Source organism: Eretmochelys imbricata, chromosome 19 (genome assembly GCF_965152235.1).
Source record: "Eretmochelys imbricata isolate rEreImb1 chromosome 19, rEreImb1.hap1, whole genome shotgun sequence".
NCBI lineage: Eukaryota > Metazoa > Chordata > Testudines > Cheloniidae > Eretmochelys > Eretmochelys imbricata.
This window is the reverse complement of record NC_135590.1, coordinates 12,017,897-12,087,658: the sequence shown is the minus strand read 5'-3', so window position 1 is coordinate 12,087,658 and position 69,762 is coordinate 12,017,897. Positions and strand designations below refer to the sequence as shown.

Below are 69,762 nucleotides of genomic sequence, written 5' to 3'. Positions count from 1 at the left end.
GTACGCCCTGAATATGATATTTGGACATTGGACTATAACCTATCAACTATTTCTGAAAGAACTCTTTGCAACTACAAAGCTCACCATCTCTGCTATGAATCTGAACCTCAATGAATTAAACTCATGTCTGTACGTATATTGATTTTGTAACCATATTCTCTTTTGTTTTTTAATAAATGTTAGTATAGTTAATAAGAATTGTCTGTAGCATATATTTGGGTAAGGTCTGGAATATTCAATAACCTGGGAGGTAATGTGTCTGATCCTTTGGGATTTCTTTTCTATGATGAAATAAGATTTTCAGAAATCATCAAATTTGACTCAGGTATCTGGATGGAGGCCTGAGGCTGGATCACTTTAAGGGAACTGTGTTGTTTGGACTTCTGAGTAACCGGTAAGGTAATAAAGAAGCTGTCTGATGCTGTCTGGGTAAATCTAAGTATTGGAATATCCACCAGCTTTTGGTGGATTGTCTACCCCATTCTTTGCAGTTCACCCTAATTGAGTGACCACAGCTGGCTCCCCACCCCAGTCACAAGCTCAATGAAAAACAGAATATATTTGAATCTAAGGCTCTTCAGACTGAGATGCTCATAAGTGACCTGTGATGGGGGAGGGGCACAACTTGAGACTCTTGAAAGGGATTGTCAAACAACACTGGACATCCACCTCTGAAAATCAGGCCCCCCTAAGGTGTCTCAAGTTAGCCATCCAAACCATGAGGCTGCAAATATTACTAGTCATTTTTGAAAATCTCATCTGAGCCCATAGCCTCATGGGCCTGGAAATTCCTCACCCTTCTGAAGGAGGGGGTGTGACCAGAGCTGATCAGGTTTTTTCATCTGAAAATGCCGATGCATCAAAACCAAAACTGTTTGCAGGAAAGAGTGGGCTTCGGTGAAGGGTTTTATTCTTGACATTTTGGGGGGGAAATAAAAATGTTTTGACATTGCTGAAAGGTTTTGTTTCTAAATGAAAAAACGCCTACTTGTCCACTTTGAAGCAACTTTTCAGTTCAAAATCGAAGTGAATTACAGTAAAAATTTTAAAAAATTGGTCAACATCGAAACATTTCAAAAGGATCAAAACAAAACATTTTGATTGACCAAAACCAATGTATTTCTTCAGATTTTCCGTTGGTGAAGATTTCCCAGGATTTTTACTTTTTGTCTCAATTCAGGAGCATTTTTCTATATCATGAAAGTCTCTGCTTCTGACCCAGTTCTAGGGATGACTCAACAAATCGCCCCAAGTCAGGGTGATACCCTGCACCCCTAGACTCTGATCCTGCCATCAGATCCATGCCCAACCCCAAGGATCCACCCACCTGGATCCAGGGCCAGGATTGGGGCCCTATGCTGCATGGGCCCCCTAGGATCTTTGTATTGTATCTTTCCCTTCCTCCCCCACTCCCCCCCCCCGCTAATTTCTGCAAATCTTAAGCAGCAGAGATCCTCGGTTGCATTGCATCTCCCCCAGTGACACACCTTACGGGCAGAAAACACAGTGCATCAGCTAGATTCGTTGTGAAAATCCACGCTCCTTCCTCAGAGTTTTCCATGGGGCCCCCTAACCCCGCCCCCCGGTGCTAGCTCCTCCCCTGGCCACGCCCACCGCGTTAGGAAGTTGCTGGCTAGTTAGTTGCACGCGGAGGCTGGACAAGGGGCAGCCCGGTCACCTGCGCGCAGCCTTGCCTGGCTGCAGCCATGCCGGGCAAAACCGCGCTCCCCAGCCGGGAGGAAGCGCTTCCAGGCAGAGCGCAGAGACTCACCGTGTCAGGTACCTTCCACGTGGGCTGCTGTGAGGGGAGGGGTGTCAGTATTGGGGGCCAGTTGCATATGGGAGCAGGGAGAGGGAAAGGAAATTCTCCTCCTCCTGTCTTGCAAGGCTGGCTCCTCCAGGGGGTAATAAGGAGGTGCAAGCCGTGACCTGGGGGCCCAGGGGCGGATGTGGGCTCAGGGAGGCAGGCTGGAGGGTGCGAGGGGAGTGTAAAGTCCAAGGCATGGCTGGTGGGTATGGCTATGTGTTAAGGGCCTTGTTGTCTCAAGTTCACGCTCTATGGCTGGGAAGTGGATCTTGGGGAGCAGGGGCTTCCTTCCATGCCCCCCTTCCTCCAGACTTATTCACTCAGCCCAGTCCTGTGTGGAAGGAGGTGTGTGTGTGTGGGGGGGTGCTTGTGATGTTCTTTTAAAGATACACTGCCCTTCCCCAACAAGTGCCCCCCCCAACACACACACACACAGTCCCCCATCCATTGATTGCAGGGTTGTGGTGCTTGAGTGCACATATTTATACTTACAGGCAGCTCCAGACTTCCCTTTGTCTTTGAGGAGTGGGCTCCAGGAGGGGAGGGGGTTAGGTATGACTTTGTGCAACACGTTTCATCTTTGTAAGCAAATGGGTGCACCGAGTTGCAGGGCCTCAGCTGATAGGCCTGGTAATGTTTGTTGGGGTTGGGGGGAGATATCCCTGCTCTCCTGCTAAGAGGTGGGGTTTCAGAGCCCCTTTCACTTCCAAAGATATGGGCCAGACAGTGTCTTAGCACTGTGTCTCCTATTCTCTGGTCTGGTTTAAAGGTGACTTGAAAATAACTAGGGCCCTGTTGTATTGGACCCCTGAACTCAGGCAGAGCCCACTGGCTTTGCAGTCTCCGCCCGCACAGACCAGATTCCAGGCCTAGCCTTGCACTGGGTCCCTTCACTGTTTAGGGGTAGCCTTAAACAGTGAAACCCAAGGCAAACACACGGGAGCCTGAGAGCCCAGCTCAACTGACTCAGGCTCCTGCAGCTGGGCCAAAAATAGTAGGGTTGTCATTTGGGCTCAGGCTGGAGCCTGGCCTCACAAACCCAGTGACGGGAGAGGGTCTTGGAGCCCAGGTGCTATGCTGCAGCTTTTAGCTCTGGGTCAGTTGATTCCGGCTCGGAGATTCACTGCCATGGTTTGGGGTTGGTTTGGGTTTTTTGCTGTGTAGATGCCCTTTAGGTGTCCCTCCCTTTTTTTATGATGATGGTTTATTATTGGTATTCCTGTAATGTAGGGGTGGCCCAACTGTGGCTCCCGCTGTGGGAGGGAGCTTGGGACCTCTGCCTTGCAGCAGGGTGGTGGGGTAGGGGCTTCTGCCTAGTAGGGATGTGGGAGTCTCAGGGCTTTAGCCCCACAAGACGTGCCTGTCAGGGCTTCAGCAGGAGCAGGACTGAAACCCCGAGCCCCAGCAGGCATATCCTGAGGGGCTGAAGGCCCGACTCCTGGCAGGTGCGCCCCGGCTCTCAAACTTCTGAAGGTTGTCATATGCGACTCGGTGGGTCAGTAAGTTTGGCCACCCAGCTGTGTACATATGTAGATGTTGGGAAGTTGTTGACTGCATGTTATGTGCTCGTCCCACAATTCTGTTCACCCACGTCAGGTATCCCACTACACTTTGCAAAGCTGAAGTCAGCTTTGGCATTAGAAATAGGAAACGTGTCAAAAGACAAGAGGCATGAATGGTGTGTCCTTGCCCTGGCTGGGAAGTACCTCTGCACCCAGCTGCTTTGGAGTGTGGTAAACAAGAGAGAAGGAATTGGTAGGAACCTGTGGGTTGGATCATGGGGGCAGCATAAAGTGCTTTTAGCTTGTAAGCAACCTGGTTATAAAGGGTGGATCTTCGAAGCAAACCTACTGTGTGAGGTGAACATGCTGCAAGGTCAGAATTGCTTCCGGAACATGCTGCATGTTCCCTTTTCTGTATCGTGCTGGTTAATCGGCGGTAAATTGGCTACGCTGGTTATTTGGTCTCATGAACATTTTAATTATTGAACTGTGAGTGCAGTCAGCTACGTGAGTAGCGTTGTACAAACAGAAGAAAAAGATGATCCCTGCCCCCAAGGAGCCTGCAATCCAGCATGTAACCCTGCATGGGGGAGTCTCCACTGCAGGAGGGTTGTACGGTAATCATCAATATTCCTGTTGTGACCTAACTCTGGATCAGTTGTGTGCCAGCTCAGACAGTCCGGCCACGCACACTCCTGCTCCCCCCGGCTTTTCTCCTGATGATGTACAAAGAAGGTCTGCAGAGGAGGTTTTGTTTTGTTTTTTGTGGGTGGTTTTTTTAAACACTAAAAATTCAGGTCTTACCTACTCCTGGAAGACTCTGTGGATGACTGGATATCTGGTGTGTCATGCAAGAGAAGGGATGTGAGGCTTTTCTTTTGATTCTTGTAAAAATATTTTGTTTAACTCCAATGCCTTAGAAAAAGTGTGAGAAATTCATCATCCCTATCTTTTCAGAGAGAGCTCACCAATTCCAGCTCTATGCCATTAAATGAGTCCTCCAGAGAAGACCAGATTTGCCATTCCTGATATTTCTAGGGTAGAAAGCAAGCAGGAAAGAAAAAAATCCCTGCTTTTTAAAAGAACAATTCGGACTGCTTCCAACATAAAGAAGCAAAACAGGTGCACAAGACCATGTAACTTTCTCTGCAGGGCCCCTTTAAGAAATGCCCCAAGGGACTGGGCTTTGTGAGCTGCTGGCCCATAAGATTGCCATGCAAAGAATTGTCAGGGGGAAAGGGTTCCCAGTTACCTTCCAGTGGCGGATTAGCCACTGGGCCAACAGGGCCCGTGTCCAGGGGCCCTGGCCAATTGTGGGGCTCCTGGAAAAATGGGTGGCCCCGCACACCGACCTACTCGGCGCTCCTGCCGGGGAGTGGGGTCAGGGTTTGGGGGCTTGCCCCACTCTGCCCACCTGGCGCTCCTGCCAGGGACAGGGGTGCACCAGGTGGGGCAGGGCAAGCCCTGGCAAGAACCCGGGGGACAACGACATGACTGCAGGCAGAAGGAGTGGGGCAGAGGCCCCCAGTTGCTCTGGCTCAGGGCCTCACAACCCCTAATGCTCCTCTGATTCCTTCATTCACTCCGGCGCCCCATGACCCAGCTGCTAGCCATTTTTCTCCTGATGCACACTGGGAACTCAAACAGATCCTAGGGCTGAAAGGATCAAGCAGTGGGGCTCTGATTTAGCGGCTGGGGCAGGGAGAGACGGCAAGATTTGAAACGTGCCTGGCTTACGTAAAATGAGGTGGTTGCATTTGGCGTGGACTCGATAGAGTCATGTCACTGACGCCTCCCCCACAGAAGCCTTGGGGTGGCCCTGTGATCCTGGCAGGATCAGTTCGGTGTGTGCCAGTAGCAGCTAGAGGTCCCAGCTGAGGTGGGCCCCGTTGCGCTAGGTACTGTACATACAGATTGAGAGAGCGTCTCTGCCCCGCAAAGAGACGACAGTTGAAATAGACAAGGCAGACAAAGGGTGGGAGGAAGAAAGGGGGAATTGACCCAGCACGATTCAGTGACTTGCCCACAGTCACACAATGAGACTGGCAGAGCTGGGAGTTAAACCCAGATCTCCTGACTGCCAGTCCAGTGCCCACCTTCCATATACATTGCCGGGGAGACTCGTGAGCACTTACTGTCAGTGGGCTGGCTTGGCATCCTGGCTCTCAAAACGCCCTCCTGTCCTCATGTGGCTTGGCTGCACCATTCTTCACTTCCCGTCCTAAATTGCTGTGTGCAGTCAGACTGCTGCCACCACAGTGATGGGGCGGGAGGGGATGCCTGGGGCTGTTTCTATACCAGAGCCGTAGGGGAAAGACGCAGTGTGAGCTCCTCATCCCTGGGCCGGAGCGGGCGAGCCACAGGGCCCTGCTGAGGCTTTTGACAACAACAGGAGAGCGATGAGTCTTGTTCATATCGTGTGCCTGGTAGGATGAACGCTGCCCCCACTCTCCTTTTATTGCCCTTTCCCGGCTTTCTCGTAGGCTAGGCAAGAAAGCTGGCAGGCAGGCCAGGAGTCCAGGCCTTGCTGAGTCACTCAGCTCTGGCTTCGTCCCAGAGCAAAGAGCTCCCTTTTCTAGCGCTAGGATCTGCTTGGAAAACCGATGCTTCTGGCACTCGGGTGCCCCCCAGAACAGCCCTCCTCTCCAGGGCAGGGCTGTAGCTAGGAGTCTACCCTTGCACCTGTTCCATTGCCTGCAGCCTTCCCTGCATCAGACCTGCCAGGGCCCAGGGCAGCCAGGAATCTAACAATGAAAGGCCTGATTGGAGAGGAAAAGCCCCAACACTGGCTACCGCCCCCAGGAAATTAGAGATCAGCCTTTGCTAGTGTAATTAGCAAAGGCTGATCTGGGTGACATGGGCCAGGGTCCCATGTGGCCAGTGCCAGTGTTCATTCTTGTGCTGCTGGGCCCCCGGCCAGAGCTGGAGAAGAGAGAGCAGCGCTGAATCTGGTTGTTTCCCTGGCGCCTTCCCGGGGGTGCCCCATGAGGGAAGAGGGTTCTGCGTGGTGAGTGGTTGGCTGCTGGGCCCTGGCTGAGACCCACTGAAACTCATTTCACATATCAGTCCCATTGGCTGGTAACGCCCTGGGCTGCTAATGAGCTGGGGGTTGGGAGCCGGGTGTGGTATGGGGGAGCCCAGCGGGAGGGGAGGGCAAAGGTGGCTGTGTGCCCAGCTGCTGCCTGTGCAGGGGGGTGTGGTGGGATCCTGGTGGGAGTGAGAGCATCCCGGGGCCTCCTTTGACTTCCAGTAGCTTCCCTGGGGACAGCTCTGCAGCCTGAAGTGCTACAGATATGCCCTGCTCCCCTCTCCCGCCACGAGTGCAGGCCCTCTTACGGCAGCCTTACATTCCTCCTGTGCCAGGGATTTCTCTGCCTTGGACTCTGTCCACAGCTGGTGATGTGTCTGGGGCCAGCACCACAATCCATCTGACCAGCTCCCTGTCCCGTTAGCAGCCCCACCGGGCCATCCGCTGCCCCCCTCCCTCACTGTGAGGGAAGGATCCTGAATTCCCACCCACAAGTGGCCTGTGGCTTATCCATGGGGGAGACCTGTGGGGGGCAAGTGCTGGCTGCGTGGGGCGGGAGCAGAGCCAGTCAGCCCCATGGGGAGGCACGGCTGGGGCAGAGCGGGGCGGGGGTCGGAGAAAGCAAGGCCATGGCCAGAAGTGGTTCTTTGGCCCTATATGCAATCCCCTCCCTAGTAGGTTAGGGAGAGGGGGCTCTCCCCCACGTTTGTACCCTCCCAAAGGCTCTGGGGGCCTGGGAACCCAGTGACCAGCTCCGCAGTGGATTGTCAAGACAGCATATCTGGGGGGAAGGAACCGGCAGGATGCTCCCGGCTGCGCTGATCTCTGGAGTGTGTGTCCCACTGAAGCCCCCCTGCGCAGCGGGGCCTGTCCGATGTGCCTTGTACTGTTAGCTCACCCTGAGCATCCATGCAACAGAGGCTGCTTCCTGTGTCCTCCCCCTACCCCCACCCCTTCGCGCTCAGTCACCCCCTGTTTGTATTCTAGGCTTGTGCCGAGGGCTGTGCTGCGGAATGAGGCCCCGCCGCCAACAGGGCTCCCATCACGCTGATGGGAGGAGAGGAGGGTGGGCTGTGCTTGCCATGGCAACAGATGGTGTTGCTAGGATACAGCAGAGGAATGAAAGGATGAGAGGGATGCCCAGAAGCCTTCCTCCCTGCCCCCTCCGCCATCTCCTCCCCAGTGCTCCCCAAGTGTCTGTGGAACAAGACCATTCAGGAGACTTGGCAAGCCCAGCCGATGGGCTCTGCCAGGCTGAGGGATGGTGGGAGCGCAAGGGGGGGGAGGGTGTACGAGAGAGCCACCAGTGGGTGCTGCCCACCAGTGCCCGTGGAGCCCTATTGTTGTGGTTTTCTGGGGGAACGGGCCCCTGTGCCGATGTGGCATCTGGCTCCGTTCGGTGCATGAAATGGGTGCTACACGTGGGGGACAATAGGACACTGGAGCTTGGCCGCGCCCCCGAGGGGCAGGGTGGGGGGTTGCAGGTTAACGATGCCCAGAGGCCATTCCTAAAGCGTCAGGGGGCGGTTCTAAAACTGTGCCCCTCCCCCACGTGTCCGGGCGCGTCTCCCAGGCCCCGGGTGATCTCTGTCCCCTTGCAAGCGAGGCGACTTTGATTTCTTCGCTTGAGATGTTGGCGGCGTGCCCTGGGACTGTGTCTCCGTCCCAGGTGTGAGGGTGCTTGGCCTCCTACCCCAGTAGGCTATTCAGATTATTACTATTCGTTTGTATTGCAGTAGCGTTAGAAAGGCCAGTCATGGACCCGGGCCTCAGTGTGCTGGGCGCTGCACGCTGTTTATTAGATGTCTCACCCATGTGCCTCGCAGCTCCAGTCCTGGACCAGGAACCTGTTGTACTAGGGCCGCACAAATGCAGAACCAAAAGAGCTTAACGATATACGCGTGAGATGAGATGGCAGGTGCAGACAGGCAGGGGGCACAAGGAAAGAAACCCGTAGGAACTGGTGTCAGGGCCTGGTATGACTAGAGCATAAAGGGGCATTGGCCCGTGCTGGCAAACAGGGAACCAGCATCGACGCTGATGTGTGCAGAGCTGGTCAAGGTGAAGCTTCACATCGGGGCTGCTACGCTAGGCATTAAGATGCAGGGTATTCGCTAACATGTCCCGTTGACAGCCTCCCTCCAATCCTGGTCAAGACAGACTGTTTTGCTGGGAGGCTTTGGCTATGTTGCCCTGTTGCTTTCTTTGCCCGAGGAGTTTGCCCATCTGCAAATGCTGACTGTGAACTTCCTCGCCCACATCCCAGGAGGTAGGCAACGCTTAACCTGGCTTGTGTATAATGTGATCTTAGGTCGCTGGTGAGCTTATTAATAATACATACGTTATAATTAGAGGGGAAATGTGGCCTGGTGAAAGGAGCACTGGGTTGGGTCTCAGGAGACGTGGGTTCTGATTCCGGCTCTGCCACTGGCCTGCTGGATGACCTTGGGCAAGTCACATCCCCGCCTTGGTGCCTCAGTTTCCCCACCAGTAAAATGCAGATAATGACTTAACTATGCTGAAGATCCCCAGCTAGGAGCCCCAGCCTGGCATGTGTCAAAGCCCTTCCCACCCAGCTGTGTGTAGATGCAAAAGGCCCCACCTGGGCATGCCCGGACTGGGCAGGGTCAGGCAGGTATGTCATGAAGCTAAGCAGCAGGTTTTGAGTCGACCTCTTCCTGTGTGGTCTCTAGTGGGGTATTAAGAGGGTTTACTTCTCCAAGCTGGCAGCAGGGGCTAACATGGGGCAGACAGTGGTATAGTACCAGAGATGGCAGCTGGTAGATCCTCGCCCAAGCTTTGCCCTCGGTCTCTGGCAGTGGCTGGGGGAACATTGTGGCATCTGCAGCCCTGCTCCCTGGAGTGGGAGGAACTCTACCCGGCTGGAGCCACTGGTTCTGGGGTGGGGTCCTTACCCAGTCCCCTCCCCTCTCCCTAGCAAATGAGGAGAGGGCAGCAGGGTAGGGGCTGGGCTAGCACCAGCCTGGCTCCCTCTTCGAGGGAGCCATCAGCAGTTTCTCCAATCCCCGTATAAAGTGGTCCCCGCAGCGAGTCCCCCACCATCACCCTCTTCCCCGTGATGCTCTTTCTACTCTTCCCCTCTTTTGTTAAATCAGAAGAAAGGGGAGCAGACTGATCCCCCTGTGCCTGCCATCAGAGTAGGGCGCCCCATGGGGAGTCAGATTAACTCTAGTGTGTATGGCCAGCACCTAACATAAAGGAACCTTGGTTTTTCTTGCTGGGGCTACTGTAATAGGATAATAGGTACCGTTGGGATTTGGGAAGGGCTCAACTTAGGTAGGAGAGTAAATGATCTGTACCTCCCAGCGCAGGGGATCTGCTAGGCTCTGGAGCCTCCTAGTTGATGCTTCTGGCCGGGAACTGATGATGCGAGTGGGGAATGGGGGTGAGGAAGGGATGGCTCTCAGCAGAGAGCTGTGGGCCAGGTGTCTGGGTGGGGGGAGGGGAGTTGAGCCGACCCGACCCTCCAGTCCGATGAGTTATGGCTGCTGCCGTGGGCTGGAAGTGAATGGAGGGTGAGGACAGGATAAGGCAAACCCAGGAAGTGTCTCCACCCTGCTGCTCTCTTCCATGAGTGATGAGACCCGAGAGCGGCCCGGAGTCCTTTGCAGCGGGTTCCCTGTTCGGTGTGGGATGGTCCTTGTGGCCTGCTGCCCCAGTGGCTAATCACATCCCAGTGGTGGGCTGGCAGGCCCATTCAGTGCCTCGCGGCTGGGGACTGACCCAGAACAGCTGGCTCGCCCCTCGATCACACTCGCGTGAATGGAGCTGGGGGTGTGGAGGGAGGGGCGGGCTGGGCGCTGGCCTTCCATCCCTGGAGACCTCTGTTCGCATTTCCCCTTGTGATCCCAAGGGGAAATGCGGTCGGTGGCCCCCCACCCCCTCCCTGGGGCTGGCTCCTGCTCCGACGCTGGTGCAAGGCTGGAGGGGCTTCGCGTGGGACTCACGTTGGAACAGAGCCCCTCTGCCTCGCAGATGTTCGCCCATGTCAGAGAACCACCAGGCCAAGGCCACTCCCTGGCACACCAGGCAGCAGGAATAGGGGAATCTCCTCAGCCAGGGAGAAGGTAGATGAGGGTGGGCGTGGCGGTGCCTGGCTGAGGGGCCTCCAGCGCTGCGGGCGCCCTTCAGGCTGGTGCCCTGACCCCACCTTTGCTGGCCAGAAGGGGCAGTGACAGTGTTACGCTTCTGGCCGTGTCTCTCCGAGGCTGGATCTGCCATGGTCTGGATCTGCCTCTTGTCTCGTGTGGGCTCTGGACTGGTTGCCGGGGAATGTTCCAGTGATGCTCTGTGCTCTGATTACTGTATCCCTGGCAATGGGGGGTTGCTTTTCCCCCTTCCCCCAACTCAGGCTGTTTGTCGCTGTCCTGCAACCCCGTGCGTTTCCAGGAACATAGGAACGGCCAGGCTGGGTCAAAGCTGACGTCTGCCTAGCCCAGGATCCTGTCTGCAATGGTGGCCAGCACCAGGTGCCTCGGAAGAAGGTATAAGCAACCCACAACAGGCAGGTATGGGACAATCTACCCCCTACATTAGGTCTCATCCTAATCCCTAGTAATTGGAGAGCCCTGAGGTTTAATATCCCTTCCCCAAATTTTATCCTCATAAAAATATCCAGAGCGATCATTATTCGTAATCCACGTAAATGTCCATTTCTGCCCCTTTTTCGTCAGTTGGCTTTTCAAGTCTTCACTCCCGTCCTCTGCCAACCCCATCTTGCACACAGTCGCAGCATTACCAACTCAAAGCATTGAAGAACGATGCACCAGACCCCTCCAGAATCACGAGCTAGGCTTTAAAAATCGTCAATATTAAAAACCTAATAAATGGAGGAGGTCTCTTTATTTGCATTCCGGCACTGGAGTGTGGGAGTGCTTTGTGTCATAGTTTTAATCTTTTCTCCACACCTATGAGGGCTAGAAACCACTTTTTTAGCGAGAGCAGAGAGTCTCACGTCATCCCAGGACTGCAGGAGCTGTGGGTTTAAGAAGAAACACCAAATGTGTTGCAAAGACTCGTGATAAAATCATGAGAGTTGTCAACACTGCAACCAAAAGCTGGTGCGAGATGGGAAGGTAAAAGGGGCTGGATAACGTGGCCAACAGGTGAGAATACAGGAAGGCTGGGGATGAAAGGACTCTGCTAAGTTCTGCAAGGCCAAAGTATTAGCCCTGAACTCGCAGCCCCGCAATGAATGCAAAAGCTTTCATGGCTTTTCACTTTTGGGGGAAAATGGGCTTCTAGAACTGCCTTGGGCTGGGGCAAGTGAAACTAAGTAGCCACCAGGGTAAAACTGACCAGGCTAGTTCTAAACTCCCTGAAATACAAGCAGATGGCAGAGCTGGAAAAGCAGGCCCTGTTTGTTTGGGTTTTTGGCTACAATCCTTTTTTATTTAATAACAGACAATGCTGTTAGTAAGGCCAGCAGGATAGTAACTAGATAGCAGTACAGATGCTTTCACAAACAGTGTCCCTCCTAAGATGAATCGCAGGTGAGTTAGACTGGCTGCTGTTTTCCTCTTCCAAAAAGTTTGTACCTTCCCCTCAAGGTGTGTGTGTGTAAAATGGGGCCTTTTGTTCCTGCCTGTGGAGCGGGCTACAGTCGTTCAGAGCTGCGTGGCTTGATGCTCTGCAGGGAGAGCGAAGGGTTCGGTGTCTGGGACCTATGGCTTCCATCTCTGCAGTCGTCTTCATGGGGGACCGTGGAATCTGTCAACACCAGTTCCAAATTGGGAGGCGAGTGGGGCTGCGGCAGGACAAGGCTGCTGGGAAGTGAGCTCTGGTGTCTTGTGGTGAGCACGGGCTCCTGCCTTGGTCTCCTTTCACCCAGGAAGGGCCGGCAACACCTTGGCTTCTCCTCTCTTTAAATCCCATGGGTGAGTCTGAGCCCTGTTCTCAGAAGTCACCAAGTGGCCTTCCTCAGAGGTGAAACTTGCATGTCATTTTTCATTCCTTCTCTGTCTCTCTCTCTCGCTTTCCCTCTCCCCCCACCCCCTCTTTTTTTCCCCCTCTCCCTGTCCCATGATGCTCTGCACCTCAGCAGGCTGGTGCCATATAAAAGAGTGGCTGCTTTTGCTGCCCGCGGATGTTCTCACGATGGCAGGAGGGGGGAAGAGCCTGGCACCGTTCAGATGCGAGATCTCCAGCTCCTGTCAGCCTCCTCCTTGCCTGGTCTTCTGTCGCCTTCTTTCTTCCTGCCCCACCCCCTCTCTTTGCCCCCTTCCCGACATTCGGAAGCTCTCCGGAGGCGGTGGGCACAAGGCGGGCATCTCGGAGGGGTCAGACTGGCACCGGCCCGCGCGGTAGGGGGGAGGCCCGCGCTGAGAGGTTGGTAAACTGCTGCTTTTCTTTCTCTCTTTTTTTTTTTTTTTTTTTAAAGTAAACTAGTTGCTGTGAATTTTTGATTCTTCCTACTTTGTTGGCTCACTCCCTGGATCTGCAAAGCAGGGGAAACAGACGGGGGAGGGGGGAAGGGGGGGTTGTGGGACAGAGAGACACTAGGAGTTGGGATGGAGGTTGGCAAGGAAGGCGTGAGACAGAGGGAGAGAGAATAAAGCTGGCACAGGCTGGAGGGCTGCCAAGGCTGCTTGGCAGCAATGCCAGGGAAGGCTGGGGTGGCTCGGGGCTGATGGTGCGTTGTGCAGGGAGTGGGGGAATACAACGGGAGGAGAGGTCGAGGGTAGGATGTGGGGTGGGGGGGGGCTCAAAGCCTTTGCTTTTTTTTTTTTTTTGGAAGATGATACAAACAAATCTCGCCTTCCCACATATTGTTGGTAGCCGTCAATGGCTGTGTGTGATTTTTTTTTTTTTTTTTCCGCGGAGCCGGGAGTGGTGTTTGGGGAGTGCAGCCCGCTCCTGCGCTGATTGAATTGAATCCGGGCCAAGGAAATTATGTAGCCTGCCTGTCCTCCTCGGAAGAGGGGAGAGAGCCAGGGAAGGAATCGTCTGCGAGCTGCCAAGCTGCCCGGCTGCGCTGCCAGCGAAACGTCTTGCAGACCCGAGCCCAACTCTGGGCTTTTGTGTCTATTCCCCTCCCCGGCCCCCAACTCTCTCCAGTCTATTCACATTTGGCTACTAAACCTTTGGAGTCTTTAGCAGGTAGCCAAGGGCAGCTAGGAAAATCAGGACAAGAGATCCCCACCTCCGTTGCAGCTATGTGTTTTGGAAGCAGAATAAAATGGCTCCAGTCCGGGTATGTGATTGGGGGAGCTGGGGCTCGGGGTGGGGAACGGGGCTTGGGCCTCCTTGTAAGGGGCTGGGTTGCGTGAAGTCAGGATCTTCCTTACATATGGAGGGATGCTCCCTCATGCAATGGGTGGTGATCACTCGGCCTGATCTTAAGGCCCCTGGAGTTGCCGGCGTGGCCCTTGCCCTGGGATCGACTGGGCTCCGAGGTCTAGGAGCCGCCCTGGCTGTGTCCTGGCAGTGTTGCTGTGGTGGGGGTGCATGGCATGGGAGGCCGGGGCTAGAGCTGGGAAGCGTTATGTCTGCTAAGGTTGGGATGAGGACCATGGAGAGTCATTGTTCCACCTGACTGGACAGGTAGGGGAATATGCAGACACTGGGCTCATCAGATGAGCCTTGCGGGGTGCGGGAGGGAAGGAGGAGGCTCCATGATTAGCAGGGACAGGATGGAAGAATCTGATAAACCCATCTTGGAGCGGTCGGCGTCGGGGATCTTTCAGGTCAATTGAGAGCTCAGCCTCTGAGCCTGCCGGCCTTCTGTAAGGCCCCCTCCATGTAGAGATGGCCCTGTATGGCCCACCGAGCCGTTCCTCTCTCACTGCTGCACCCGGCTGGCCGTTTGGGGTCGCTCTTGGGGGCTGCAGAGCGAGCTGGTGAGCACGGCCCCGGGAGGGATGGGGCTGTGATTGGGTTATTCCCTTGGGGTGGGACTGTGTGCTGGAGCTGGCTCTTATGACCCTGCCGTGCCACCGCACAGAAGCGGGGAGCTGATGGGAGGGGGGTGGGCAGCAGGCCTCCCTTAGTGATGATTCCCTAGTGGGGGGGGGTCCCTAGACCGCCCCACTCGGCTCCCAGGTTCTGGCGGAAGGTCTGTTAGGAGAGCGTGTGAGACTGAGGCGGATACAGTATAAGCCGGGATCTGGTGCTAAGTGAATGCTGGCAGCAGTCTCCCCGTCACGCAGAATTGCTTGCGTAGCTGTTAGGTTGCTTAGAGCTCTGCGTGTGGGTGTGTGAATCCGAGAACGATGAGCTCTGGCGAGGAGGAGCCATTTAAGGCAAAGGTCTTTTCTTCCAGCCCTTTACTGGATGGAAGGAAGGAAGGCCGGTCCTGAGGGGAACGCGCTGCATCGGGAGGCAGGGATCTCCGGGTTGTGCTCCCAGCTCTGACACTGACTCACTGTCTGACCAGGGGCAAGTTGCTTAAGCCACTTTCTATCCAAAAAGGTCTCATAATTTTGGGTGCCCAACATGAGAACCCTTGGGCCTGATTTCTGAGCACATGCTGCTTCCATCAGCTGTAACAGCTGTTCAGCACATGATGAAAAATCCGGCCCATTTATCTTATGGCAGGCACCCAAAACTAGTGGGACACCTTTGAAAGCGTTGGTCTGAAACACTCTGTACCTCAGTTTCCCCATCTAATTTGTCCCTACCATGGGCCCACGTAGGACAAACTACATGCTGTGTGAATGCTACATGAGTAACCTGCGTCTTACATATTATCCCTCTGTGAAATCAAACGTGGACTCGCGTAGTAAAAGGGGCCCCTTTCATATAGGGAGGTCCGGACACATCATCTCCAGAAATATGGCCCTCCTGTGCCATGCTAACATGCATGCCCTTTTCACTGATGTGGCAGGATTCCATTCATCCATCTTCACCTGCCTGCAGTTGATGGATCGCTGATTGCTTGGCTGTGTATTGAACATCTCTTCACCTGGTAGTTTTCACGGTCTGCCCTCTTGTGCACACCAGCTCTCTGTAGGACTTGGGGGGCAGATCCTCTGCTGGTATAAAGCTAGCAGCCCCCGGGCTCCAATCTTTCCCTACGTATTGTGCCAGCAGAGTGGCAGGTACTTTGCAGATCAATAAGACTGCCTCTCTGCTTCCTAGACCTTATCCACCGCCGAGACAAAGCAGGGACGGTGGGGCGGGATGAGGAAAGCCCATGTCATTGAGTGGGGAGGTCAAAATGCCTCTTGTGTTGCCCTGACCTAGGCATGGTGTTAAGCCCTGATGGGGTGGGAGAAGTCTGTTGCCTTGGAGCAGAAGGTGGAGGCGTATTGGAGCGGGGTCAGGGAGGGGGTTGTAAGCAGAGTGGGATCGGGGAGACAAGGACTGGGCAAGTTGCTCTGGACTGAGTGGGACTGGGGCAGGGCTGGTGTTGACTGTAGTGACCAAACCAAGGCAGGCACCAGGCCAGGCTCCCTGTTCCCGGTGGAGATCCCTTTCTTCCATTCCTCGAAAGAGTCCCACTTCAGCTGGTCCCCACGCGGCTCTAACCTCAGGTGGGCTGGCAGGGACCGTGCCCGTACCATGCACGCTGCTGCCTGAAGATCTGGCTCCAAGAGGCACATGTCTCTGGCGGGAGACGGGCCGTCCCTTAATGAAGGCGCGATGCCTTCCGTGGGTTTGGATGTGGAGCAGGCAATTGCTTGTGGCTCCCTGTGAGCGACACTGCCAGAGAAAAAGAAAACCTAGGTCTAGGAGAAGGATGCTCTGCCTTGTGACCGCAGCAGCTCAGTGGCTGATCCTTTGCCTGGAGTGGGGGGAAGGAGACTCCACCCAGCAAGCCCTGTTGGACTTCATGCTCGCCAGTCGATAGCCTCTGCAGACCTGGCTTCTGATCACTAGGACACAAGTGAAACTGCTTTGACAGTGCTCAGTGTTTTGCCGCGTCACCCACTCAGGGGCATCCATGCTGCGAGAATGGCAGTGTGCTATTCATAGCTTCCAGGGCCAGAAGAGACCACTGTGATCATCTCATCTGACCTCCCCATATAACACAGGCCAGAGAACTGCCCCCAGATCATTCCTATGGAATTAGAGCAGCTCTGAAAACCCTCTATGGAGAAAGAAAAGGAGGACTTGTGGCACCTTAAAGACTAACCAATTTATTTGAGCATAAGCTTTCGTGAGCTACAGATGAAGTGAGCTGTAGCTCACGAAAGCTTATGCTCAAATAAATTGGTTAGTCTCTAAGGTGCCACAAGTCCTCCTTTTCGTTTTGCAAATACAGACTAACATGGCTGCTACTCTGAAACTTCTGTGGAGACGTGGTGCTGGGAAAGTGGGAAGGCCTGGGGAAAGAGATCGCTGCAGAGCTGCCTGTGTGAGGAGCCTGGGCCTGGACTAGCATGGTGATGGGGAGCTGTGGGTTGGGCTTGAGAGGCACCGGCAGAGCTGGGGTGACAGGACTGGAAAAGAAGGGGGCTGTGGGTTGGGCTTGGGGGGCGGGGGGACAGGACTGGAATAACCAGGTGCTGCAGGCTGGGAACAGGGACATTGGCAGAACTCTGTATGTGGGGAGGGTGGGGCAGGGGGCCAGGACTGGTGTAGCAGAGTGGGCTGCGGGTCGGGATCGAGGCGCATCACAGAGTTGTGTGTGGGAAGGCAGTATGGTGTCTGCCCACATGGGCACCATCTAGTGCCAGGCAGCTGTATCCTCTGCCTTGTACAGGCACCTCCATAAATCATCTGAGCATCCTTCAGTCGGCTTCCAAGAAGCGACCTGCCCCAGCAGCTGGGGGGAGAGAAGCCGGTTCTGCCTCCCCAGGCAGCCCCGTAGACAGACACCCTTCTCCCCGCTACCCCGTGGAACACCTGCCGCTCTCCTGCCTCTGGCAGCAGCCCCTCTGTTAAAACCGAAGCAGCAGGCTTGAGGCCATTAAGCATGGTGGTCTCCTGCGTGCTAGGAGGAGCTTTTGGCTTATGTGCCATCCTCATCCCATTTACAGTGCACGAGCTGAGCTGCGTTCATCTGCCAGGGCTGTCCGGGCTCCTCCCTCACCCCGGCTGTGACGCTCAGCTGATCTCTCCCAGGCTGTCGGGGAACATAGATTTTCCCATCTGTTGGGGGCGGGGGAGTGCTCTCTGCACAAGCTGTCTCGGCTTCTCGCTTCTCCAGTGAACACGAGGCCCTGGAAAGATACAAAGGCTTAAAATAGAGACCTGGGGAAGAGACAAAGGAGCAGATCGGGGCCATGCAGGCCTAATCCCCAGCTGGCATTGGATAACCCTATTACACGTCAGCTCCTGGACTGGGGATTAGCAGGCAGTTGGGGCTGTGGGGCTGATGCGCTGTGCGGCAGCATCCGGGCAAGCAGCCTAACTAGTTTTAAGATAGAAGGAGCTTGATTTGTGGATGGGGTGACCTGCCACACCAGGGCACTGGAGTCTATGACCCAGGAGGTCCCTTCTGGTCCTGTGGTTCCAACGATCTTCTCCGACCCCTGGTGCCCGTGAGCTCGGACCCTTTCGCGGCAGATCATGTTTCTGATGGGGATGCCTCTGTAGCCAGGGCTCTGCTGTAATGAATGGAAAGAGGATTCCTTTTGGAAGCTGCTGGACCCAGACAGACCCTGTGGTTCTCTCTGGCTCTTGGCTAACACAGCCTGTGCTATCCCCACGCAGGCTCTCCGGAAGTCTTGGCCAGGGATCCAGCAGTTGTGGCATGGATGGCGGGCTGCACTACACCCTCTCCAAACACTCTGTTCAATGGGGTATCTAGATAGAAGGGACTAAAGGCTCAGACCCCTGAGTCCTTGATGGAATTAACTAGCGTTAGGAGCCTCCAACCTCTGATTCCCCTTCCCATGGTTCCGCCTGCTTTTTAGGCCCTGGGATTCGGGGCTTTAGATGACTCTGAAGGGCTCCATTTTTTCTGTGCTTTCTTGGGATCATTCCAGGGCACTGACGTTCTAGGAATAGCTGAGTTATGAAGGTGAAATTGGCTGAGTTATGAAGGTGAAATTCACCCCTGTGCAGCAAAGGGCCAGCATGGGGGGTGCCCAGATCTTGAGTCCCACTTACGCCTTCCCCACGGGGCTTGAGGGGTGAGTTTCATGTCGCCTGAGGGGCTGATCATGTGTGCAATGGAGCCTGGGCGACAGGCAAAGAGAAGTTGCTGCAGGGCCCCGTGCTGCATTTCCTGGGTTTCCATTGTGTACCCACGACCCGGCGTGTGTGGTCCAGTCGCTGTCACAAAGGCGGCTCCTGGGCTCTCAGGCCAGCTGAGCTGCTGCTGCTCTGCCTGTGACCCCTGGAGGAGGGAGAGTTCCTTGACCTTGTGGAGACTGGGGAAAGTGGGGAGGAGGCAGGGAATGGGGGGCCCTCCCTGAACACCAGGTGCAAGAAATGAGCTGAGATTTCCTGGTGGAGCAAATCTGAGTGCAGACAGTGTACTGCTCAGATCCACCCCACCAGCAAGCGGGGCAGGGGCAGACGATAGAGCCGTGGCCCCTGCCCCGAAGAGCTGGCAGCCACCCCAGACACGCCCAGCACAAGGGCACCAGAAGCTGTATGGAAACAGCTAAGGAAAGGGGCTGTTTAGTCGGTGGGCCCATCACGATGGGCCAGGCCCCAAACATCTCTTTGACCTGGCTGAGCATACGCTTTGTGCCTAATAACTAAGAGCTCTGTGGGGGGCGGATCAAGGTGCAGGGAGTCCGCAAGGCCATCTCTGGGAGAAGCTGGAGAACCCCTGATGCAGCACAATGAATGGCGCTGACGTGTCTGGGATCAGCCACTGCTGGTCTCGGCGTCCCAGATTGACATGACTCTTGGGTGTAGCTGGGGATGGGGATTCCAGGTGCCCCTCTCTGGCAGGCAGCTAAAGCTTGGTGGCAAGCTTTCAGTAATTTGATGTGGCTAGGGCACTGGACTAGGACTCGGGGAAACCTGGGTTCTATTCCTGGCTCTGCCCCTGGCCTGCAGATTGACTTTGGGCAAGTCACGTCACCTCCTTGTGCCTCAGTTTCCCCATCCTTAAAATGTGGACAAAGATACTGACCTCCTTTGGTAAAGCGCTTTGAGATCTTCTGATGGAGCGCACTGTATAAGGACTAGGGATTATGGCTATTAAAGACTTGGCAAAGGGGCTTATCCATGTCTGTCTCTCCTCCTGCAGCCAAACATGCTGTCAGCGGGAACGCGATGCTCCCACCGTTCCCAGAGGGAATGCAGATGGCCATTTTTGGTATGTGGATTGTTCCCTCTCCCTTCTCGAACTTGGTGGTGGGGCATTGGTTGGGTGAGAGTGCGGGCTGCCCCTCCTCCTTCCCTTTAGAACTTGGACCAGAATGGGCCGTATGGAGGATGAACCATTGAGGTGGGAGATGGAGGGGGAGAGGGAGAGCTATCGGGCCCCCATAATCAATACCCTGCTCAGAATCTGTCTGCCCCCTCTGTCTTGGGGATGCTGTTCCACAGCCTAGATCTCACTGCTGATAAGCTATTGCAGGCAACTGTCCTTTGCTCAGTTTCATTCATCACCTCTGGTCAGCCCCTCCACCCACTGTCAACAGCCCCTTACCGGCGGGCTCCACCGTTCACAGTCCTGAAGGCTATTAAGGGCCAAGTGCGTCCCGCACCTTCAGATCAATGGGAAAATTTGATCTGATCAGAGACTCTATAGCACCCTGCTGGTCGCACGCAGCATCCGCTCACTTCCTCTCCAGACCCCGTAGGTGTCTGCGGTGTTAAAAGCCACATGCTGAACTAGGGACCAATCCCGGCCCTGAGGCTTGGGCATGGAGTGCTCATTGAAGTCAATGGCAGTTGTGCATGAGTGAGCTGGAGAGCAGGAAAGGGACCTGCCACAAAGCAGGTTGTGTCCTGGCAGGGTTGGGCTGAGGGCGAACTGATGCTCCCTGGGTTCAGATTAAGCTCTTTGCATTAAATTCACCTTCTCTATCCCCTGTTCTTTCCAGGCATGGGGTGCTTTTGGGGAGCCGAGAGGATGTTCTGGAAGTTGCCGGGCGTCTTCTCCACCCAGGTGGGCTATGCAGGAGGCTTCACCCCAAACCCCACCTACAAAGAAATCTGTACAGGTAACACCTCACTTCTCTTCTACTTGGGGAACTGTAGCTTCACTTTGCCATGGGAGTTCCTGTTGCCCGGACTCTAATTGCCTGGAGATTCGTAGCTTAGAAGGGACCTCTGTGACCATCTAGTCTCGCTTCCTCCATAACATGGGTTGCAGGACTTCCCTGTTCAGCGAGAGCAGATCTTTTACAAAAACATCCCATCTTGATTTTAAAATGGCTAGTAATGGAGAATCCCCCATGACCCTTGGGAAATTGTTCCAGCAGTTAATTACTCTCACCATTAAAAATTTACACCTTATTTCCAGTCTGAATTTGTCTAGCTTCAACCTCCAGCCACTGGATCGTGTTAGACCTTTCTCTGCTAGATTGAGAAGCCCATTAGCAAATATTTGTTCCCCATGTAGGTTCTTATAGACTGTGATCAAATCACCCCTTTAACTTCTCTTTGTTACCTAAATAGATTGAGCTCCTTGAGTCTATCACTATATGGCATATTTTCTAATCCTTCTCGTGGCTCTTCTCTGACCCCTCTCCAATTTATCAACATTCTTCTTGAATTGTGGGCACCAGAACAGGACACAGGATTTCTGCCACAGTCACACCAGTGCCAAATACAGGTGTAAAATAACCCCTCTACTCTTACTTGAGATTCCCCTGTTTATGCATCCACAGATTGCATTAGCCCTTTGGACCACAGCGTCGCACTGGTAGCTCATGTTCAGCTGATTATCTACCCCCTTCCCCAAATCTTTTTCAGCGTCACTGCTTTCCAGGATAGAGTCCTCCATCATGTTCAGATGGTCTACAATCTGTGTTCCTCAATGTAATGTCAACATTTAGACTTATTCAAATACATATTGTTCGCTTGCGCCCAACTTACCAAGTGATCCGTATTGCTCTGTATTAGTGGCCTGTCCTCTTTGTTATTTATCACTCCCCAATTTTTGTGTCATCTGCAAACTTTATCAGTGAGGATTTTATGTTTTCTTCCAGGTCATTGGTAAAAATGTTAAGTAGCATAGGGCCAAGAACCAATCCCTGTGGGACCCCAGTAGAAACACACCCACTTGATGGTGATTAACCATTTACAGGTACATTTTGAGATCTATCAGTTAGCCAGCTTTTAATCCATTTAATGTGTGCCAGGTTAATTTTATACCATCCTAATTTTTTAATCAAATCGTTGTGTGGTACCAAGTCACACGCCTTACAGAGGTCTGAAGTATATTACATCAACGCTATTACTTGCATCAACCAAATTTGTAATCCCAATAAAAAGATATCAAGTTAGTTTGACAGGACCTATTTTCCATAAACGGACGTTGATTGGCATTAATTATTTTAATTTAATTTTAGTTCTGTGTTAATCGAGTCCCATATCAGCTGCTCCATCATGTGGCCCGGGATCAATGTCTGACTGACCGGCCTGTAATTCCTGGGTCATCCCATTTAACTTTTTAAAATATTGGCACCACAGTAACTTTCTTGCAGTCTTCTGGAACTTCCCTCGTGTTCCAAGACTTACTGATGATCCTACGTGTGTCTATACAATGCCATCTGTCTCAGTGCTTTACCAATTGTTCAGTAACTGCTTCAGCTATGGCTGAACTGCAGCTGTTTCTGGGGTAGAACATGGCTGCTGTTAACGGTGTGCAGCAATGGGATGGCTCAGGATAGGCAGTGTAAAGTGCTGTATTCAGTTGAAATTGCAGTGAGAACTTAAGAGAGTTAAAATGGAATTCACCCGTTCGGTTTGGTTGGGACATAGGGGTTTATACCCTGTTGTAGGATTTTGAATGATCATTGCGTGAGTAGTGGAAGGTGCATGTCGGGATTTCTGCCTTAAAGATGGCAGCGCAGTACCACCTAGAGTGAGGGCATAGACTTGGAAGAGGAAGTGCCATCTAATGAATTGCCAGCCCAGCTTCCTGCAGCACCTGGCTGTCCCTTGGAGATCTGCTGTGCGTGTTCAGGTCGGCCCCAAGCTGGCTGAGCATATGAGAACTGATGGGGGAAGGAGGCTCCGGAGTGGTAGAACTACAAGGGTAGCGTTTTAAGTCGTGATGCCAGGCTGTCAGAGCCCATGCTGCAGGGGTGGCGTGTAGGTGGCAGGAGAAGCAGCCATCCCTTCTGGGCTCCCAGTGCGTGAGTCTCCTCTGAGCCGGTGGGATACCGTCTCGCTGACCATCCAAACGCCCATTTCCCCAAGTGTGACTTCGGTTCAGTGAAGTCCAACGGGGCCAGTTTGTGGCTTTTTGCTCCCCTCCCCAGCAGCTTATCCAACCCTAATGCGAAATGCAGCCTCTCAGGGCCCAGCTATCTCATCACTTCGGGACAATGCTGGCCTTCATCTGCTGTGCAGAGGGATAATAGCCTTGCTCGCCCTTAGTGTCCCGTCTTTTTAAGAGGCGGAGGGATACCTCTTGCGAGAGATGTATCCTTTTAGGAAGCCATGAAATGTTTATCAGGGGCAGCCGGGAGAGCAGGCCGTTGTCCTGTCCTCTGGAAACAGGAGCTGGGATGTGGTAAAGCAATACACAAACACGAAGCCAGGCTGGGCCTGATGCCCAGCTAAGCCAGCCCATGCTGACCAGCCAGGTGAGGGGGGGAGTGTGTGTGTGTGTCCAAGATGATCTGATGGAGTGACCCAAAATAGAAGGGCCTGGGACACAGGAGGTACTTGGGTCTGGAGCTGCTGGGGCTTGCGCCGAAGTTTGGGGGTTGGGTCAGAGGATGCTTCCCACTGGGACAGAGACACAGCCTGAGCTGGCTTCTCCTGGGGAGAGGCAGCCACTCAAGCACCCTCAGCTTGTGTTAATAAGGGCTTGATTATCCAGTTGATGAGACCATCAGCTGAGGGCTAATGTTAACCCACTCTAACCACGGAGCCAGGCTCTCCCCGGGCCCAGTACAGATGGGGCTGAGCCATAGGGGTGGGTCCAGATATGACGTTTCCTAAATCCCCAGGGTGATCGGATCCAGGGCATGGCTCGAAGGAGCTGCACAGTAGACATCCCCACCCCCACGCTGAATCCCGTGGTGCCTGCCAGATTCTGAGCCACAGGCCCCGTTCCCAGACAGCACCCTCTGAAGCTCATCAAGCAGTCAGCATCCATGGGCCGGACCATGCGATTGGGAAGCTGAGTGTAGGACCTACGCCCCAGGCTCAGGGCTGCTCCCTTTGGGATTAGCATGTCCCCTTGGTGACTGTGTGCCCCCAGTGTTTAAGTGAGTTGGAGGCTCAGGGAAATGCCGTGGCGCTCTTGTTCTGAGGTCCAGAGATCGCTGTGTACAATACCCTGGAAGTGGGTACCCAACACTGGGCTTTGGAATCAGGCTGACTGGATGGAATCTAAACTCCATGCACAGGGGGAGAGAGGGCGGAGGTGTCTTTCTGGTGGTCTCCTTTGCAAAATGACTGGAATCTGACCATTCAGCTCACTGACTTCTCTCCTCTTCCCTCCCCTGAGCATCATCCACTCAACAGCAGGGCTAAGAAGTTAACGAAACCCGGGTGCTACTCCTGGCTCTGCCATGACTCTCCGTGTGACCTTTCTCCATGCCTCAGTTTCTGCATATGTAAAGTGGGAATGATATTGACCCAGTCTCTGATTTGTTTATGGCTTTCCCCAGCCATAGGTTGCCTAGCCCCGTGTTACCCAGAACCTCCACTAGATTCTAGAGCCACTGTCCAGAGCAGCTGTTAGCATGACATCGAGGGGGATTTTGTTAATGAACAGCAAGAGGTACTGCAGTGTGGCCTGGCACGGCTTCCATCAGTGTGCCAATGTATTTATTAGGAAGGCTAATCCGCCCCCCCCCCCCCCACGCACACACACTTCCCCTTCTCTCTCCAGCTCTGCCCCCCCCCAACTCATCAGAAATCTGAACAGACTGTTTCATGTCTTATCTGCAAAACCATTCCGCACACTGGCGCGGAGGATTACTTGTCTGCAAGAAATATTATCCGCGTCTGTTGTCTCGGTTCTGGGTATTAACATAATGCAATGGGGGAGAGAGCGTCTTATCCCCCCCGCACTAAGGAGTGACCGAAACAACTGCGCAGAGTGGAGGCAGCATCCCCGGGTGCATGTGACTGCACAGGGGCACTGGCGGGAGTTTGGTGGGGCTGGTGTGAGTGAAAGTGCAGGCTGCTGCTGCCAGTCCAGGCCAGGTTGGAGACGGTCAGCAAATCTTTGTTGCCCGGTGCACTTTGGTAGCCCATGTGAAATGAGTTTGCTGGATCTCAGTCCAGTTCCTAGCGGGGTGGATGCTGAGATTGCAAAACCCACCACTGCAATGGGTGCCATTGGCTCCCAGAACACCTTGTTGGCAGGTTGAAGGTTCGATAGGTCGAATGATCCAGGCCAGCATTAAAACATGGTGGCAGGGCAGGCTGGTTTGGTGGCAGTGCTGGAGTTTGGGGGACAGCGGGGTGGGGTGGGGTGCTGCAAGGGAAGCTGGAACAACCCCCTGTCCCTGCTCTGTCTGCTTTGTGGGGGAAGAGAACCTCTGTCTGCAAGGCTGTCAATCCAGCACCTTTTCTGCAACTCACCCGCTTGTTAATTTCAGCCGAGGGAATATTCCCTTCAGGAAAAGTCCCCCATCGAAGTGAATAGAACGTTAGAAATTCTACAGGATGGATTAAAAAAAGAAACAGCCTATGGGAAAGATCTCATCTTCCATTAAACTCTGTAGGTTTTAGAGTAATTTCTGCAGCATCCCAATGACTTCACCCCTGTTAAATCCGTTAGGACTTTCCCCGTAAGGGTTTATGTAAGTCAGTGTCTCCGATCTTGTAAAATCTGGTAGGGGCATTCATGCTCTGCCATCTCTACCCTAGCCCCTGTCTACGATGAGCTGGCCACAAGGAAATGAACTGTAGTTTCCAGGCAACTTCCAAGCTCAGGCTTTGTCTGTACTGGTAGCTGTGGAAGGGGAAGACAAATCCCCTAATTTGTTCCCCTTCTCTAACACTTTCTAGCCAAAGATCTCCAGGCCTCCCAGCTGCTAAAGGCAGTGAACTTGTGCAACTGGTCCTGGCCAGATGCATTGTTTACTTGCTAACTGCGCTGCTGGATGTTGGGACTCCCATCCAGGAAACCCAGCCTTGCTGGGCCCACTTAGCCTGAGGGCCAGTTGTGCTGTAACAGTCAGCAGAGAGAGCTGATGCTCCTGCGAGCGGATCGTGACCCTCTGGTAGGCGGTGGAGTGATGTGCAGCGCTCCTGCCCATGGGGCATTTGCCTTACAGCAACCACAGCTCTGCCTTGTGCTGTGTCCCCCCACTTCTGCCACTCTCTGGCAGCACGTCTCTGTGACCCTGTAAGAGCAGCAGGAGGCTCATAGGGACTTGCCTGTGGGACAACCACTAGAGTCATTCGGGGTCATCTTGATGCTCTCCTTAGCTGCAGCTGTGTGATTTGATTGCCCTCTTCCCCCCCAACACCATCCTTGGAGCAGGGAGCGGAATCCGAATGTTGCCAAAGAACGGGAACGTGGCTGGCTCTGCTGCTGGCTTGGAGGAGCAGAGCAGTGCAACAGACCGTCTCTCCTGCCCAGTGCATGGGGATGCTGGGCCCTGGCCCAGGGAGGGAGGAAGTAGGGGAAAGATGAGGGAAGATTATTTTGGTGGGGGGAGCGGTGTAGAGTGGGCAGGAGTCCAGCCCACAGGGTCATCAGATAGCTAAGTGGGGTGGGTTAGAATGGTCTTCTTGGGTGGAGAGGCATCCGCCCTGCCCCTGTAGGGAGAGCCAGTGGCTGATCCCGAAGCAGTGGTTTGGAGATTTCCTGAGGAAGGTACAGTCAGATGCAAGGCTCAGAATGACCTTTGCGGAGCAGAACAGCCCTTGCTGGCCCGGCAGGAGGAGGGGAGGGAAGTACTGATGTTCCTACCCCCTGGCCCAAACACCTCCCTGGCTTTGCAACACTTGGAAACCTCTGCTGCTCAGTGGCCTTCGGCGGGTCCCTAGCTCACCGGCATGGCTCTGCTGTGCATCTCTCCCTGGAGATGCTTTTCCTCTCGCCAGCTGGTTGGCTGAGGCTACCAGACGGCGTTGGCCTCCCTCTGTACATCTCTGTGCTGGGCAAAAACGGCATCTCAGCATAGCCCGGGCTTCCCCCTTTCTTCCAGTGCTGCTTGAACTGGGTCGGGGGCTCAGCCTTGTGAAGTGGGGCTGGGTGGAATGTATCTGCCAGGCAGCCTAGGGGCTGCATTGGTTTTAAAAACCATTTGCAGGGGTGGGGTCATTGCCTGGCTTCTGCAGCTGGCACTAAGGACACGGCTGTGGCTCACCAGGCTTCAAGAGCTTCATGGAATGCTAGCATCACTGTCCACGGACCGGGCAAGTCATGCAGCTGGGAGCTATGGAACAAAAAAGCCATAGTGAAATGCAGGGCACCTTGGAGTCAGGAGGCCTGGCTTCTGCTTCTGACTCTGTCACCGCGGTATTGGCCGAGTCGCTTTAGCGAAGTCACGCCACCTTTCTGTGCCTCAGTTTCCCCATTTGCAGTGCGGGAGTACAAGTTAGTCAGCTTTGTGATGCCTACTCAGATCCCAGGATTCAAAGAGCTGTAAACACTGCCTGTTGTTTATTACTGAAGGTGGACTCTTCTGGCTGGCGGGGGAAAGCGAGCACCAGTGGGAATGGGGAGATCCTGTTAATAGACAACTTGAGAGACGGATGAGCGCTCCTTGCGGCTTTAACTGTCAAAGCTAGCGCCAGCCCGGCTGTGTCAGAAACACCAGAAAAGGCCATCGCGTGCTGGCCGCAACATCTCAGCTGTTGCCTTAGCCTGGGTTTTCCCCCTCTGGTGTAGCAAAATGGGGGAGTTGTTGCCTGGAGAGCAAAGCTATCCGCTTCAGCCACTTCGGTAATTGTCGGTAGATCACAGAACAGGTTGAAGGCAGCCATTTACACCATCCGGCATAACCATGTCCGTACCTGGGGCTGTGCAGGGGCCAGAAGTTCCATTTCACAGAGATTTTGAGGCCTTGGCTTAGTTCTGAATCAGAGCAAAAACTAGAAAAGTTGAAGAAAAAAGTGTTTGGACAAAATCAAAGCATTTTGTTTCCATTTTAAGGGGTTTAGTTTTGTATTGTGTATATTATACAATAAAATATGTGACCCTCTGGTTTGTATTGTACTAGCCTCATTGTGCAAGGTGCTGTACAATCTAAATAGGCAAGACAGACAAAGGGCAGAAGGGGAATCAGTGGTACACACGGAGGTGATTTGCCAGTGGTCATACAGTGGGTCAGTGATGGAGAACCCAGGGCTTCTGAGTCCCAATTCAGTGCCCCACCCTGTAGACCAGCGGTTCTCAACTGGGGGCCTGGGAGCCATGAGTAGTTTCAGGGGAACCACCAAAATAAATCAGAGAGCAGGGCTAGCATTAGACTCACTGGGCCCCAGGGCAGAAAGCTGAAGCCCGAGCCCTGCCACCAGGGGCTGAAGCCAAAGCCCAAGAATTGTGGGGCCTCCTGTGGCATGGGGTTTGGGGCAACTGTCCTGCTTGCTACCCCCTAATGCCAGCCCTGGCTTTTATATACAGAAAAACTGTGGCCCAGGCGGACTGTGGAGTTTTTCTAGCATGTTGGGGAGGCCTCAGAAAGACAAAGGTTGAGAACCCCTGCTGTAGCCCCACACTGCCTGCTCTTTGGATCTGGACCCTATGAGTTGATCTAAAGCAGACTCTCCGTCTTGTGGAGCCTATGACACACACCTGGACAGGGCTGCCTCCATGCCACCTGGGGCAGACTCGCTAGCCGCAACAGAAGCGAAAAAGGGAAGCCCTTTTTCTGCGCGCAGCAGACGGTCGGTCTCTCTGCTGCAGGAGGGTGGGGTTTGCACAGCCCGGGCTGTGGCCCTTGGTGGGAGCTTGCGCCGGATAATAGGTTATGGCAGCCAGCGGGAGCTCTGCCTCTGGCTGCTGCCTCTTTGCCTGGCCCTGCAGCAGCTGCCAAAGCAGGGACGTCCGGGAGAGCTGCAATCTGCTGATGCTGCTACTGCGCATGCAGACCCCATCCCGGGCAAGCACTTGTGCCCTTCCCACGGAGCTGCTGCAAAACCAGCCCTTGGCCATGGCTGCTGCCCGTCCCCGCACGGCTCACTGGGCTGTTTGTGTAGCAGTCATTGCCTCACTGGGCTTCCCGCGCACCCATTCCTTCCCCAATTACTATGCTGCCCCCCCCCCCCCCCCCTGGTGGCTGATACTAAAGAGACTAGTTTCCTCTCCCAGCCTCTCAGGGATCAGGAAGCATATGCAGCATTAGCAATCTTTAACTATTACCACTCTTAACTGCTGAGTGTCCCGAGCACAGTCCACACAAAGGAGAGGGTGCGGTCTAGTGGTTGAGGGAGGAGAGACCAAGATTCAGGCCTCTTGGTAGTTCTGCGAAGGGAGCATGGCCCAGTGGTTGGAGGAGAGGAAGCTTCTATTCTTATCTGTGGGGGGGGGAGGGGAGCGTTCTTTCTGGTAGAGCAGGGGGATTGGGAGTCAGGACTCCTGGGTTCCGTCACTGCTCAGGATGACAGTGTGGTTTAGTGGTTAGAGGAGGAGACTGGGTGTTGGGACGCTGTGATCTGCAAAGATTCTGGCTCCGCCACTGACTTGGGGTGCGACCTTGGGTGAGTCACTCCCCTGCTCGGGGCCTCAGTTTCTCCGTCTGTGAAATGGGACAAATGCCTCCCTGCCTCAGGTGCTGGGAGGCAGGTCCCGTGCCTGGGAGGAAAGGTGCTATAGCAGGGTGACATGGAATCACTGGATGGGGCAGCACGGGTACTAGTGTAGGAGGGCTGCTGTGATCTAGCCGGTGGTGGTGCCGTTAACTGGGGGAGGGCGGGGGTTCCTCTCATGTGCTGTTGTCTGCAGACTTGAGGGTGTGTCCCCTCCCTCACACTGTACCGCCATCCTAACATCTCCTCTGGCCTTGTGCTCCCCTCCCTTTTAGCCCTGTCTTGTGATTGCTGGGCGCCAGGGCCTGACAGGCCTGCGAGGTGCAGTCTCCCACCCACACAGCTCCCTCTGCCCCCCCACCATTCTAGGCCACCTTCTGCTCCAGCATTAGCCCCCTCCTGAGCGGTGAGCATGGACGACACCATGTTGTGTGATGGGCTCTAGGCCTAGAATGGCCGGACTCCTTGTCACCTGAGCCAGAGTTGGCGTGGGGTGTGAAAGGCACACTTTACTGCCGCCGAGCAGCGTCCCCCTTTTGAGTGGGGGGCGGGGGGAGGCTTGAGCGATGGGTTGGAGCTGAAGCCAGATGGACACAGACCTGAAAGAAGGTGCCCGTGTCCAGCCGTGACGGCAATTAACCACTGGTTTCTCAAGGGTTGTGGTGGATTTGGATTCTCCATCACTGGCAATTGTAGACTCAAGATGGGATGTTTGTCTAAAAGATCTGTTCTGGGGGTTATTTTAGGGGCGTTCTCTGGCGTGCGTTGTACAGGAGCTCCGACTAGCTGATCCCAGTGGTCCCCCGTTGGCCATGGAGCCTATGAATCGCAGTTCAAATTGAACCTAGGTTACTTTGAAACCCAAAGCTTGGGGACCACAGAACAGACTGTTGCTCAGCATCTCAGGCTAATTGATCAGGGGCGAGCATCCTCCTGCAGACGGATTCCTATGGAAGGGGGCAGAGCTGCTGCTGAGCAGAGAGGGCTGTTTAACCTCCCTCGTCTCCCCGCAGGTCTGACCGGACATGCGGAAGTGGTCAGGGTTGTGTACGACCCACAGAAGACCAGCTATGAGGCCCTCCTCAAAGCCTTCTGGGAGAACCATGACCCCACCCAAGGTAAGGCTAAGGGCCTTTGTGTCCATAGGGTCAGCGAGTGGTGCCAGATGCAGCCGCTGTAACCACCTGTGTAGACTCAGGTTTTTGGCTGCAGCTCCCTGGCCTCCCCCATTGTCAGCAGAGACGGAAAGTGAGCCGTCTTCATCCCCCAAACCACCGGCCTGGATCTCTGCCGTGGTCTTGGGGCTTCGATCCTGCCCCAGAAGGCGATGGGAGCTCAAAGCCATGCATGAAGGGCTGTGGTGCCCATCCGCACCGAATGATGTAGCTCACTGCCCCTGTGACTCTTGTCCACATTGGGGACAAGAGCAACTCTCTCTGCTCATGGTGGATGTCACCTGCTTCCATGGGCAGGGAAGACAGAGGCATGTGTAATCACAATCAGGGCAGCCCTACACCAGGCCTGGCCGGTGAGGTGCTGCCTGGAGAAATAGCCCCGTTGTGCCCAGAGCTGCGCACATGCCTAGTGAGAGAGTATCTTTATCCCCATTTTGCAGATAGGGGAAACTGAGGCGCGGAAGGATTCAATGCCTTGCCCAAGATCTCATATGGGGAGTCTGGGACAGTGCTGGGAACTGAACCCAGATCTCCTGTAGTCCAGTATTTTACCCACAAACCTTGACTGGTGCGAGCTGGCTCTCCGTCCATGGGCTTCGTCGGAAGTAAAGGATCCTCTGGGACCCACAGCCATTGCTTGGGGCTGGGTGGGTCTGTCTGTGGGTCCCCAGGCAATGCTGGGTGGTCCCCTCCCCCTTTGAGATCCAGAGCTGTTCATCAATATTAAGGCCAGAAGGGATCATCACAACTGTCTAATCTGACCGCTAGAAGTCACCGTGTCTTGGGGGGCCAGGGGCAGACAGAGGAGGGATGCTGCATGGACCAGGTGCCGCTATCCAGCTCCCCACTGCCCCCCCCCCCCCCGGTTCTCTGTCTCTTTAAATGCCTCCAGCCCCAGGATAGCTCTGCAGCACTGATGGGAATGCTACAGCTGACGGGGGGGCCCCCCTCAGGAAGCTGGCGGGGGAGGGGCTCAGCTGCACAGAGGTGGGGGTATTAAATAAAGAGGGGGCAGGGAGGAATGCCTGTTTGAAACCTGCATCACGTCCGCGGCGGGGAGGGGAGGGGGAGAGGCCGGGCTGGGGCCCTGTTGTACCGAAGCATAATTTTAATGAGGAGATTAGCAGTCTCTGCGCATCGCTGGCCGGCTTCTAATTGCGTGTTTGTTTTTTAACGGGCAATGTGTGCCCGCACCGCGGATGGGCAGTAGTGGGGAGGGGACACGGCCGGTGCCATCTACAGGCCCTGCAGCACTGGAGGGACCCTCCCTGCTTTCCGCCTGCCCCCCGCACGTGCCAAAAAAACAGGGTTTACACTGGGCGAGGTGGCTGCAGTCTCCTGGAGGGAGGCTGGTTGGGTGTGTTCTGAGAGGGCCTGGTCCAGAGCTTGCAGTCGACAGGGTGGGAGGGGAAATGGAGGCCTGGGGGTACGCGACTTGCCCGTAGGGTTGCAGCAGGTCAGTTGCAGAGCTGGAAATAGATCCCAGGGCTCCGGAATCCCAGTCCCCTGCCCTACGCTCTGGACCAAGCTGTCTCCCTGGAGGTCCCTGATCTATGTCCATGGGCGGGGAGGGGGGGTTGTGCCTTTTACCCCTTGCCTCCCCCCACAAGACCCTCTAATGCCTCATGTAAATGGCCCAGTCTTGGCTGGCTCCTGACCATAGGGCCCCCGGCCCACCGAGCTCTTATCAGGCCTGTCCCAGAGGGCAGTCCCATGCCCTCTCATGCCTTTCCCCCACAGTCTGGGTGCCTCCAGGGGCTGAGGCCGTGGGGGGGAGGTCACTTTCCCCCTGTCAAGCCAGCTGTGGGCTGAGCCATCCCCCCTGGGCGCCCCAGTTACCCAAACAGGGCCCTGCGTTCCCCCAGAGTGGGGAGGCGCCGAACAGTTGTTCCCATGGGGTCCCCAGGGCCTCTGGCCCCGAACAGCTGCCTTGCCCTCTGCACTCCCTTGGCCTGGCTCCTTGGTTAGCTCAGGGTGTTTCCCATATGGTTTTGTATGAGCACCCCTCCCTGCTGGCTGCAGGCCCAGTGCCCTCTGGCTGGACTGCTGCCCCTGGGACAGCACCTCACAGCTCAGCGCTTGTCCCCCAGACAAGCTCCCGTATTCAGCCACTGACTCTGTGGGGTCAGGCCCTGAAACCGTTGGGGTGGAGGGGGAGAGGAGACTGGTTAACCCTCTGAAGGAACACTCAGGCCCCGGGCTGGATTTACAAGCCCTTGGACAAGATGCAGTTGGCCTCAAAGGGCTGCAGGGGAAGGGGTGTGTGGGGTGACACGTCTAGCCTGACACAGCCCGTCCTGGCCGGTGTCCCCACTTGCTATAGCTCTGCTCATCCGTGGCGCTAAGTGCACATGCCTCAGTTTCATAGATGGGGAAACTGAGGCACAGAGGGGTGCAATTCCTTGCCCAAGGACATGCATGGTAGAGTTGGGAATTGTACCATCCCAAGGATTGGATCTGTGGTGCTTCTAGACTTGCCCAGCAACACCTGGGTCTGAGGTGCTCCCTGTGCCATGACCCCCAGCTCTTGCCTACGCTGCCCCCTGCCTGCAGCCTCTGCGGGGAGCACCCACCCGTGGGACCAAAGGAAGCTGAGTCCTCCCAGAAGGAGAGAGGTGAAGAGGGACTGGCAGCCCTGGGCAGGCTCCTCCTAAACACCCCCCTTTCCGTGTCCTTTGGGGACCAATTGGATACACACAGACACCCCCCCACCCCCTCAGAGCAGGGAAGGTTCCCCCTTCCCCTAGATGAACTGGGCTTTCCTTGTTTAACCAGATCACCCCCAGCCATGCCATGGAGATGGGATATTGACACGCCAGCACTGGGAGAGTTTAATACCCACACGTGGCTCAGAGTGTCCCTCTCTTAGCATGTGATGCCAGGAGCCTTCCAGCTACCACCAGCCTGACTGTCGGCCCCTCCTGCTCACCCCCCGCTCTGATTCCCTTCCCCATGCAACTCGGGGGCTCTGGTCTCTCTCTGGGGCAGCTGGACTAGCAGGGGCAGTGAACAGCTCCACTATCACATCTCCCTCCACCCCATGCTGCCTGGTAACAGAGCCTGAGCGCTGCCTGGTGCTGCCTTCCCTCGGCCCCTCCTGGCAGCTTGAGGGCCCCTACAGCCAGTCCGACCCCTCCTCTCTGGAGCACCTGGCTGAGAGGATGCCCATGGGGCCTCCAATCCCTCCTCTGCCACAATAACTCCCAGCCCCCCTCCAGTGCGTCCCATTACTGCACTGAGCACCATCCCCAGTGAGTGGCAAACCTGAGCACCGTAATTTATGCAGATTAATAACCGGCAGCAGCCACTGGGCTGACAAGGAGCTCAGAGGGTGCCTTAGATTTGTGTACAGCTGTGATTAACAGCCCATCCCGTGACAGGAATAGTAATTGGAATGGCTGTGCTGGGGGCGTGGGCAGCCAGGCCACTGAATTGACTTCCTGGCCTGGCCTGAGCTCTCCCTTTGGGAGTTCCTGGTCACTGGAAGGAGTGGGTGGGGGCCGCCTTGAGTCCAGGGGAGCTCTGCCGGTTCCCGCCGGCTGGGCATCTGTCTGGACCGACTCTGGTGGGGCTCTGCCGGTTCCTGCCGCCTGGGCGTCTGGCCCCACTGACTCCGGTGGAGCTCTGCCCCAGGATAACACTATTTCCCCTCCCCTGAAGTGGGTTATGGCAGGATCCTCCGAGCACCTGGGGCCCCTCCCAGTACTGGAGGTTGCGGGCAGAGGAGCTGATGGCTGATACTCTGCTGGGACCTGGGAGGAAGAAGAGGGTGAGGAGGGCTGAGATGGAGAATCCATCTCGGGGAGAGAGGGGCTGGGTTGGGAGGAAAAGCTCCTGGTGGCCCTGGGTCCTGTTTAGCCTGACTCCATTCCCCTTTCGCTAGCATTGTGAGGGGTGCAGCCCATTTGGGGTGGGGGGTGAGGGAAAGGGAGGTTCAGAGCATGGCAAGACAGGCTTGGGTGTCCCCTCCCCCTGCAGAGAGGCAGGCCCTAGTGGGAATGAGCACCTGGAACTCCCTGCTTCCAATCCTGCCTCATCTATTGACACCGTCAGGGAAGCCGCTTCCCCTCCCTGTGCCTCAGTCTCCCCCATCTCACGAGGACCATGCTGACCTACCCAGTGGTCAGTTAAGCACTCGAGCGGTGCCCTGCCCACCTCTCCATTCTGTCTCCTGACTGGCTCTTCAGTTGATGAGATGGGACAGGCTATGAGGGTAGACCAATGGCTGGTCTATTTGGCCAGGCCCTCCAAGTTAAGGATGAGGGGTAGGGGGGCTCATGGGGGCTCTGCCCATGTCCCTTTTCTGTGGATAGGAGGCAGCTGGAAGGGGTGCCAGCCTAGCACCACTCAACAGTGCTCTAGTCACGCTAACCTCTGCTGCTGTATCTCTGGAGCAGCGTTCACGCAAGGCGCAGTGGTTAAGGTACTAGACTGGGACTCAGGGGATCTGGGTTTAATTCCTAGTTCTGCCACAGACTTCCCATGGGCAAGTCAAATCTCTCTGGACCTCAGTTGCCCATCTGTAAAATGGGGATAATGATCCTTCTTTTGTCTTGTCTAGTTGCAAGCTCTTTGGGGCAGGGACTGTCTCGTTATGTATCTGTACAGCGCCTAGCGCAGCTGGGTCTCTGATCTCGGTGCTGCCATAATAATGGAAGCTCCCACCGGCTGCTGAGACAGGGTCATGGGTTGTTTGAATGATGGAGCAGAAGGTGGCCATTGAAAATCAGCAGCCCTTCCTGAGCCAAATGAATCCGACAGGCTGTGCCAGCGGGGATGAGGTTAGCCTTTGAGTTCAGTGTGAATGCTCTTTTGGGGGGTGAAGGTTAAGCTTGGGCGCCTCTCTTTGGCGATCCCGGTGTGCCTGGACACTGGGCACCCTCTGTCCCCTAACGTGTGGCTTGTTGTCTTTCAGGCATGCAGCAAGAGGAGGATGTCGGCACACAGTATCGCTCAGTCATCCACACGTTTGGAGCCCAGCAGTGGGATGCTGCCCTGAAGTCGAAGGCAATGTATCAACAGGCAGGTTTGGAGCAGAGCCTGTTCCTGTGGGGCAAACCAGGCTGCGTAGCATCTCTTATGCGTTATCTTGTCCCTCAGTGAGCAATGGCAGGTAGCTGTTCCCTTCATTCCACTCACCTGCAGGTGTAAGGGGATGCTCTTCTCACAGACTTACTGTCCCCAAAGATCTACAGCTCACAATAAGGCAGGGGGCCAGCATGGGAAATCAGTGTGGGGGGATGTTTCATCCAAACTCTGACCTTGATCCCAAACTCTGCTCAGCATCCCAGAGTATCCAGATGTTTCTGCTAAAATGGACGGTGAAATAGTGAACCATGTTGCCATGTGTATCGCCATCAGTAGGCTCCAGAGTTAACACCACGTGTCTAGGGAGCTGTTTGCACTTCTCAGAGCGGTTGCTTCAGGCTGCCTGCCAAAGGGCTGGAAAAGCTTTGTTTGCAGCTGTTGGGCCTAGAAATGTCATTGGTTAAAGCCCTGAGAGCTGCCATTCTGCAGAACCCAGCTGGAGCGGCATTGCTGGCTGTATTGACCACCTGCCCTGGGTCTGGGGCCATTGCTGTAGTGCCGAAGGAGGCTTCTTTTGCCAGGGCTGCCTTGGACCTGGCTCTGTGAGTGCACCAAATGCTGGGGAGTCTCCCCTGGTGGAGGGGGTGGGGAGCTGTTACCCTGGCTTCTGCTGTGTCGGCGCATTCCCAGCTGCTCCCCCTCCCTGCTGCGGCTAGGCTCTGCCCTCTGAGCTGTGTCCTGTGGTGGGGAGGGAGGGGAGACAAAAGGGAGGCAAGGCCTAGTTAGTTAATTACCCCGGTAAGGCCCTTCATGCCTTTCTGATGAGGAAGGGGGCTGGGGGATATACCAGTTTCCTTGGCAACCTGCCGCCACGGCAACTGGCAGCTGGGCCTGGGGGTGGGATGTGGGGGGTGAAGGCCATTGACTGAGACAGGTGCAGCATCCCCCGAAAATGATTCACGGCCTTAAGCGGTTTGCCCCCAGCCGCCGTTGCTGGGACAATTAAAGGCGACCTGTTTAAATCCTGCACGTGCCGGGCAGATGCGGCGCGTGTGTGTGTCTGGGTGGGGTGCGGGGGATCATGATGGGTTGCGGGCAAGGCCGGTGGAGCGAGTCTCTGGTGGGCTGCGCAGCCTTGGGCTAATCCGTTGCAAGATCAAGGGGCTGTGTTTGCAACAGCGGCACCTGCGATCGCTGCTGAGCACAGAGCTGTGCCGCAGACTCTTGTGGGTTGAGAAAATCCTGCGGTGGCAGGGCACCGGGCTGGGAGCCAGGGGAGCCAAGTTCTAGACCTGGAGGTGCCATGGACCTCCTGGGGGACCATGGGCCAGGCCTTGTCTGAACCAGTATTTTAGCCACTGGCACAAAGTTACAGGCACGATTGCCATGGCTGCAGCTCACCTAGAACTGATGCTGGGGAAAGCCACACTGGTATAGATAGTGCTGTACCTATGTGAATCCTGTCCACACTAGGGGCCTGCACTGGTGCACATACAGGAGGGCCTAAAACCTAAGTATAGACAAGGCCGAAGTCACTGCTTCTCTGTGCCTCAGTTTCCCCATCTCTAAAATGGGTCAGGATCCACTGATGGAAAGAGCAAGGCGAGGGATTTTACCCCCTCCCCAGACAGCGTGAGCCTTAGCACTGCTCTAGCACATGACATCTCCCTGGGGCGGGGGATGAGGGGGGGCTCATCCTTCCAAGCAAAGGTGATCTGGCGTTTCCCATTCGCACGCAGCAGTACAGGTGCTTCCAAACGTGGGTGCCAATCTCCCTGCACCTCGGGGAGCGAGTGCACTCCGCATGTGCTGCCCCCGTCAGCTGTCTACAACTGCTTCATCCAGGCCAGGACTTGGGCTGACTCCGGCTGGTGTTAGTCAGGGAATCGCAGGTTGTACCAGCCCTCCCGCCACGAAAGAATCCCCTGTTCTATTGTACAGCCTAGTCCTGGCTCTTCTCTATAGCAGGGACACGCCGGGGAATCTCCTTGGAGAATTGTCCATCGGTCCCTTAATGGCTAAGCCACATAGACACTTGCCATAAAATAGATCCATGTAGGACCTGATTCTCAGAGGTGTGGAGCGCCAGGAACTCGGGGTGGCTGCTCGGCGTAGCATCAGTGCTCATGAAAATCCAACCCATACGGTTACAGCCTTCCTGAGTGGTGATGGGCCGAATCCTGCCGTTTCCACGGTGACAGTGGGCCCAGCTCTGAGCTGCCGTGCTGGCACGGATCCAGAGTCACTCCATCTCCAGGGGGTTACGGTGGATTTCCAGAAGCGTGCCGGAGATCAGAATCCATCCATGTCTCGGGAATCCCCGGTGACATGTAACAAGACTCAGTGCCAACAGCTTGGCTTCCCGCAGCCTATTAGCCATGCAAAGATATTCCTGGGCAGGGGGGAAAATATTCCATCGCCCCATTCCCGAGGCTCAGCCTGGGCCTGGACTCAGTGACAGCAACAACTTTGCATTTATTAATGGGACTGAGGGAGCCGAGCAGCGTGGTTGGCAAGTGCCTCCTGGGATCCTGTCTCCATAGCTCTCTCTCCTCTCACCACCCAGATTCCACCTCCACTGGAATGAGAATAGCACCCAGCACAGCACTGTCCATCTCTCCCGGGACAGTCGTGTGGCATCTTCCTCAGCTGCCGTGGGGACAGGTGTGCTGCCGACGGCCTTCCCCAGTCCTGGGTTCTGTTCCTGGCTCTCTGACCTGGGGCAAGTCACGGCCCTGCTCTGTGCCTCAGTTTCCTCATCTGTAAAATGGGGATAATGCCCCTGACCACCTCTGTCATTCTCCTCTGAGCTTTGTGGATGAAAAGTGCTAGATAAGAGCTTACCTGGCCCCTTAGCCAGCCACTAAACTCAGCCCTCTTCCCTGACCTGCATTTCCTCTGCAAGAATCCCCAAAGCCCCCACCTAGGCAGAGAGGCGCTGGCCTCTGCCCTTGGGCAGGGGGAAGCTTAACCAGGCAGGGAGGAGCAGGGGTCTGACGTGATCTGGGCAGGAAAGGGACACTGATCCCATGGCCATGTGCTGCTCTAGAGGGCAGGGCTGAGGCATGGGGGTGAGGTACCCTGCTCTTGGGGTAAAGTCTGTGGCTCTCCAGGGCCCCCATCTCATCTCTGCATGGGCTGTCACCAGCAGGGGGTTCGAATCCCCCTCCCTTCATTTGCAGTGGCCTGTAGCTTGGGGCTGCTGCTCGCTCGGTTGCCACCACGGCTCCTCCCCCAACTTCAGGCCCTGCTGGGTTCCAGTTAATTAACTGGGCCTCCTTATCGGCTCCCGCACCCGGCGTCTTCCCCCCCCCCCCCCAACATGTGAATTAACTCTGCCCGCCGATAAGCTGCATTGTTCTGGGCCCCGAAGAAACGCAAGTCTCCCCCCTCCATCTCCTCCATCCGCTGGAAAGTCTCCACAGCCACCGACTCCTTTAATGCAATTAACGATGCGCCCCACATCAAAGAGCTGGCTGACAGCTGATGGGAGCCACAAGGGGCTTTTCCCCAACTGGAGACAAACCCCACTTGCCTCTAAATCAGCCCCTCCCCTTCCCCAGTATCCTCCTCCTAGTAGATACCTGCGCCCTGACATAAAACCCCCTTCTCAGCACCTCTGCCCATCACGGCTTGGCTCAGTGAGTGATTGAGAGCGGCCCTGACAAGTGGCGTTTCTCCTTTTCTTGGAGCAGCCAGTTCAGCCCTTTCAGAGGTAGCTGTGTCCAGGGGCTAGAACACAGGGCTCCAGGGCGGCTAGAGATCTGGGTTCTATTCTGTCTCTGCCATAAACTGACACCGGGGCATCTCTGCCTCAGTTTCCCCTCATCTGCCAAATGGGGATAATGGTACCAGGGAGCCTTTTCAAATAGCCAGTAGGACTGGGTGCCCTATTGTACCAGGTCTGGTATGGACATAGTTCGGTACGGACCTTGCCCCAAAGGGCTTGCAATCTGAGACTATGTCTACGTGCGCAGTAAGCCCGGGCTTGTAAACTCGGTGTTTCCAGGCCCACACTAGAGTGTCCACACTGCATTGGAAACCTGGGTTTACAATGGCCGACCTCAGTGCTCTGTCATGCTAACACGTCCGCACTGCGCTGTGCAGACCTTGTGACTTGGGTCTGTGGCTTGCCATGTGTCCACACTGCAAAATGACAGGGCTGAGACTTGGGATTTGGGCTCTTCTCCACCCCCTAGCAGGGTCCTACGACCTGAGTGCTTGCTGAGCCAAGTCAGACACATCTGTGTGTGGATGGAAGTGGGGCTTGGGCTCAAAGTGGGTGAGAACCCAGGCTTCGTGTGTAGTGTAGACATATCCTATGGAGACAAGCAACAGGAAAGTTCAGAGGGAGCAGAGCTGCCCCTGGATGTATCCACGCTCTATAAGAGGATTTGGTAAAAATTAACAGAGGTCCCCAGGTTAGACTCCTGGCCCCTCTTGCCTCCTTAATGATGCTGCTTTGATTTGTCTAATTCTCTTCCGTTTTTGTACGTTGTATGTTTTTGCTGCAGTAGAACAGACTCCCCAGCACTCTGGCAGGAAGGCACTGTGATCTAGTGGTTACAGCAGCAGACTACAAAGTTAAGACCTCTGAGTGCTAGCGAGGGAGTTTGACCAGAGCGTAGGTGCTGAGGATTGGGACTCCTGGGTCCTATTCCTGACTCTGTCGCTGCCTGACCTTGGGCAAGTCAGTTTCCCTCTCTGTAAAATGAAACTAACAATCCTTAGCTCCCACCCAGGGATGGCTCAGATGCTGCCCTGATGTGGCCTAGAGAGAGAGAGAGAGAGAATGCTTGGAAGACCTTTTAGTAAAGGCCTTTGAAGTCCTTGGATGAAAGGAGTGCTCAAAGAGCAAATCGTTCATGATGAAGAGCTGCACAGCCAGGACGGTTGCCCTTGCAGGGTTACTGGTTCCATGGAAGCCAGCTGGAATACTGGGGATCTAATGTGGAAACACTCCCCAATGGATCTAGGACACGCTTCTCTCTTAAGGGAAGAATAGTGTCCTAGATCCATGAATAGTGACAGAATAGTGTCCTAGACATGAGTCGTTCTTGCCTTCGCTAAAGGCTAGGCCCCTTGTGTCAGAAGGGCAGCTGCAATCGTAGACTCATAAACATCTGATGTGGGCCAGCCACTAGAGGGAGACAGAGCCCAACATTAGTGTACGGTGGATTACTAGAGACTGGTGGTATTGCATGTAAACTGTGAAATCCCCAGTCACCCACCATCACACATGGAAAGCGGAGGAGCAGAAATTGTTAAGCATAGCTAGGGTCCAGTCACAGCCTTGGGAGCCCCTGCCCATGGTCACCGAAGGGCAGGCTCTGGAGGAGAAGCCGGGTCCCCAGGCAGTGACGTGGAGGGACAGTTCTGATGTGCACATTCACCCCTGCAATCGCGGTAAGAGACCTGCCTCCATGAGTGTATCTAACTCTGAGGCTATACCCCTCTCCTGGCTCTCACACAGAGCCGAATGTACAGAGTCGTGCCTACGGCTTACCCAGCGGACCGTGCTGAGTGCTAGGATTTCAGGGGGTGTATCCCAGGGGCCTTAGCGCCTCGGCACCGGGAGCCACTGTAAGAATTAGTTTGTGGTGTGCGAGAACTAGTCCTTCCCCGGGCAGGTGCAGATTCATTTTTAGCCTCCCCCTTTTCAGCAGCGGCATTTCCACCCTGGCGCGCTCCTCGCTTCTGTCCATTCCAAGCCACGCGTCTGCCGGCTGAGCCACTCCTGCTGGCAGGGGCCTGGCTCGTGTGGCGGAGCAGGCATTCGGCGAGGCGCTGTCTGAGACGCAGAGGGATTAGTTCCTGGCAGGCTGGAGGGGGTGCCCCAGTGATCCCCTCTCGCCTTGTCTAGGTGGCTTTCTCAGCTCAGCGCACCTTGTGTTTTGCAGAGCGTGCATGGAGGGGCCTGGCTTGGTCTGAGCTCAGACCCTGCAGAGGGGGTTGGTGGTGGGGGTGAACTGCTCCCTTCTCACCCCATAGCCTGCCCTGCCCTTCCCCCTCTCTTTCTTTCCCTGCTGAGATCCCATGAGCCCAGCCTCCCCCCTCACACACACACTGGAGTGATGGATCTGCACCAGGGGCTTTGCTCACATAATGCCTCTGTTTGGGGGTGTTAGCCGGGTAGCCGCCAAGCCAGGCTTGCAACCCGTTAGGGAAATGGGTATCTTACAGCCCCCTTGTGGCCAGTCTGGTGTACTGCAACCCCTGCACAGTTCCTATTGGTATCCAGGGTGGTCCTAGCAGGGGCTGGAGGATCCCCTCGGAAACCCGGTTCTTGTCTGTTAGCTTGGCGATGACAGTGGCTGTCTAAGGAAAGAGGGTGCGGGGTGAAGCCCTAGTCCCAAGTTTCTTCTCTGGCAGCCTGGATCGTGCTCATCCGCTCTGGTTCTATTGTTCTGACACATGTTCAGGGTGGGCCCATTGTTGAGGTGTCCGGGCTGGGCCGGCGCTGGGAAGGGTCTGTGTGAGCTCTAGATGGGTAGGGTTTGTGTTGGCTAAAGAGCTAGTTTGACACAAACACCTCTGGTCTCCCAGTGAAACTAGCAGTTGCTGGCAGGTCTCTTCCTCACCAACTCCTTCAAGTTCCTGCTCCTATTTTTAAGGTGGCTTCCTTTTGGGGGACTTGCCTAGCAGTCAGAGCAGGGGACTGGGAGTCAGGACTCCTGGATTCTATTCCCAGCCCTTCAACTGACTTGTCCAAGGCCATATACCAATGTAAACCAGGGTTCACACCTGCTGCCTGCCTCCCAGGGGTGCTGCAGGGTTTAACTGTTGCCCGGGGCTGGAGCTCTTGGGACTTGTTGGCCAAGAGTGTCCCTGAATGGAAGTGAATAGAAAATGCTTACCGCCCCTCCCCCCCAATCAGATTCCCGGCCTACTGCTGTGTATGCCCAGCACCCGTCCCCACGCCCCCTGCCCCTGCTCTGGGAAGTGGTCCTGGTGAGCTGCTTTAATTTCACTCTCCCGCCAGCTGCCCCTGGGTTTTTGGCGGTGGTGTCCCTGCTGTGGTTCTTCTCCCCAGATCACATCACGGCCTCTGCCCCGAGGTCCTATACTGGAGCAGTGGGGAAGCGTGTAAGCTTCTCCCCCAATGCCTGTCAACCTGGAGGCTTGGCTCCAGCTGGTGATGCCACTTGCTCCCTTTCCAGGTGCACTAAGCTTGACATCCTTTCCTCCTGTCTCCTCTCCTTAGGAGCTGGCTAAACGGCAGCTGGGGCCCATCACCACTGAAATCCAGGCGGCCGGGGAGTTCTATCACGCAGAGGATTACCACCAGCAGTACCTGCACAAGACCCCCAAGGGATACTGCGGCCAAAAGGGGACCGGCGTGGCCTGTCCCATCTGCCCCGCAGCTGAACAAGAGTCATGAAGGGAGTATGTCTGGCAGCCATGGCGATCAACACCCGCCAGCAGTTGCCATGGGAACGGAAGCAGCCTCACACCTCATTTTACATGACCATTGGGAGTGCAGGTGGCTTTTCTTTTCCCAGCCACCTCTGGACCCAGCTGGACAGCCTGATTCACAGATGTGACGGGTTCTGCACTGGGCCAACTGCCCCTTGATTCCCTTCCGGCCCTGCGTTAATGGGCGGTTGCCATAGCGCTGCGGATGTCCAAGGGTTTGCTCTGTGTCTGATCCCTGGCAAGGCACCAGGGTTCAGAGATCACCCCTCGGTCCTGGGAGCTTTGCCGTTGCCTCCAGGCTGGGGGGGGGGGGGGTTTAGCCCTGGTCTCGTTGGCCCTGATTGAAGAGGAAGCCTCCCGGAGCTGATCCCACACAATCACCAGCTACTGCTGGCTCCTCGTCCTGATCTGCTCGCGCCTATGCCCCCCTTCCCTCCAGAGCATCCTCTGGGGTCACCTTGATTCACTGGGAGGCTGGAGCATAGGAGAGGGGGTAACTTGCTTGCTAACCGCCTGGAGAATTTCCTCGCTCCGTTGCCACGGCCACCGCAGCATCTGTCAGACATGGGCCAGCAGGACTGGCCAGGGGATGGGGCAACCTCAGTGCCACAACGCAAGGCAAGGCCAAGAGTTTTCAGCCTCCTTTGCTGCTGGATTTGGGAGGGTCTGGACAGAGGTGCCCAGCAAACTCGCTGCTCTCTCCACCTGGCTTTGCTAGACAACCCTGGGAAGGCTGCAGCCCTCCCCTGCTGCCAGCTGGAGCCTCACCCCTCACGTTTGGGGAGGAGACACCTCTCATAGGCTGCTGTTTGCTTCGCTGCAGAGGGCACCCTGTCCTTTACTCTCTGCTCTCCCACTGCCTGGTGAGGGCAGGAGCACTGAGGAGTCACTTGCTCCAAGCCCCCGCTGGCCAAAGGGGAGTGATGCTAGCCCAGGGCTTTCCCGCACTCCCTCCTGGGGCTGCACTAACTCATATGGTCCTGGGGGTCCCACCCCTGCTTTGGGATTCCCAGCCAATGGCAGCACCCCCCAGCCACTTAATTCACTTACAGTTCCCCAGGAACCTGCCATTCCCCCACCCGTGTACATGTCTATTGCTTCCTCAGGGCCTGCTGGTGCCCTCTGAAGAGTTTGCTCCTGTCCCTCACTGCAGTGATCTCCAGCACGGCCTTTCCCTCTAGCTGAGCAGGAGATCATCTTCTTTCCTATTTCTACCTGGCCCTGTGTCCTCCCTGGTCTTTCTAACCCAGCCAGCTCCCTCTGACAAGCTCCCCTGAGCTCCCATCACATGCTGCCCTGCCCACTGCATGTGCCCAAACCCACCACCCGGAAGGCAGATAGCTAGGCACAGATGGGGCTGAGCCCAGCTCCCCTTAAAGGGCCAGCCCCGCAATCTGCCCCCCGTGACAGCAGCAGCCGCCACCCAGTCTGGTCAGTTCTTGGGCACAGAGTCTGGCACTGCACCAGCAGGGAGACCATGGGGCAGAGAGGTGGCGTTTAAATTGATGCTCACACGGGTGGGGCTGGCCTTGTTCTTAATTGACCCGTGCCATTTTGATCCTCTGAAATGATCCAGCGTCTCCTGGGCTGCGCTGAATAAATGAAAGGATTGATTTATTGATGGCAGGGGCTCGTGTTGTGTCTGGGCTGATGTATGTGGTCGTGTCTCTGTGCTGATGCAGCTCCTAGCCTGTGTCGGGGCATGATGTGGGGAGGGGGGACGTGATGTAAGAGGGGCTCAAGGTAAAAGGGGGAGTGCATAGCGACCTCCAGAAGCCAAAGGCGCTGGCTTGCTCACAGCTCCTGTACCTGGTGTTGCAGTTACAAGCCGTTGCCCGTTCGGCACATGAGTGTAAAGAGCCCATGGCTTTTGTGCTTGGGTAGAGAAATGGGGAGTTAATTGGGCTTCAGATGTAACAAATCCTTGATAGCTCTTGATATCTGCACCCTTAGCCACTAGCAATTTCCCAGTAGGGTTCCTCCTGCCCTGAGAGCACGGACTCCTGCCACTAGAGCCAGAGGTGAATCCCCGTTAGCAGTACAGTGGTGAGCTGGAGCTGGTTCACACTGGTTTGCGCGAACCAGTTGTTAAATTTTGAAGCAGTTTTAGAACCGGTTGTTAACCCGCTTCCCTGCAGGGGGCGCTGAGGCTTTGCTGGGCTCTGGCCGAGAAGTGATGTAATTCCTCCTCTGGCCACCGGGGGCGCTGCGCTGCGGGAGCCGCGTGGGCTGCTGCCTGGCCATGGGCACGAGCCCTGGTGCTGCTGCTCCCTGGCCCTGAGGCTCCCGCTGCTGCCGGGTGGGTCCCCGGCTGCTCTGCTGGGCCTGGGCTGTGTCCTGCTGCTCGGGCTGCTCCCCATGAGCACCCACCCCCCTGCCAGCAGCCACCCCTGCACCCGCAGCCATCCCCTGCCGCACCCCTGCCTCCAGCCACCCCTGCACCCACCCCCTGCCAGCAGCCACCCCCTGCCTCCAGCCACCCCTGCACCCGCAGCCAGCCCCTGCTGCACCCCCTGCCTCCAGCCACCCCCTGCACCCGCAGCCAGCCCCTGCCGCACCCCCTGCCTGCAGCCACCCCCTGCCTCCAGCCACCCCCTGCACCCGCAGCCAGCCCCTGCCGCACCCCCTGCCTGCAGCCACCCCCTGCCTCCAGCCACCCCCTGCACCCGCAGCCAGCCCCTGCCGCACCCCCTGCCTGCAGCCAGCCCCTGCCTCCAGCCATCCCCTGTCCCGGCCTGCCTCCAGCCACCCCTGCACCCCCTGCCTGCAGCCAGCCCCTGCCGCACCCTCTGCCTGCAGCCACCCCCTGCCTGCAGCCACCCCCGCACCCTCTGCCTGCAGCCACCCCCTGCACCCCCTGCCCGCAGCCAGCCCCTGCCTCCAGCCACCCCCTGCACCCGCAGCCAGCCCCTGCCGCACCCCCTGCCTGCAGCCAGCCCCTGCCTCCAGGCACCCCCTGCCCGCAGCCAGTCCCTGCCTCCAGCCACCCCCGAACCCTCTGCCTGCAGCCAGCCCCTGTCTCCAGGCACCCCCTGCCTCCGGCCACCCCCGCACCCTCTGCCCTGCCTCCAGCCACCCCCGCACCCCCTGCCTGCAGCCACCCCCTGCCCTGCCCTGCCCGCAGCCAGCCCCTGCCGCATGCCCTGCCTCCAGCCATCACTGCACCCCCTGCCCGCAGCCAGCCCCTGCTGCACCCTCTGCCTGCAGCCAGCCCCTATCTCCAGCCACCCCCTACCTCCAACCACCCCCGCACGTCCTGCCCTGCCTCCAGCCACCCCTGCACACCCTGCCTGCAGCCAGCCCCCGTCTCCAGCCGTCCCCTGCCCCGGCCTGCCTCCAGCCACCCCCGCACCCCCTGCCTGCAGCCAGCCCCTGCCGCACCCTCTGCCTGCAGCCAGCCCCTGTCTCCAGCCCCTGCCGCACCTCCTGTCCTGCCCGCAGCCAGCCCCTGCTGCACGCACCCCCTGCCCTGTCCACAGCCAGCCCCTGTTTCCAGCCAGCCCTGCACCCTCCTGCCCTGCCTGCAGCCAGCCCCTACCTCCAGTCAGCCCCTGTCCTGCCTCCAGCCAGCCCTGCACCCTCCTGTCTCCAGCCAGCTCCACACCCCCTGCCCTGCCTGCAGCCAGCCCTGCACCCCCTGCCTCCAGCTAGCCCTGCCCCATGCCCGTGTCTGCAGCTGGCCCCATGTCCACTGGTGCCCTGCAGTTCCTAGGGCAGTAACCCTGCACACCTGCTTCAATGAGGGGGGCAGGGAGCAGCTGGGACCCACACATGTGCACACCCTAGGGTGACCAGACAGCAAGTGTGAAAAATCAGGACGGGGGTGGGGGGTAATAGGAGCCTATATAAGAAAAAGACCCCAAAACCGGGACTGTCCCTATAAAATCGGGACATCTGGTCCCCCTAGCACACCCCCGGGGTGTGGCGGGGCCCCACACATGTGAAACGGAGCTCGTTTCTAGCTCAGGCCCATCTTTTTAAAAAATAACTTTAGGCAGGGTTAACACACACCCGTATTTTCCCGGACAGGTCAGGCTTTTTGGTTCTTAAATCGCCGTCCGGGAGAAATTTTTAAATTTTAAAAATTCCTCCCGGGAAAATACGGATGTATGGTAACCCTGTTGGTACAAAAAATACATACTGGGGCACATCCCTTACATCAGAACTTTTCATAGGGAACCGGTTGTTAAGATTCTGGCAGCTCATCACTGGCAGTATAGAATCTATGATGCCCTGTGGGAAGTTCTGATTCTGTCCAGCAGAGGGCACTACTCCCCAGTACAGTCCCTGCACAGTAACCGCGCCTCTGTGGCTCTTCCTGTCAGCAGCCAGGAGCTGTGATTCTTGGCCGGGAGGCCGAACTGGTGTGTGGGAGGAGGAAAAGAGCCATAAACCTGACCACCCACCAAAGCTCCCTCGAAAGTCTGGCGGAGCCTGTCTGCCCTGAGTCTCCGTGGAAGTTACCTTGGCTGGGGCCCAGCAAAGGGGACTCACCCTGGCTTACGTTTCATCCCCGGAGGACACTTAGTAAATTACAGCCGTCCAGCCCCACTGCAGTGCAGCTGCCCCTAGACTTTGAGCCCCAGTTTCCAGGAGAATGGGGGACTTACAGGCCAACCCCCTCCCCCAAAACTATGCCAGAGGCCAGCCTCTTTCCTCAGCACCTCAGCGTCGATCTCATCCTCTTTGCCTGCCCCTGTATCTTCCCCTCTGCTTGAGGCCAGCTTTCCAGGCCCCGTCTGTGACCGTGCAGCAGAAATCCCAAGGTCATGTCTGCACAGGAGTGTCATACGGCTCCAGTCTCATGTGCAAAGGTTGCTAATGGGGATAGTGGGTGGGGAGAGAAGTAGGGGTGAAGATGGATTATTTGGAGAGGGAGGAATGTGGCCACGGCAGGTTTTAAAATCAAGCCTGTCCCTCTTGAATCGGAGCAACTGATTGAACCGTTCATTGCCCTGGAATTCGCCTTGTTCATTTGGGCTCTGGCGTTGGGTCCCCCGTGGCGGTGATGTCGGCACACTGCCAGCAGGTGGTGCCGTCACACTAGCCACTGGGCTCAATGCAGCAACGGCTAGCAAGTCACGCAACTCCCCGCTTAGAATAATCCGACCCTCCTAAGCATTTGTAGGCAATGGGATTTATTGAAGGGCTTTCAAAATAAAACATGGGTGTTTTCAGAGATTTCGCCCTGCCCATGAATCATGCTGTGGAGGTGGCAAAATGGCTAAGAGCCAGGGGCTTTTAATAGAGGCCTCTTAGCTGAATTCTGATAAGCATGGGAGTGGGTTTTGCTTTGATTTGGGGCGGGGGTGGGAGATAGGCCCAGAAGCCGCTGGCTCAGAACTCATCTGCATGAAAGCTTGCCGTGTGCCTGGCTTCGACCGGGAAGGTGCCCCTGGAATCCTTGAGCAGCGGGCCCGAGAATCCAGGCCTAGGTTTTATGTCTGCCATAAAAATGATAACTACTCACATTGTTCGGCCGTGTATCTGGAGGGAGGGGTTTCCCTCTTCCATCTACAACTGGCTTTAATGCGGGGTACAATCGCAGCCAGATTTCTGTGCCCATCTCAACTACTCTTCTAAAAGCTCTGCTAGTCCCCCTGGCCCCAAGAGCTCTTAATACTTCTATTTTGTAGGCTGGGAGGACAGGTATCTCTGGCCCTGTAGCCTCCGAAGGGTTAATCAGGTTATTTATCTTTCAGCAGGTGCAGCAGTCCCCGTGCAGTAGACGCTCAGGCTGTGTGGGCTGGTTTGCATCCGTGCTGGTGCATGTCACAGCTGTGGCTATGAGTCACAGGGTGGGTCGCCAGTGCAGGGAGTTGGGTGGGTTTCAGCCTGGCTTCCCACCACCAGTGGTCTCCTCTCGAGAGCCTCCTGCACAATAGAGTGTTTCTGCTCCCCAAGGGCTCTGGGCACCAAGGGCAGGGTTGGAGCAGGGCAGCAGGGCGGTGTGTTGGCTCTGCCGGAGGACGGAGGCTTGCACAGCACTTGCCTGTGTGCTTTCCCTAGCTCTAGCAGCTGCTGCGCTACAGGACAATACCTAGCTCATCTAGAGCAGCTCTCAAAGTACTTTGCAGATGGAGAAACTGAGGCACAGGGAGGGAAGTGACTTGCCTAAGCTTAGCCCGCAGCAGAGCTAGGAGCAGAACCCAGGTCTCCTGAGTGCCAGTCCAGCGCTTTATCCACTAGCCAGGGGTTCTCAAGCTTTTTGTTTCTGACACACATATCCCTGCTATACAAACCCCACAGCCCACCTGTGCCACAATAGCTGGTTTTCTGCATATCAAAGCCAGAGCTGGCGTTAGTGGGTAGCAAGCCAGACCAGTGTCTGGGCCCTGCAAAGCTAAATTGCTCAGGCTTCAGCTTCAGCCCCAGGTGGCGGGGCTCGGGGCACCGGGCTACAGCCCCATGCGGCGGGGCTTCAGCTTTCTACCCTGGGCCCCAGCAAGTCTAACGCTGGCCCTGCTTGGCGGCCCCCCTGAAACCTGCTCGTGGCCCCCCAGGGGGTGCCAGACCCCTAGTTGAGAACCATTGCACTAGGCCACGCAGCCTCCTGTAGCTCCTTCTATGGCATCTTTGCTTTCCCTCTGGGGCACAATCAGAGTCTACAGACCCTATTATGCTAAGTGTCATCGGGTTACTTACCTTCATGTTCTCTTTGGCTCTGTCACCGCCAACCAGGGACGAGGGCAAGGGCTGAGGATCCCATGCAGGCAGGACCGGCTTTAGACACCAGCAACCAAAGCTTGGGGCTGCACAATTCCAGGGGCAGCATTCTGGGTGGTTGTTTTTTTTGTTTGTGTTTTTTTTTTTGCACTTGCCTTCTGCTGGTCTGTGTGCACTAGTCCCCGTGGATGTCACTAGGTTGGCCATCCTCTGCATCTCGGTTCCCCATCTGTAAAATGGGCCTAATAATTCCCCCTCCCACCTTCGTTGTCTGCCTTGGTGGTTTAGAGGCTAGCTCTTTGGGGTGGGGACTGTCTCTGACTATATGTCTGTGCATCACCTAGCACAGCGGGACCCTGACCTCAGCTCAGTCTCCCACTGCTACCATAATACACATAATTACAGGGGGAGGGATAGCTCAGTGGTTTGAGCATTGGCCTGCTAAACCCAGGGTTGTGAGTTCAATCCTTGAAAGGGCCAGTTAGGGACCTGGGGAAAAAGTTGGGGATTAGTCCTGCTTTGAGCAGGGGTTAGACTAGATGACCTCCTGAGGTCCCTTCCAACCCTGATATTCTATCATAATAATAGGTATAGTAAAAACTGCCACAGCTAATCTTAGCTGTTGATTTTACTTTCTCCTTCCACACGCCCTGCCCCATCCCCACCCGCCACCCTACCTGCGTGACTATCTGAGCTTAAGTATTTCCAGGGTGTCCATCCAAAACAGACTGTGTGTGGGAAAAGATATATGTGAACCAATACTGCTGAACCCCATATCTGAGGGGGTATAGCTCCCCATAGTAATACATTGCATTGGGAGCTGTCCATTTCTGATTGGTTTCCATCATTATTCCCATTTTACGGGGTGGGGAACTGAGGCACGAAGAGAGAATGTGACTTGCCTGGGGTCACGCAGCAATGTGGTGGTGACTAGAACCCAGGCGTCCTGACTCCCAGCTCGATGCTCAATTTAGGACGGGGACCAAGTAGCACTGAAGAGAAGACATTTAGAAAGGGGACATTGGGGCTGAATGTCCAGAGACTGAGTGGGACCAAAGGTGCAGTCTTTCAGCAGCCATGCTGTGGCTTGGGACGCTGAAGAATGGATTGGCCAAAGCACTGGAGAATACGCCATCCTGACCTAACTATGCCGGCATAGACTAGGGCCTCAGGGGCCTGTAATTTCCATCATATGATTGGAGCGTGGCTTAGTAGGAGCTTCATGTCCCTCTCTAATGGCTAGTCACCTAAGAGGATAAGAGCCTACTGCAGTGAGCGGCTAGTAGAATTTCTCCCTCAGCTCCAGCACCAGAGGCTTAAGCTGTCAGAGATAAAGATCCCAGACTCTGTTCCTGCCTGAGGAGCCATGGGGCGGAGGCGGGGAGGGTATTGCCCTTAGAGATGGGAAAGCCCCTGGAAGGGTGTTTCCCAGGACTTTAGTTTAAGTCTGATGAGGACCATTGTCGCATTTAACCAGTGAACCAAATGCCACCTCCACTGAAGTCAGCGAACTTACAGCAGGAGTGAACTTGGCATGTGGGCTTCTCCTACGTGTCCACAGCAGCGTGGGCTTCTCTGTCCGTGCCCAGTTGACCCCTGCTCCCTGCTTTCATGTCCTTGGGGCTGGCCCACCCCCCACCCAGCTGTCTGGCACATGCAAACATGGTGCCATTCGAGCCTGTGTTATGACTCCCGGCCAGCTCCCTTGGGGCCACTGCCTGCCTCTTGGAACAGGTGGGAGTGCTGGCTGCCCCAAGGATGGCTGCTGCCTGACCCACCCCTCCAGTCCTCGAGGGAGCAGGGAAGGGGTGGCCATCGGCTCATCAGACATCCAACTGCCTGCTGCATCCGGCAGCACCTGCCCCATGTGCCACAGTGTCCCTGAGCCCGGGAGGCGGGACGTGGTGCTCACATTTCCGGGGGGCTGGGGCCTTTCCCTGCACGTGCTGGAGTTCAGCTCTTTCTGCTCTAGCCCCCTTGCCACTCCCCTCCCCGCCCCAGCCCGACTGCCACCCTTGGGTGCTGAAGGGCCCGAGGGGCTCTGCCGTCAGTGCACTCAAAGGCAGCTCTCGATTTCTTCCCTCGTCCCCACCTGCAGTTGCTCAATTCCTGCTGTGAAGCTTGTTAGCTGGGCGGTGAGGCCCCGGCCTCGATCACAGCGTCACTTCATTTCCCTGCTCTGGGCCAGGCCTTGTAAATAAGCTGGGCCTCTCCAGCCCCCCCCCGCCCCGTCCCCTCCACACACTGGCTTAGCCCCCCTGCTAATGGCCCCTTATGGCTGGATCTCAAAGCACTTACAAAGGAAGTGAAGGACTGGCTCATCCCCACTTGCCAGGAAACCGAAGCACGCGCCCAGAGGGGTCGCACCAGGAGTTGGTGGCAGAGCAGACCCCAGGGCTCCTGTGCTCTGGCCACTGACCGACGCTTCTCTGGCACCGATGTCAGCGAGCGGGACCCTGGGTAGCCCCCGGTCCTGACCCCTTGGGGGAAATGGAGTTTGGGCGCGTAGGGGAGCAGGGCGGGATGGGTGTCTGGTAGGAGGCCAGTGACGGATGCAGATTAAGCACTAGTCCAGGGGTTCTCAAACTAGGGGTTGTGACCCCTCAGGGGGTCACGAGGTTATTACATGGGGAGTCACGAGCTGGCAGCCTCCACCCCAAACCCTGCTTCATTCCAGCATTTATAATAGTGTTAAATATATAAAAAAAAGTACATTTAATTTATAAGCAGGGTCGCACTCAGAGGCTTGCTGTGTGAAAGGGGTCACTAGTACAAAAGTTTGAGACCCACTGCACTAGTGAGACAGTCCCTAATCACAAAACCCCCTTTTCCCTGGCCTCCCATCTCCCCGATACCCCAAATCGTACCAAACCCTCCAGCCCTATTTTACAGGCCATCCGAACACCCGGCTGGGAGAGCGCACCTGGCCCCTGTTACCCTACGCAGCTGAGCATCTCCAAGCCTTTACTGTTTTCCTCACCCCAGCCTCCCCTCTGTAAGCTGGCTCCTAACTTCTAGTAAAAGCCACACGCAGGGAGGCTGTGGCCGAGCAGAGAACTGAACCCAGGCCTCCTGCGTTGTGCCCTCGCCACTGGGCCACCCTTGCTTTATGGCTTACGGGCACAGCTGCCCATCCCCAATCTGCCCTGTCAGTGCGGCGGGTGTCTGGCACCAGGCGAGTCCCTTCAGAATCTGGAAAGGGTCGTTTAAAAAAGACTCCATGGTTGCTTTGGCTTCCAAATTTGTCCATTTTCCCCATTGGGGTCTCTCTCCTCTTGTGTCTCTGCACCTGCCACCAGTTCAGAACAATTGCTGACGGGCATCCTTTCAATTAAAGACGAAAAGAGCACTTGCCCACCCCAGGAAAACAGCCTCTCAATTGAGGTTAGAAGCTAAAACGCCCCATGATGGTTGGAAACTCCAGGTGATTCACAACAGGAAGTGTGTGTGTGAGAGAGACAGGTGCACGAGAGATGGGAGGAGGGTGAGTCAGAGCCTGCGGCGAGGAGGAGCAATGGGAAGATCTGCTGGCATGTCACTCTCTCAACGGGTGGGTAGAGCCCCTGGGCTGTTTCACTGTGTGTAGGGAGGGGCTGCGCTGATCTGGCTCCAAACTTTCCCCTGAGGACAGCTGAGGCGCTAACAGTGGGTGGCTGCCTGGAGAGACAGTGTAGCCTAGTGGAAGGGGTGCAGGCCTGAGAGTCAGGAGGCCTGGGTTCTGTTCTCTGACCTTAGAAAACATCACCTCCTCCCTCTGTCTGGTCCATAGATTCAAAGACTAGAAGGGACCAGCCAGCCTTACACAGGCCAGAGAATGACCCCAAAATCATTTCTAGCACAGCTAAACCTCCAATCTTGATTGTAAAAGGAGAATTTACCACGACCCGCAGTCAGTTGTTCCAGTGGTGACTTACCCCGCGCTGTTAAAATGTACAACTTATTTCACCCTCTGCCTGTCTTCTTGGTGGCGTGTGAGCTCTTTGGGGCAGGGAGCATGTGTCTGTACAGCACCTAGCACAATGGGTTGGAAGCTCTGGGTGTTGCCAGATTAATGAGGGAGGGTCCAATGAGGCCAGCATTGGAACTGAGTCTGGAGGGGCCCCTCACCCACTTCGATTCAGGGTGTGGTTGTGTCTTTCCCAGGAAAGCCTCAGGAAGCTGATGGACCCGGCCCTCCCAGCCCAGCCGCTGAGATGCAAGGGCAACGGGGATTTTGGCTGCATGGGAGGTGGAGATGGAGCTAGTTTCTGAACCTGGCTTACAAGGAAGCTCCTTAGAAAACTGCCAGTCCATCCTCCCGCCATAGCTGTAGTGTTTGATTGTAGCCTTCTAGGATGGCAAGGCAGCTGTGGCTGGCTCATTGACCTGGCCTGTCTTCCCACACCTGGCCGCCCCCAAAGGCCAGCTGACCCAGGCGCTGTGTTTCTGGAGGAATGGCCCCCACCATGTCAGCCCTGGCTGTGCTGCGGGGGGGGGGGCTCTTTGACACGGTGACCATATCCCAGCCATCGAAGGCACCTCTGGAGCTGCCTCGGGCCGGGCAAGTTGAGGCAGGTGTTGGGTCTGCAGGGAGACCCGGGGCTCCCGCTCGTGCTGCAGCCAGAATTTCACGGTTTAAACTCTTGCTTTAATCGGAGTCTGCAGCGGGCACTCCAATCCCTTTGGGGGTTGTGGGGGTGCGGGGGGGGCGGTTATGTTTAAAGCCCTGGAGGAAGATGATAGACCCATAGCAGTGGCCAGGCGTGGCAGGTGCGGCTCGATCTCTACCAACGTGGCTCGGTCCTTTTGAGTCGCAGGCCTCCCAGTGCGGCTTGACCAGCATGCAGCAGGCACTTCTGGGCCAGTCCCAGGCGTACCCCTTGGGCTGAGCACCCTAGACCCCCTGCTTCCTAGTGCCAGGCTCTCGCAGTCCTCCGCCAATGCCCCTTGGCCCCGCTCGGGGAAGTGGGCACCAAGGCCAGGCCTTTCTCAGCACATGCCATCCCTGGGCTGTGTGTCTGTCACTCATGTCTCTCTCGCTGCAGCTGGCGCTGCACATTGGGGCTGGAGGGGGGGGGGACGGGGGGAGGGTGTTAATGAGGGAACAACAGGAAGCTTCAGTCTTTTATTAGCTGCTGCGCTTTGCAGCTGGAGGTGAGTAATCTGATCTCTGCGGCGTCCTGTTTGCTCCTCTGAGCCCCGTTCCTCCACTCCCACTCACCTGCCGCTGGACCAGCCGCGACCCACACCCTCCCCTCCCGCCCACGCACGCCCTTCCCCTCCCCGGCCCGCCACGGCCCCCCACGTGCCCTCTCGAAAGCAGCTGCCGGGGCTCCGGCGAGCGCTGGGCTAGCGGGAGCACCTCGCTGACGCCCACTCACGTCCTGTGCGGAGCCGGCACAGCGGCCTGGTCCCCCCCCCCCCCGCCCCTTCCTGATGCGCTTCTTGTTTCCGTGCGCCCTGCCCTCGAGCCGGTGCAATTCCGACGCGAGCGCAGGGGCCCACCTTGGCGCGCTCGTGGTCTGAGCGAAGCGGCCAGGGCCTTCCTCCCCCGCGGGGCTTGGCCAGTCGACGCCCAGGCCCAAGACCGTGTGCGACGCTGCCCCTTTCAGTTGGCGTGCAGGGCAGGGCAGACCCAAAGGGGATTCCTAGCCGGAGCACGGAGTTTGTTCTCCTCGAGGCTCAACGCCAGCCCTGTCAGGGCTTTTCCCCGGCTTGTGACCGCCTGGGGACCCGGAGGGGAGGAGGCTGGGGGTGGCTCAGATCAGTTGCTGGAGGACGGGCGTTCACGTCGCAGAGTCCACCGCCGATGGGTGCTCATCGGCGTCCTGCCATTAGCATAGAGGTCAAGGAACGAGTGTGGGCAATGGGGGACTGCACGCCCCGCTGCCCCCCACTTTGGGCAGCACAGCCACCGATTGCTGGATTCTCGGAGCAGCGGCCTGGGTTCTGCTCAGTGTCCCCCCCTCGTGCCCTCATTGTTCTCCTCTGACCTCCCCTCCCCACAGGTGCTGGAACTAGGGGTGCGGCACCCCCTGGCTTGAAGTGGTTTCCATCATATCCAGGGTTTACACTTTGGCTCAGTGGCTCTCAGCACCCCCACTGTACAAACTGTTCCAGCAGCCCTGTCGCGGCCTGTTTTTTGCATTCTTTGCCCCAGTAATTCTCTGATCCCAGTTCTTTTGTAGCATTCCCCCTCCTTACGTTTTTGTGGCGGGGTAACTATGTGGGGTCCTTTTGCGCAGCGTCCCTTTGCGAGGCCACAGACTGGCCTCTCCCCTCCTGGTCACCAGGGGAGGCATAGTGATAGGGTCCAGGTGAGGGAAGCTTCTCCCCGGGGCCACACCTGTTATGGGGGAGTGACCCTCACTCTCCAGTGTCAGCTCTGCCTCTTTGCACCAGCACAGGGTTAATTAGGGTACATTTTAAAAAGAAAAAGTTCAGCTGTGTGGCGGGGGGAGTTTGATCATTAGTGGCAGAGCAAAATGCTCTACAGAAGAGGCTTTGTGGGCCTCCCCTTCTGTGCTTCACTGGTACTAACACAGTCATCCTCCCAGCACCCACCTAGGGCAGATAACTGTCACCTCCAGATGGGGAAACTGAGGCACAGAGTGGTGACAAGACTCCCCCAGGATTGCAAGGTGAGTCACGCACAGGACACAAATCTCTTGACTGGCAGCCCTCTGGTTTGACCAGTAGGCCATGCTTCCATGGGAAAACGTACCCACCTGTGAGAGGAGAGATGGGCAAGGCACCTGCCTACAGCATGGAGCAAAGGGAGAACTGTGCTGCCATGCTCCAAGCCCCATGCACTTCCTGCCTGAATTTCCCTTTGTCTCCCCTTCCCTGGCAGAGGGGGGCTGCCCACGGAGAGGTGGCTGGGTTCTCCTCCAATGCAAACACTGCTGCTGCAGGCTGCCTGGCACCAGCGCTCAGCGGGGCAAGGAGCAGCGGGAGCTGCAGCCGTGCCCTGGTGTCGAGAGTCTCCCAGGCCAGCCTTGTTCCCAGCTACCCCCTGTCGGGAGAGGTTAGAAGATGAGGCTGGGGCCAGTTCACTGTGCATAGGTCACCACATAAGGCAACCTGTGCCCTATGACTCTCTGGGACCAAGAGGGCATGTGCGGCTGTTGCAGCTGGAACAAGGCATTGGTGAGGAGCAGGGCCGTATTCTCCCCTGCTGTGACGCCTTTGGCTTACCCCTGGTGATTTCAGCTGCTCTCAGCCCCTTCCTAGCCCTCCTCCAGCGTTGCAGTGTATTGCATCACCACCAACCCCCAGCCCTGTGCGTGGAGAAACCTGAGGAGACAGACAGCGCTCGCTCACAGGCGCTCTGCTCCCCAGCTGTGCGGGGATCCAATCTGATAAAGGAACCCAGAAGCTGCCGGGCGGGTGCCGAGAAGATGCTGCTGGGGCCTGTCTCCAAAGAGGAGCTGCCACGTTGCAGTAAGCGTGGGCAATGCCAGGGCAAGCTGCTTCCGGGCTGCCCTGGCAAGTGCCTCAAAAGGATCATTGTTACAGGAGCTCTGTCACACTGGGGCCCATTTGCTCCCTGGCCTCTCTGTATTATTATTTCTATTCCAGTGGTGCTGAGAGATCAGGGCCCCAGTGCCCGAGGGGCTGCACAGACATGCAGTGAGAGCCAGCCCCTGCCCCAAAGAGCTTCCGTGGGACAGGAAGTGAGTTGCCCAAAGGCCCTGGCGGAGCTGGGAATAAAACCTTGGTCTCCTGGTGCCCAGCCCACTGCCCCCTCCACTAGATCACCCTGCATGCTAAAGTAACTAACCGGGGGGCCCATTAATGCCACGTTTTTTTCTTTTTTTAAATGTTCACACCTGTCTACTCGGAAGACACTGTCCGGAGTCCGCCCAGTTCATTGAATCCTGAGGCCACCAAGCTGCCAGCAGAGAGTTGTTCCCCCAACGTGAGCTGGGTGTGGATAGGTGGCTCCATATTCCACTAGCAACTGCTGAGGAGCCTGATTCCCTAGGATTCCCCCCTCCCCTCCGGTCACTGTGGGCCAAATCCTTACCTTGGTGCTGTGGCAGGCTGGTGCCTGGCTGGCGCTGCCCTTGCCTGACAGGAGTGTGAACCCCAGGCATGGCCATGCCAGTGATCCTCTGGCCACCCAGGTCCTCCCAGCTCCCCAGGCACAGAGCCCATCCCTCCCACTAGCTGGGCTCTGGGAGGTGACATCTGCCCCTCAGGCCTGGGGAGGGGCTCTGGCTCCCTCCCAGCTGCCAGTCCTAGGGGAACCTTCATGGGGCACATGCCCAAACAGCACAATCCTGACTGACAGCTCCAGACTGGAGTCAAAGAACCAACCCTCTCCAGGAAAAGCGGGCGGAGCCCTCCCCCACAAATGACTCACTGAAAGCATCACACGCCCGCATGCCTGCAGTGCAAACCAGCCTTGCAGCTGGCTCACCCCATCGGGTGGAGATTGCTGTTGGCTTCAGGGCAGTCAGCCATACACCCGTGTGACACAGAGCAGAATCTGGCCCTGTACATTGGAAATGAAGGGTTAAAGGACTCAAACCTAGTTATGTGACTCTGGGGGTTCACAAAGCCACCAAGGATCCAGATAACCCTGTCTACACTGGGAGATGACCCACGGCAGACAATAGGCATTGATTCCTGGAATTGAAAATGGTTTGGCCACCACGGTTGACAGAGGCTACGTTTCAGTTTTAAAAGTGATCCTGGAGTGCGCTGGTGCAGCCAGAACCCTCGCATCTTAGGGTCTGTCTACACTGCAGTCCGGGGTGTGATTGCTGCAGGCGCAGACAAACCCGAACTAGTTTGAACCCAGCTGACGGGGTACCAATAGCAGTGACTCTGGGGCAGCCCAAGCTGCAGCGTGGACTAGCATCCCAGTAAGTGCCCCGGCTCTCGGGTGGGCTTGCATGCAGGTAGCCAGCTCCCTCACTGCCTTTTGCAATAGTAAGGCTGTTAACCCCAGTGCTAATTTCCCCTTTGAGTAACGTATCTTCCGCCCACCCAAAATTCCTGCTAAAACTTCAGTTGGCGGCAGTCTTCTTTGCCTCCTGCCCCAAGTGGTTGGGTAAATCCAGGACTGCTGGCCCCAAGCATTCAAAAGTAATGAGTCAGGCTGCAAAAGAAAAAGAAAAAAGAGCTTGGCTTAGAAATCATGCCAGTGTAATAGACTAATAAATGTCATAATTTATTGGCCTTGTGGGGGTTTCCTGTTGGGAGAGAAAAGCTTGAAAACACAAAGCTAGAAGCCTCTGGTTTTTGACTGGAAGCTGGGAGTCTCACATAATCATGTGACTCCAGGAGCTGGGTCTTGAAGAGAAACTCCAAGTAGCATGAGACTTGCAATACAATTGCAAGAGCTGGATGATGGGGTGGCCCCCCCCCCGCACACACACGGCCTGAGCAGGTTAAAAAGGGCCAATTAACCTGGTAGGCTGCCCCTGGGGGAGAGTCAGGGTCTGATTAAGTCTAATTGATGATGAAGCAGCTGGGCAAGGGCAGGCTGGGGTTTGTATCAAGCCAGGAAGTTGAGAGGAGAAGGAGGAGGGTAGAGGGAGGGGCTCTCCCGACACTCCCTAGAGACACAGGGAGTTGGCTAGGGACAAGGTAGAGTCCTAGGGGAAGTAAGTCCTAGGATCTGGCCCTGGACTAGAGACTAGTGAGAAGCTGAGATGGGTGAAGTAGCCCCTGGGAGCAGAGGAAGCTTAGGCTGGTAAATCCAGAGATGAGCCATGAGAGGGAGAAGTGAGGTAGGAAGGTGCCTAGGAAAACAGCTGCCAGACCGAGAGAGCGCGAATCCCAAGACCCAGCTGCAAGGAGGCGCCTCAGCGGCTAGAGCACCCAGTTACAAGCTGGCCATGCTGTGACGTGTCTCTGTGCACCATGGGCTGCTGTCACCTTCCTCAGCACCGTGCCATCTAGCATCCGGCTGGGGCATTGTCCTCTCCTGACTTTCAACTTCTGAATCGCTGACGCCACTTCTGGCATCAGCATGTGCTTTGCTCAGAGGTCTCCTGCCCAAATGCCATGTAACCAGATGGGGCGTAGGGTGCTCCAGACACCGAACCCTGCATGTGGGCTCATCTTTGGAAGGCATCATGCAAAGCTATGAGTCTCCACGCTCCAACCTGGCTGGATCGCTGCACTTTCAAATACCCATGAATGGAAAGGACATGGGGAGATGAAGATGGGACGAATGGCCACAGCAGAACTACCATCACGCTGCACGTCATCAGCGATGCCTCTTCAATCTTTCAGCTCAGGATGGGTTAAGGGGCTTACAGGAAGGGGGCTGGATGGACGGCAGCCCTGGCTGCATGCCCCTCCATTTCTACATGGCAGCTTTGATTCCAGATGGGTTGTTTGGTGAGTAGAGACAGACACGCCATTTAGCTCGGGTCAAGGACTTGCCCAAAAATGTCTGGCTGCTTCTCTGGATGCCTTGGGTCTGTCTGTCTGGGTTTGGAGAGAAGGTTTGGTTTGATACCACTTTCCTCCAAAGCAGTTCACACTTGTGCCACCAAATCAGTGAATCTCAGGTGTATTTTGCATACCCCTGACCGACAGAGCTGTGCCAACAACACTCTCAGTGTAGACACAGCTGTGACAGACGGGCAATTTCCTGCAATATCTTTGGGAGATCTCACTCTATTCAGCTGATCTATCATTGGGGGTCAGGGGTCGTATATAATTCCATGGCGGGAGGGTTACCACAGCCCCCCATGAACTAAGAAGGAGGGGGATTAGGCAAATTCACTCAAGTTGTAACCGCTCCAGAGAGGTACCACCACCTGGACAGGCTGCATGTACTGATTCAAACTGGATTCTACAGATACCAAAACACAAAGAAGGGACTTCTGGATAAATGCCTCCTTTCTGATCCAGCAACCAGACAGGACCTTCTGTCCAAGGGGGGCCCAAATCCTCCCTGGGAAGGGTTGGAAGGACTTGGGCCTAATGGGGTCCCATAAGACTGGCAGGTGACATCTGGTGTGCGTTAGGAACTTCTCTTGGTTTTAATATGTTTTCTCGGTCATGCTTTCACCTTAAGAACAAATGTGCTTGCTTAGAAAGGGCTGTGTGGGAACTTGTGACTGCTGGCAACTACAGCTGTGCGTGGCCTTCGGAGAGAACGCAAAGTGCGGGTGCTGGCTTGTCTTGGCAGTCCGTCTCGCTGGGGATATCACAGTGTAGGCAGGGGTCAGTGCAGCCTGGAAAAAACCCGGCCAGGAGGGAGAGAGACATGGGTCTCCACCCAAGAGAGGTGATGGCTGAGGGCCTAGAGGGGGTGCCCTTGAAGGGGGACAACGGACCGGGAATACGGGTGCAGTCACCCTGAACTGTACACTGTTGCATCTATCTATGCCGCTGCAAGCTCTGTAGTGTAGACGTAGCTTCTGCTACCTTCCAAGTCAGGCTAAGGCACACGAGTGGGGGACACTTGCCCTGTTGCTGTTTGTGTGCTGTCCCTATGCTCAAGGAACCTCAGATGCCAAGTTTGACAATCCTGCCTTCCCCCCCCCCGACCCCCATCAAATTCCCTGAACACGTCACACCAGCAGCGAGCGCCTGTGAAGGTAGGAAATGCATCTTTGCTGCACAGCGCGGCCCCTGGGAGGCCCACTGTCAAACATAAAAACAAGCAATCAGGAAGAAAAAGAAGCACCCAAAACAGCCCCTTATCACGCCACCAGCAGACGGGGAGAACTTGGCGCCGCTCGCCTTTCAGGCCGCGCAGCCCTGATAAAGTCTTGGGTAATTATAATCAGAAGAGAAAAGTGCCGAGGTAGAAATAACGAGATAATGCCGAAGGCTGCAGGAGGCCCCTGCGCTTCGCAGGGCGACGCTGGTGTAATCCCCACAGCCACAGCGAAAGAGGGAGCAGACGGATGCTGCGTGGAGGATGCGGCAGTTTTTACATTTTTCTCTCCAGAAATCCTGTCTTAGAACCAGCCACGCACACCTCTGCTCGGTCCCCACCCCGTTGAGTCAGGGGGGTGAAAAATCCACACCCGAGGCCTAGCGAGGCCGAGCTAACCCAGGGTGTAGATGCAGCTAGGTCAATGGAAGAATGTGTCTGGTGACCTAGTTACCGTCACGCGAGGAGGAGGAGTTCCTCCAGCGACGGGAAAACCCCTTCTGGCGGCGTAGGTTGCGTCTACACTACCATGTTACCCCGGCAGAGCCATGGTGCTGGAGTTGTACCGCGGTAGGCCCCGTAGTGTAGACAAGCCCAGAGAAGGATGCAAAATCTAGAGGCCCTGATTCTCCATTCTTCTGCCTCGTGTGGTCATTGACACTGGGGCAAAGAGGGTCAGTCACAAGCCAGAGCGGCCGTGATTTGCACACGCTTCACACTCACGCTGTGCTGGGATTTCACGGGGGCAGGGCAACGGGCGATCTGGGGTAACTATTTGTACCTTTCCCTAGAAAGCAGGTGGGGCTAGCTAATCAAATCATGCTCTTCAGGGCAGGTGCCATCTTTTTTGTCCTGTGTCTGCACAGCACCTTGCACATAAGGTGCAGGGCCATCGCTGGGCTCCTAGGTGCTGGGCGAATACACATAATAAATAAGATCAGTGATGATAAGGTGCTTTGAGATCCTCAGGTGCAGGATGCTGTCAGAGGCCAGAGCACTCACCTTTGGTCCATCCAGAATGGCTTGTGCATCTTTCTCTTACCCATTTCCCTCAGTCCCAACTCTGAGGCACCAGAAGTTCTGGGGGAAGCTAGTGCAACAGAAAGAGTTGATGGAGCAAGTCCCAGGCCGCAGCCCCCTGGGAAAACTGGAGTCAGCATGTGTATTGTGGGCATCGCGTGTTTTCTTTGGACTTGACGAAAGGCAGGTCTCCACCTGGGCCCGTGTGGCTGGTGTCCCACACCTGCCATGGGGCATATTCACTGTGATCCCTAGGGGGCAGCACCCCTGCTCCTCTGCTGGGCTCGGAGTTAACAGGGGCAGGCTCTGGAGGATCCTGGGTCAGGACACCAGGTCCGGTTTCCCCTCCCTCCTTCTAATCCCTTGACCCTGCTGCGTTAGCCTTCCAGCACCTTCGTTCTTTTTGCTCAGGGCCCCAGTTAACGAAGGGGACGCTGATTTGAGGCCCTTGCCAGAGCAAACACTGGCTCGACCTCTAAAAAAGCAGGTGGGGTGCACCAGAAGTCAAGTGACGAGGGGGATGAAATCTGCCGCCGCTCTCCTCACAAGATTTGCCTTTAAAAGGCTAAGAGTCCTGCTCCCTTGAGCAGAAGCCCCCCACCCTCCTCCGGCCAGCACTAGGTGTGTGCGTGCAGGCAGGTTTGTGTGTGTCCGTGTGTCTCGTGCCATTACTTGCAGCAGCCATGGCTTGGACGAGGGGGCAGCAGAGGTCTGGTTAAAGTGGAACGGGCAGGTTTCCAAGCGGCTTTGCAGTTAAGATTCCACTGAACACTCTGGTTACTGTAAGAGAATTCAATAACCCTGGAGCACGGGGCGGCTGGTTTTTCGGGATCGGTGACGGTTGAGGCGGCGCTGCGTGTTTCTGACCAGGGTTATACGAGGAACGGTCATAAACAGCCAGCCGGGGGCGAAATTCACCCCAGGGCTGAGGGCCAGCTCAAGGACTAGGCATTCCTTAGGCCGTCAGTGGGCCTCAATCCGTGTTGTGGATCCCAGCCCAGAGGTGAATGTGACTGGAGAATGAGCTCCCCGAAGGGTGGTGGATGCTTGTATGGCTGTTCCCTCGCCATACCTGTCCTGGGAGTAAATTCAGGACATTGCTCCTTAGGGTTGCTGATCCAGCACCTTACACTAATGCTAAATTCACTGCCTGTGGAAGGGAAGCTGGCTGGTCCGGTGGTGAGAGCATTGGCTTGGGCTGGGGGAGACCTGGCCTCTATTCCTGCTCTGCTTCAAACATCGTGTGTGACCCTGGGCACATCCCTTAGCCTCTTCAGGCCTCAGTTTCCCCTCTAACATGGGGATAGTAGTACATCCTGCCTTCATGGGGATAAAGATGTTAGAGTGGGAGGGGCTCCACTATTACCTGCCGGGGGCCCGGGGTGCAAGGGGCTTCATGCACAAGGTCCCATTGTGCCAGCCTCAGGCCCAGCAGGTGCCAGCCTCCAGTTTCAGTGTGCGACCTTTCAGCAGCTGCTCCAGCGGTGACCCCAGGCCGACCCACTGGCTAGCTAAAGGTAGCAGGCTCCTGGCAGGCGATGCGCTCTCACACCTGCAAAGAGCAGTGGGCGGGTTGCATATTTCTCTCTCTGCCTCTCTCTCCAAAACCTGATGGAGGAGCTGCATCTGGGTATCCAGCTAGAAATAGAAAGCACCTGTGCGCCAGGCACCGGCCTCACAGCCCCGCTAACTGGAAGAGACCGGTACGAAATGGCCCTTTCAAACCAGCCTGACCTCAGATCCTCTCCCAGGATTTACTTCTCCATTTATTTATTTTTTTACCTCCTTGCATCTGAGCCACCTGGTGGGTACAGTTCCCTCCATCGCCTTTTGGGGTCACTGGCGAGCAGTGTGAGGGGAGTTACTACCTTCCCTTTGCACCGGGGCGGAGGGTGAGTCCCCCTTTCTCCCCCCAGCGCCCAAGCAGGTGGGTGTGAGATAGGGTGACCAAATGGCAAATGTGAAAAATTGGGACAGTGGGTGGGGGGTAATAGGAGCCTATATGAGAAAAAGCCCCAGATATCGGGACTGTCCCTATAAAATTGGGACATCTGCTCACCCTAGTGTGGGAGCCCAGTGCAGAGCCCTCCTCATGTTGGCCAGCTGGGGAAGCTCTGCCCAGCCCTGCCCCCCCCCCCATACCTCCCTTTGCTTGCATGGGGAATATCCCCAAACACTAGGACTTGCAGTGTCCTGGCAGCTCACCCTGGGGGAATGTCTGCCCTGAAATCGCTACAGGGGCACAGCTGTAGTGTACATGCTCACAACAGCCATGGGAGGGGTAGTTAATTCACCTCCCCGAGAGGGAGTAGCTTAAGATTCTTTCCTCAGCCTAGCGCTGTCTACACCAGGGCTCAAGTCGGCATAACTGTGTCTCCTTGGGGTGTGGATTTTTCACCCCCCTGAAAGACGCAGCTGGGCCGATGTCAGTTTTCTGTGTAGTCCTGCCCCGAACCCAGGCTAGTCCTGCCCCGAGCCCAGGCTGAAGGACCATTTTTGCGTGATAGGCCTTTGGAACATGAGGCTCAAGAACCCTCCCTGCCCCCGAAACACCTGTTTGTGGTGCAGCGAGCCCCTCCCGTCAGCTCTGCTTATCAGCCCTGGCTCCACCCCACCTCTGTGGCTATTTATACAGATTTGCTAATATAGTTCACAATCTCGCTATTGTCATTTCAAACACTTTAAAAGTTCACCACTTCCCTTCGCTCCCCTCTGCACCAGCACCCTCGCTCGCTCTCCGTCATTCACCAGCTCTCTCCTCTTATTATCTTCCTCATTCATCAGTTCTCTCGCTCTCCATCACCATCTCTCTCTCTCTACCCCTGTGATGAAGTCAATGCGCAGGAGATGGTGGTGGGTTTCTAGGGCTGAGCAAATGCAGCCGGAGTTCATTCAGCATTTCTTTATTATTCTTTCTTTCTATTCCAGGAAGCCCTTGGAGCATTGGGGCCTCACTGTACATATACATAATAAGAGACAGTCCCTGCTGCAGAATGCAGAGTCCCCACAGCTGCTTGCTTTGGTTAGAGCATCTGACTCCAGAGCAAAGCCTTGAGTCAAAGCCTGACATCAGGGCGCAGGGGTGCTGGAAGCAAAGTGGGTGCAGCGAGATAGGATGCAATGGGGAATGGCAGTCGTGGTGCCAGATGGTTGTGCAGGTAAGGCTCCAGAGTGGGACTCAGGTTTAAATCCTGGCACCCTGCGTGACCTTGGACCCATCAGAGTGGGTCAGATGTTCAGCTCCTACTGGTTGGCCTAAGGAAGGGCCTGCTTTTGCGACGGGCTGACCACTCTGCGTCTTGGCCTCCTTTGCAAACCTGGCGGTAAGTGTCACTGCTGGCAGCTGGGCCTTTTTTGAAAGTCTGGCCCTGAGCTCTTTGGAATATTTGCCCCTCAATCTCTCCGGGCCTCAGTTCCGCTGTGGAAAATGGGGATCAGCCTGACCCTGCCGCAGGGGTTCTGCGCTGTTTGTGAGGTGCCCAGATACCATGGTGAGGGGAGCCTAGGTATGCAGCAGCGGGTGACGGAAGAAAGTTCCCCCTGAGTGATCCCGGGAGCTGTGGCCAGACCTGTGAGATGGCTGGCAGGTTAGCATCCCGGCTAATGGCAGATGTGTGGGCCGTGATGATGCTTCTCTATTAGGAAATGGTGGGAGATGGGGGGACTCCCCTTGGTGCTTTAAACACTGCCACAGGTTTTCAGCCAGGTCTGGGCCAGAACTTCACTGCGAAAGGAAATGAAAATCAAGAAAAAGAGAAAGCAGGGGGGAGGGAGTGAAAGCGGGAAAGTAGCTTTTAGATCATGAGATGGGCGGTGCCAGCTGGGCCTGGGGAGGGACTGAGAGGCAGGGAGGGGGGCTCCCCCTGCATTCTTTCAGCTGGTGGCATGGATGAGGAGATGTCCATCCTCCCCTGCTCCCCCAGCTTGCTTTGGCCTGATGGCCTCCCTTTGGCTCCGGTATATTTCAGGGTGTGCTCTTGGTACCTCGGGGGAGTGAAGGAGCAGGGCTCCTGACTCTGGAAGGATGGGTCCATGGCTAGGACAGAGACCCGGCTCAGTCCTCTGCTCCGACACTGACTTCCTGCATGACCGCAAGCCAGCGCCTGTGGGCCTGATCTGTGAAGGTCGCGAGGTGTCTAATTCCCACTGAAATCAACGGGTTCCAAAAGACCTTTTAAAAATCAGGCCCTTGGCTTCTCAGTGCCTTAGTTCCTCATCTGTAAACTGGGGGGAATCTCAGAGCCGGGGCTCCCCCCGCAGCGGGAACGTTGACATGGCTATTTTTAGCCCCGCAGCGTGAGCCCCATTAACCCAAGTCAGTTGCCCAGGGCTCTGAGACTCGCTGCCATGGTTTGGCGATTTTGCAGTGTAGACGTACTCTCTGTTCCCACATCCCAGATCCTTCGCCGCCCGCGCTTTCTGTTTCCCATGCACCAGACTGTGCCAGTCTCAGGGCAGCAGCCTGGCCTCTGGTGTGGCTCAGCTTGGGACCTGCTCACATCCAGCTGGCAGAGGGATCTAGGGATCAGCTGACTCTCAGAGTCCCCGAGAGAGACTAGGGCATTTCGGACACGCTGGGCTGGCTGCCTGTCCTGAGCTACAGCCGCGTTCGCGGGGCCCCCCTCCTGCACCAGCACTCGCAGCTGCATGCATCCACAGAGGTGCGAATACGGTCACAGGGAGAGCCACAACCCGCAGGGCAAGCTCACGCACCCAGCACAGGGGCATTCCAGGCAAAGGTCTGTTCCCAGGCTTGCTGGGAGGCCTACGTGCATGTGTTCCCAGGAGTCTGGGCAGTTACAGGTGCATCCGGGGCCCGTGCATGCACTCCCCGGTTTGCCAGCAGAGGCAGGACTAGGGACAGATGCATGGGCAGGCAGGCCCGTAGGGCCACGCGTGGCGCTCGACGATCCCAGGCTGAGGCCCTGCATTCTTCAGCTCACGTCTCCTTGAGGGTGCAGGCTGATGGGCCTTTTCAGCAATGACCCCCGCCCCCATCCCCAAGGCTGCGTTGGGGACTCCTCTGAGAGGTGTGAGGGGGGTGGAGGATGAGGGAGGACCTTCCACCGCCTTTCCTTCCCCTGCACCCTGCCCAAAAAAACCCCTTCCCTGATCTTGCACCTCAAACTGCGGCCAGCACCTCTTTTAGAAAGTGAAGCTGCCTTCTCAAATAAAAAGATGAGAGCGAGAAAACTGGCAACCCCATTTCCTGCCCCATGCTCTCTCTCTCTCCAAACACCTGGGGCTGCAGCTGCATGAAATTCACGGCTTGTTTTTAGAGGTAGAGTCAAAAACACCAGAGAGCAAAAAAGGTGGGAGGGGGAGGTTTGGTAATTAGACGCTTCAGACAATGATTTGAATCTCGTGCAGTTGCTGGGTGGAGATTTGGGGGGTGGGAGGGTGCGGGGGACTGATTTCAGCAGCACCAGCTCCGAGTGTTCAGGCCCTCAAAAATCAGGAGATTGTCTTACAAACCAGGAGATTTCTTTTTAAAATATTCTTGGGGGTTCTTTTTGTTCACGCCTGAGGGTGCCCTGGGGTCCATGTTTTCAAGCTTTTCTCTGCAGCCACAAGGGCTGGGGAAAAAACCATTTTTTTATTTTAAATAAATGAAAGCCAAGCTTGTCCCCTAGTCACGTGACTCCCAGCCTGGCTTTAAGAAATAAACCAAAACCAAATGTCACAAGACTTGTGATAAAATCTTGAGAGCTGTTGACACATTGCCCCACCCAGATTAAATTCACCCCTCCCCCCCCCCCATGCAACCCCCAGAAGTCTCATTTAAGCCAGGCCCCAGCTCAGCCCTTGAATCCAAAGATCTCCAAGTGCTTTCATCTCAGAACCCTGTGAGGTAGGTCAAAGGATATGAAGGGAGCTTCTCACCAACCACAGAAATGCAGCCACCTCTGAGGAGGAAAGCAGCCATTGTTTATCAGCGTATAGTAATGCTGTGCAACAGTTTAGGACAGGAAGTGAAGCAGAATCCAAGTGCCATTGCGGGGAGAAATTTTGGGAGGTGGAATGCAATTACCCAGAGTGGAATGAGGCCTACCTGCTTTAGGTAACAGTCTTGCAGTGTTGCCAGCTTGCATTAGTTTTACCATGAGTCGCAATTTTTGGTATATTTTTGAAAGCCCCAGCTCCTGGACTCCAGAGAGAGTCTGAGAATCTCAGCTTTCGTGGACAAGAAAAGGCAAGTTTCTAGCCCTTCTGGTTGCAGAGAAAAGCTTGAAACAGGTACAACCCAAAGGTTCAAAACTAGGAGAAAATTAAAAAGAACTCCAAATATGATTTTTTTTCAAAAAATATGATTTTTAAGCCAGCCTTGTGACACTTTTGGGGCCTGACTCATGAGTTTTGAAGGTGTGAAGCTAGCAACACTGGCTCTTGCTCCTGTGAAAAGTGCACTGGGACCACCCACAAGCGATCAGGATAGTTCAGGTTTCCCTCTCCTACTTTCCAGCAGCACCCCCCCAGTACCATGATTTTACCACAGATCTCATGGTATCTGGGGCTTTTTCTTAAATCCTCAGCTCCCCGAGTCACATGAAACCCTGATAGGTTTCAGAGCAGCAGCCGTGTTAGTCTGTATTCGCAAAAAGAAAAGGAGGACTTGTGGCACCTTAGAGACTAACCAATTTATTTGAGCATAAGCTTTCGTGAGCTACAGCTCACTTCATCGGATGCATCCGATGAAGTGAGCTGTAGCTCACAAAAGCTTATGCTCAGATACGTTGGTTAGTCTCTAAGGTGCCACAAGTCCTCCTTTTCTTTTTATGAAACCCTGAGAATCTCTGCAGTCATTGTCAAACAAGCTAAGCTTCTAGTCTTTGCGGTAACAGAGAAAAGATTGAAATTGTGACCTCTAATGGCCCAAGTGCCAGGAGGCAAAGAAACAGAACTTGCCGTGTAAAATCTCATGACTTCTGAGGGCCTGGCACTGGTTGTGCCTTGTTGGATCAGGGCTGACTGAGATTGAAGCGTGTTATGTACTGAATGTCCAGCCCCACTTCCCGCAGCACGTGGGGGGCTGCCCAGGCCCAGAACTGCCCACCCGACCCCTGTTGACCTGTAGGCTCCAAAAGCATCCCCACACAAGGTGATGGTAGTACCCATCCATACAGGTGTGTTCTTCAGGGGCCCAACCTGCGTTCCAGGGAGTCTTTCCACTGACTCCAGTGGAAGCTGGATCAAGCTCTGAGCCTAGGATGGCTGCCAGCCAGAGTGAGTGAGTCAGCCGGTGGAAGCTGCCATCCTGGTCTCTCCGTCTTGGTGCCCAGGTGAAAGGTCTGTGTGGTTGGGCATAGCACAAGCCACTGTTGGTATAGTGACCCAGGGAGGGCCAGGATGAATTCAGCCCAGGGCCCCAGTGCTCTCAGTCTGTGTCCCTCTCTGCCACTCCCTTTGTTGGCCTCCTTCCCGACCCATCGCTCCCAGGGCCTCACTCCTGATGGCTCCGGCTGCATAACCCAAAGGGGGAACTAACACACACAAAACGCACGGTCAACCTGTGGAACTCCTTGCCAGCAGGTGTTGTGAAGGTCAAGACTATAAGAAGGTTCAAAAAAGAACGAGATAAGTTCATGGAGGATAGGTCCATCAATAGCTATTAGCAGAGCTGGTGTCCCTTTTTGCCAGAAGCTGGGAATGGGCGATGGGATGGATCACTTGATGATTCCCTGTTCTGTTCATTCCCTCTGGGGCACCTGGCATTGGCCACTGTCAGAAGGCAGGATACTGGGCTAGATGGACCTTTGGTCTGATCCAGTCTGGCCATTCTTATGTTAAAAATCAAGAAC

At 55.9% G+C, this 69,762-nt stretch overlaps 1 protein-coding gene across 1 annotated transcript; it reads left to right on the top strand.

Moving 5' to 3' along the window:
* The first annotated feature begins 19,441 nt into the window (after positions 1 to 19,441).
* Positions 19,442 to 42,631, top strand: LOC144277402 (mitochondrial peptide methionine sulfoxide reductase-like). Its single transcript, XM_077838162.1, has 5 exons — positions 19,442 to 19,520; positions 20,254 to 20,373; positions 30,061 to 30,165; positions 35,138 to 35,244; positions 42,455 to 42,631. Exons 1-5 carry the CDS (start codon positions 19,478 to 19,480, stop codon positions 42,629 to 42,631), a joined length of 552 nt encoding a protein of 183 aa, XP_077694288.1. The 5' UTR covers positions 19,442 to 19,477.
* Positions 42,632 to 69,762: the final 27,131 nt, after the last annotated feature.

Excerpts from the sequence above, each read along its gene's own strand:
- LOC144277402 (XM_077838162.1), top strand. The coding sequence starts at position 19,478 with ATGCTCCCACCGTTCCCAGAGGGAATGCAGATGGCCATTTTTG. Across the intron at positions 30,166-35,137 it reads GAACCATGACCCCACCCAAG|GCATGCAGCAAGAGGAGGAT; the intron begins GTAAGGCTAAGG and ends GTTGTCTTTCAG. Across the intron at positions 35,245-42,454 it reads CGAAGGCAATGTATCAACAG|GAGCTGGCTAAACGGCAGCT; the intron begins GCAGGTTTGGAG and ends TCCTCTCCTTAG.